The sequence below is a fragment of the Pezoporus occidentalis genome, unplaced genomic scaffold, assembly GCF_034315485.1.
Source record: "Pezoporus occidentalis ecotype Australia unplaced genomic scaffold, CSIRO_AGI_Poc_V1 ctg117, whole genome shotgun sequence".
Taxonomy (NCBI): Eukaryota; Metazoa; Chordata; class Aves; order Psittaciformes; family Psittacidae; genus Pezoporus; species Pezoporus occidentalis.
Window position 1 is genome coordinate 4,949,592 of NW_026912961.1, and position 72,089 is coordinate 5,021,680.

Genomic DNA, 72,089 nt, shown 5'->3' on the forward strand with positions numbered 1-72,089 from the left:
AATGGTTGACTTCTTACTAAATTAAAAAAAACTAAGGAACATTCTTCCCTCACAGAAGACAAAACAAAACTAAACAAATAACCTTGTCTGTCCAAAAATTCATCAAGTCTCTGAAGACTCATCACTTAAATTGCTCTCCGGTAGTCACATCTTGATCATTGTATTATGTTATTCTGAAGAAGTATGCTTGTTGAGTCTGGCTATGCAGATAAGCCTTTCTAAAACCCTTTGTTTCTACTCATCAACACCATACTGTACTGTTTTAAAAATTCTTTAATACTCTACCTAGGAAAAACAAACAAACAAACAAACAACTTACTCCTGTCCATACAGGCTACCTACACATTTTAATTAAGCAGCACTAAGATAAAACTGGAAATGCCAGAAATTTTGCTTGTAAGACAGAATCTAAGCTTTCTCACTATAGTATGAATTTGCTTATTTGTTTTAAGTAAGTTCCACATAAGGTAATTAATCAAACCTAATAAACCAACAATTTACTTTTCTGACTCTTTAAATGACACAAGGGTTTAGTGTATAAAGGACATGTAAGAAGTCAACAGAACACTAATATGCAGGCATGAATAGATTAACAAATATTAATCAGAGCAGCTATAGTAAAGCATTCCAGTAACAACTTCAAACAAGTGTTGCTACTGTAGCTATCTTTAATGCTGCATGTGTTGCTCCAGTGACTGTAAGACACAAGATAATCCAAATGCCAAGGAAATAACAGTGAAGGTATTTAGCAGCAAAGAATTCAACTTCTTAGAAACGTGATTCCTTCTATTCTAATATTTGTAGTTTCAGATTACATTTGTTTCTCAAACCCCTTTGTTTCTAGCACAAAGAAATACCTACAAAGACTAATCCAGTGAACAAAACCAATTTGCATCAATTCAAATGACACTACAGCAGAAGACAAAATCAGTAAAGATGCTGAGCTTCATATAAAGCCTTTTACAGGTGTAAAAGTTTGATTTTATATCTGAAAGAACTTCATAAAGTAAGAGACTTGTATTCTACAGCTTCTGTTGGACACTTTCTCTGCAAGAATGTTCATCGAGTACATTATGATTCTCTGACCTCTGAAACACAAAACAACTGCAATTCTGTTAAGATACCTGTACTCGATCACCTTTATGTGTAATATATGTAACTACCAATGGCCTGAAACCATTTTTCTTTTCTCCCAGCAGTGGCCAAGTGGGACTCTGTATTAATACTGAATGGTTAGACAGGTACGCTCCAAAGACCATATTTCCAGAATATCCCACAGTTGTGAGCTTAATGTAATTTGTGGGAAGTATCTCTTCAATCATTTCATGTAAGTGGCTTCAGGACATTGACAGCTTGAAGTAATTTAGTTACATATTTTCTTCTTTCATATAATCTATACTTATAATGAAAAAATTAAAGTGTGATTTTGACAGCTTATTGTTTGTATTTCTTTCAAAGGGAAAGCTAAGACTTGGTTTGATTTTTTATTTTTCACTTTCCTGTGCTGCAGAGTCCAGTCTGCAAACACTTCTAAATGTAGCTATTCTCACTGGATTTAAAAAAAATAAATAGTACTTCCACTAGGTGTAGGCTTTAAAAACCCATAGTTAAGAGTCATACTGCAGCCACCCATGTTTTGTAAAAGTAAGTAACATCGACCAACTCTAATCAGAGCTCTCAGAACATTTTCCAAGTATGAAAATAGAATGCAGCTCTGTTCAGTTACACAGGACCAAATCTTGTATTTATACAAGCATGCGTAACTTGTGCTGACACGAATCAAATGTTTATGAGGGCAGCTGCTGGATTTGTTTATGATGACAAGATTGTAAAATTCAACAGCACAGTAATTCCATGATACAGTTCTAAGAAAGCTACCTAAGCCTCCAGGTAATATTCCGGAAGAAATATATAATGGGTTTCAAGTCAGATTCTAATACAGATCTTTTCCTCTAAACCTCTCAATCACTCTAGTGCATGAAGAGACCATCTCCTTCCTTCCACAGTTCAAGAAATATTTCTTACCTTGCTCCCAGTTCCCAGCCTGCTCCTGCTACTAATATTTTTCTCGTGAACAGATAAGTTTTGCTAAGGTAAACACAACACACAGCTGTGTTACTGTTGAAGTAATCTGGGACCAAGAGCATGATTCCTAATACACTGCCAGCTGACTTAATGCTTCCCAGGTTCATACTAGTCATTAACGGTATACTGTTAGTCAAGTTGACCCAGGCTACCATACATGCTACATGTCAAGTCCTGTGGACTGGGTAAAACTTCTTGCTCAAGTTAAGTTCTTAAGTTCAGGCTCCAATTTGTAACTGAACCTACCCATTTGTCAGTGGTCACAGAGACAACATCTTACGATGAAATTAGCATCTGAAGCCACTACCACACCTCCTTCATGTACTGACTTAATCTTCTGCAACTAAAACCATCAACCAAGACAACATCCCAAAGCACCTCAAAACAAAATGCCATGCGTAATAGGTCACTAGCTATAGAGAGGCAGGTGTGGATATCCACTAAGACAAAGCTTTGCCATGGAGATACTCAAGCCTAGGTCAGTCTTATCTAGGTACTGTAAACAGAAGACTGTACATTTAGAAATGTCTTTGTTAGCTACTCTGGTGCCTGAAATGAGTTATGAACATAATCTCTAAGACTAGAGGTGGCCTATGTTCATTCTGAAATGCAAGAGTAACCCCCATCCATCAAATTTTTTAGAACTGTTGGAACTGCACATTTCAAGTGCCTTTTTTCTTTCCAAATAATACCTTATGTTTTTTAATCCCTCATTGTTGCTCTCTCTACCCGTCAGAAACAGCAGCTTGAAACAGCACTGTCAGGAGGCACTTTGGGCAGGAGAAATATACAGCAATTTTGGCGAAGAGTCTAGCTTGAAAATCGAATCCCCAGTGAATAGTCTGCTTGGAACACAGGTGACGTTGCCATTACACAAACTTACACAGTTGTACAAAGTTTATCCCCTGGGTCTTTGGACAAGCACAATTCATTCAGTTAGTGTAAAAAAAAAATCCCTTATATAGACAAGTTCCAAGAAAATGACAAAATAAACCATTCATGTTTAGTTTCACTGGACTAGAAACATGTTTCAAATTCCCTTAAAGTTTACAGTTACGTAAACAGAGATGTATGGTGGGAGAAGTGCTTTTAAGGAAGAGTAAAAAAAACAAAAACAAAAACAAACAACCCCAAACAATCCAGAACAAAAACGAAAAAACAATCCAACAAAGACTGAAGCTCTCCAAGAGAACAAAAGTGAAGAGATAGCTCCCTCCTGGTGACTACTTTTGGGATTGTACGGTGACCAGAAGAATTACTTTTTACTCCATCACGTATTTTACTTAAGTGGTCTTAGTTAAGGACAAGTTAGCAAGATGTGATTTAGCAGGCTGAGAGTCTGTAGTGTACGTAATAAATTCAGAAATGTGTGTTGAGTGTCATTAATTCTGGATTGTTGAGATAAAATAAATAAATAAATACCAAGTAGGTAATGAAGGTAAAGCAGTTTAAGAAAATTATTTTCAAATACAGCTCTGAATGTAAGTGTGAACATGTGTTTGAACTATTTTCTACCACATTTTCCTGTATCTGCTTTTCATGATTTCAACTTCATAGACTTTCTTATCAAAATCATGTAAGAACTAGTAAGCAAACAAAAACCCAGTTACCATAGTAGAAGGCTCCAATACCATTACTAGAGCCTTGAGAAAGAAACACTGCAGTCTGGTGTTCTACCAAAGGCTGCTAAAACAAAAGTAATAGCACTCACCACATACAGTTTGAATCCAATAAAGTATTAGCAAGGTGCCACTATAGCAAAAAGGATCAACCTGGAAACACGTTTAGGTGATACAGACAGATCCTCTTATTCTTTTTCCAGACACTGTTTCAAAAGCATTTCAGACTTTTTTTTCTCTCACACTTCATTATTGTTGTTGTTTTAAAGCCAACGATTCAGAGTCCACCTTAATGCAGAAGTAAGAAATAAGAATACGTTACAGTAGGAAGCTGACACAGAATGCTTTGGTGAAAAGATTAAGGAACAAACTGTATCTGCTTACTAAAAAACTACACCAGTTCTTTAATAAAGTGACAGACTTCTACTCTGAATAGGAACTCTAAGACTGACCATTAAAAGAGTGGAAAACACATGGTTAGCTAACACTTGCAATCAAAACATGCATTTGTGTCTGAAAAGAGAATATTGCACTAAAAGAAGAACCCTGTAGGCTTTAAACACTCTCTTCACTGACCTAAAAAAGTAACTAACCATTTCCTATAAGCAGTAGCAAACCTGGCTTGATCCACATCCCTGCAAGTGGATAATACTTCACTAATGAACCGGTATTCCATTTCTGGACCAAAAGAGTCCTGCACAGGAGCACGTTTCAGGCGTTTTGTTTCCTGGGTATAAACTTGTTTGCTGTTGGATTCATTCAAACCATCAACATCCATAGCTTGTGCCATGTGACTTATCGCAGTACTGTAGTGGGAATTATTCAATGTTTCATCATTGCTGCCCACAGATGATACCACTGCACTCAGAAGAGGAAGTCTGTTCCTTAGGTGGTGCTGAAGGTAGAACACACACCTTCTTCAGGTTAAAAGGAAGGAAGGAAAAAAAAGAAAGGAATAAAAAGTCACATACTGAAAATAATCTGCTGTTGCTGCTGAACTGCTTCAGTTCATTTGCCACCCTTCCAGATTCCACCCCCAAGACAAAATTTGCAGTCACTGCTCACACTCTACACAAAAATGACTCGGTGTCACTCTGGCAAATCTGCTGTTACCTACTCAAGCACAAAAACTTAGCTGGCAAAGCAGCAGTTTTCTGCAGTTGATCCATCTTCTGCCTATCTTTTGCCTTTTAAACATTTTTAGGCTGATCAACAGTATCCTGTGTCTCTTGCACAAACTACAGGGTCAAGCAGAGCTTACATCAACAAGTAACTCTTTTCCTGGGTGGTACCTTTTAAAATCAGAGCAACGGTTTGTCTAGAAACATCACGCAAAGCACATTCCACAACCAGAAGGACACTCTTTTGACCAAGTCCTCTTACCTATGACACCACAAGGTTTCATGCCCTGGGTAAGTATCAATCAGTTCAGTGCAGAGCTCCAACTCTTCCTCTAAACAGCGGGGGAGATCCACGCTCTGATCCTCTGCACAGGCAGCTGCTGCCCCTGCACTCTCCTCCTCCTTTAGAAGGCTAGGGTTTTGCACATTTACCATCCGATTTTGTAACAGTAAATTATTGTCAGTCACAGTTCTGCCTATCAACGAATTGAGTAAGAACTGGCGGTAATGAAATCCACTATGGTCTGAGACATGCATGGATACCCAATACTTGGTGGATGAAAGTTCATCAAGGAGAACCTGAAACAAAAAGCAGCGACAGTTACCAATTAGTATAAAGGAGAAATTTACCACCATTTCTATATTAAAGCAATCTCTTCTCTGGGGATTTCAGCCACTGTGGCAATGGTTTAAAAACACATTTAAAAAATGAAGTATCACTAAGCTTTTCCTACTGCATGCTAAAAAGTACCTTGGCATTCCTGCACAAAAGAAATTACACTTCTTCCAAACTCTGAAAAGGCAGGTGTCTCAGAAGCCTTCACACAGGATGAAGGGGAAAAAAAAACCCAAACCACTAATGATGAGAAATAAGCAGTGGTTTATGAACCTCTGAACAGTTATTTAGAGGAGGCAGAAGGTACAACACACTACATGGATATTAGTTAAAAGTATTTTTACTTTTGCCTAATGCATTATGGGTGAGAGTGGGCGAGCTTAAAAAAAAAAAAAAAGAAAGAAAAAAGGAAGAGGATTTAAAATAATTTACTTTCATTTTCCAGGAAATAATGTCAACCACTAACACAATGTTCCAAGTCCTCAAGTCCTAGAACCTGTGGAATACAAAACTATTTGTCCTTAACTAAGTTGCTTGACTTGGTAGTTGGTGAAAAAAACACACTCCTGGAAAAGCTCTCACAATAACTGTGTTAAATACTTACACAGGTGAGTACAGTTGTACTGCTAACACTGCTGGAACCTAGCAAGTTTCTCTTAACTCTTAATGTTTTTAAACCTTCAAAAATTATTTCTGGGAAGACACGTGAGATTGGGTACCAGGCAAAGCTTCTTTTACTTTAGTTTATTTATTAGAAGTAATGGTCATATTTATTTAAAAGCTTTAACATTTTTCCTCACATTGCTCCTCCTCTGGAGTTTATCCAGTCTGATCTCCAGATCTGGAGATCAAAACTACCTTTTTCATTTACTTCTGAAGACTTTGGATAAAAACCTTACTGGTTATAATCTTGCTTTTAATCTCCTTTCTAAGCTACGTACATCATTTAACACGACCAGCTGATGATGCAAAGCAACTTCCATAGGCACAAGTATTTCTTTTTAAACCTGCTGCATCAGAGGCACAGGCTCCCACAAAGAAAACCATGGAAATATGGAAGGCTAGTTATACACCTTTTTTGTGGTGTGGCTGTTGTAAAAACTATGAGAACACAAACAGCGTAAATAGCACCTTCTACCTGAGACACTCAACATGTTTTTTTAGGTCTTGCCAAGAGATACCAGAATCATCCTGGTTTTACAGATCAGCAAACCAAAGTGCACTATTAAATAACAGCCCACAGGGTATTCTTAAGAGCACTAAACCTCCCCATCTCCAGTTTGCATCTTAAACCACAAGATCAGCTTCTCTATTCTCAGTAGGACAGCGCTTACTATTTTAGATTTCTGAGCGCTAAAATTTAAAAGCCTATTAAAAACAAAGTAAGGATCAACAGCAACATCAGAAAAATCAAACCAGTCTTTATTCAGCTGGATATGGCACTATGCGCATTATACCTAAATTAAATCTCTGAACAATCTGGTTCACTTACCTAACACGTTTATGAATTAAAAAGTTACAGGGGAATAGTGTAATTATGTATTTTAACTCCCTGCACAAAATAGAATGATTCCCTGTATTACTCTACCTGAACTAGAAAACCTCTTTTACATGAGCACGACAGCAGATTTGCCATTACATCTTGCGAGACATACAGGAAAAAAAAAAAAGGGGGGGGGAGGAAATAGCACCTCTCTTCTAGAAACCTCAGAGTAACAGTAGAAAATACTTCAAACAACTGGAGATGAAACAAAAAGCCAGCTAACATCTGACTTCCAGCAGCGGTTCTTTCTTACCAAGCCAGTTTTCTCCATTTTCACACCAAACAGCACAAGCCCTTTGCCATTCTTCTTTGAAGCAAAGAGGAAATTATATGAAAACACCCCCCTCCCCACTCTTGACCACCTTTTACAAAGTGCTCTCTCCTACTTTCAGTGGTGGGCCAAGTACCATGAAACTGGCATCCCACTCCAGAATAGGAAACAGCCACTCACTCACTAGCCTCTGCCTCAACCTGTGGGTCTGCACATGCTCTTACACCCTCCCTCACCCTGTGCTTGCTTTTGAAAGCGTTTACCCACCATAATGTGCAGCCCAAAGCTTCCTCCTTGGACTGGAACACTGGAGAAATGAAAAGGAACTGCATATGGGGAAAAAAACTTTCAAGGATAACCAGGTAAATACGGCAATTTCCATTCACATGAAAGATGCCTTTGGAGGTCCAGTTATCTAAGAAAAAGCCACAGCCTTATTGGTGATGTCTAAAGGAAAAATTACTTTGTGTCTTAGGAACATACTTCTCTTTTCCTGGCATCACACAAGAGAAGTGATGCATTATGGCAATCACCCCACTACTTGTTTCTTTGCTTGCCTTTTTACCGCAGGGCCTGGCCAATGACCATGCTCTGAAGCCGAGTATTCCTATCTAAAGGAAACAAAAAAGTTTGCCTGTCCTTGCTGAACTACATCCTATTTTTGTACCTGCATGGTTTCTCTGACGTGTCAATGTATATGACTTTTTACAGACTACACTGATATTACTGTCTTACTCTGGTTCTCTGACTCATTTCACATCTACCTACCAGTAGGTATCTTTAGCATGTGTTCTTCCCCCATTAGCTTACTGAACTATCACATGAAAGAGCTGAAGTCAAGTCTTCTTGTCTTTTATGGAGGCAACTACTCCAATATCAGAAAGATTAGATTAGATTTGGAGCAATCCGCTATTGACAAATCTTCAGTTGATCTTAATGAACACTATTTGAACGCTACGTAAACTTGCTAATGTGGTTCAAATTCTGTAGGAAAAACAAATCCAAATTCCTATATTCAAATAAGAATCTTTTACTCTCTAGTGTAATAAAGACGAAATATCTGTATGCTGTGAGAAGACAATAGGGCCCAAACTTTCTCCTTCTGTACTTTCTTCGCAGAGTTTGAACTGAAATTTAGTTTGCAGAAGCACTAGGATTACCCAAACCAAAGGAGAAACATCAACAAACCAAACCAACCAGACAAACAAACAAAAAACCCAAAAAACTAAACAAACCAACCAAAAAAACAAGAAACCAACCAACCAAAACAAAACAAGCCACACAAAACAAATCTATTCAACAACCTACCCCCTAAAATCCTCCAAAGCAGGTTTTCAAAATGATAAACCTGTTTTGAGAACTCTTACTTCAAAGATAATACAACATACACATTATGTTTCTGAGCCTGGTTCCTTGTACACTGTAAGAAATACTACCTCAAACAAAGTTTGTATTAAAGCAGGTATGTGGCCTTCAATAATATAGAATATCCCTAATTTAAGTTAGTCTTGTAAGAACTAAATTGTTACAGAATCATAATGACTGCTGCTTTTTCAGCACAGTCCCGGTCTTGTGTCTCAGTGAAATTTAACATGCTTTTAAAATATTCAAACACACTGGTTTTGGCTGGGATAGAGTTAATTTACTTCATAGTAGCTGGTATGGGGTTATGTTTTGGATCTGTGGTGCAAACAGTGCTTATAACTCAAGAGAAGTTTTAGTTACTGATGAGCACTGCTTACACAGCCTCAAGAGTTCTGCTCCTCACACCACAGCAAGGATCTGGGAGTGTCTAACGAGCTGGGAGGGGACACAGGGAGGACAGCTGACCCCAGCGAGACATCAGAACATATGGCATCATGCACAGCATATAAAGATGGGGGAATAAGAATGAAAGGCGGGTATTTTGAATGATGGCACTGATCTTCCCAAGTAACCATTATGCATGATGGAGCCCTGCTATCCTGGGGATGGATGAACACCAGCCTGCCCACGATGAACTAACTCCTTGCCTTACTTTGCTTGTGAGCACAGCTTTTGCTTTCCGTTTCCCTATTAAACTGTCTTTATCTCAATCCACAAGTTTTCTCACTTTTACTCGTCTGATTCTCCCCGCATCCCACTGTGAGGGAGTGAGAGAGCAAACGTGTGGTGCTTAGTTGCTGGCTGAGGTTACACCACACACGTACTTGATACAAGTATACTTGATAACTTGACACAGACTTGATAAGCAGAGAAATCCAAATTCTGGTCTGTATCCCTCATGGAGTCTGGAACATACTTGTGATTTACTACTAACCTGATACAGCTATTCCTAAAGTTTCTCAGGTGACAACAAGAAACATCAGTCAAACCATATCTGTTGTTAGCAGTAGCTGGCCCATAATGCAAAAATAATGGCTATACTGACTCAACGACCTCCACTAAATTTCTTCCTCACTCTCTTACGTATTTACAGCATGGCAGAAGGCAGAGGCTTCCATTAAAAATGTGACGTCACTGTATCAGCCTAATATTCACAAGGAATTCACCTAACAGATTAGAAAACACAGGATTATGAAACCACCTATATAATTTGAGACCACGTCACATGAAATATTTCGAATTGCTGCAGGTTGCCATGTTTTAGATACTACCATGTGATCTGAAATACTTGCCACCATAGATGTTTGTCCCTGCTAGTACTGAAATAGCTTGGTCAGGCCTCAGTTTAAATGCTGCCAAAAGATACCACTGGAGTTGTAGAAACAGATTACAGGCACTACTACACTTTCTCTGAAATTCCTGCTGGCTTTATTTAATCTTCCAATATTTTGAAACCACAGAAAAGCTGAATAAGGTTATCAAAATGAGACATTGCATTATATTATCAAAATAGTATCTGTCATGTATTATCTCTTTCTCTAATAGGAATTTATTCGCTATTATACTATACCTTGACAGTCAGCTTTCCCAAATGCTGTAAAACCCAGATGCGATGGGACCAGGCATTGTAGTTGCTTGGGTATCTCCCAGCAGCTTCAGAGCAGACATTCATTTCTTCCTGCACTAGTCGGTGAATTCTCTCCACAGGTGCTGCTCCCAAGTTTCCTTTAGTCACAAGACTGGGCAAGGAGTTCTCCTGAATGAGTTGTTGCAGCACCCATCGTCTAGTTAAACGATGTATAGTGTTAATGGTGAGAGAGCAATTTTAGGAGGGGAAAAAAAAAAGTTTTTTTCATTTATATAAATCAATCAAACCTTTCTTTTAATTATCTGAACTAAACTGTAACTAGATGATGAATAAGTACTAAAATCGAACTAAATGAAGTCTTCCCACACTTTATGACTTTATTATCACACTCCAAAATAATTTATCTCTAGCTGTATCTATTCACTCCCTGTAAATCATCATGGCTACTTACCACATACTGAAAGAAAACAGAAGGAAACAGCAAATTAAAGAAAAAAAAAAAAAGCAAGAACTGGCCACATGCGATTTCTAATGAGCTTCTCTTTCAGAGACTTGTATAGCACTAAAGTATTCAACATGAGACAGAAAGTGATTCAATAAGAAAAAATTAAATGTGCTTTGTATTTTTCATATTTATCAGCACTGCACATAATAAGCCAAATTAGTTTCTGTACATCACCAGATGTACAGCAGAAAGAAAGTGCAAAAGACTCACAGTCTCAAGGGCTATAGGTATAAGCAAAACAAATAGTTGTTATTGCTCAATTACGCATATTTAATTTTAAGTGACCACAATAAGCACACGGTGGGGTTCCTGTAGAACGTTCTGGAAACCTGGATATCCTATCCTCTGGTGTGTGACACAGAGGTTTTTCTGGTTTGTACTGGCTCATACTGGACCAAAACCAATTAACTGCTACTTTCAGAAAGGTGTCACTCCTGCTAAAAGAAAATAATACTTAAAAATAATAATTTTCTTTAAAAAGATACCTTGGATTTGCAAATAATATGTAAAACTGCATATATATATATAAACAATTTAAAAAAAAAAAATCAGTAAGCTAACCACTCACTTAAAAAAGTGCTGTAATTCATCTGCTTTTTCTCTCATTTGAAAACATTTATAATATTCTTGGTGGCTGGTGTTTTTTATTTACACTGTGTCTTTTACTGGTTATTAAAGAAAAAAAAAAGATTTAAACTACTGGAAGACAGTATTAATGATAATTTATAAGAATGTAATTTTTAAACACAGAAGAAGTCACTAACAGTAGACTGAAGTCTGTGTTCATATACTGGCTTCCTATGTAAGAATTGTTTTAACTAAAGATGTACAGCCAAACATAGCATAATTTTTTACTATTGTTAACTTTATGTAACATGGTAAATTTGAAGACTTAATTTTTGCTTTTTAAAAATGTCTTTGATACAAACATCACCACCTAGTATATTTTCACTTCAATCAGCAGACTTGCAAGAAGTGGTATACCTTAAAAATGTCTAGGCAAGAAAGATAAATGAGTAAATGAGGCATTCCCTTAACAAAACATAAATGTTGCATTAACATTGACTTCTCAGTAAAACCACAGAAAGCCAAATTATTTTGAGCCCCAAAATATCTCCACTTCTTGAAATAAGGATGTTTTACAAAATAAGGAATGAAGATAAATTACATATACAGGAGCATGTGGGAAAAAAATAGAGGCGTTACAGGCTCTGTCACTACAACAAAAGAAAAAAAATATGAAATTAAATCTAAACTACTTTCTACACTTTTTGCATGGAAGGAAAAAAAGACCAGCACAACGTCATAAAATTTAAAATGTATTTTGGGTGCCTTTTGAATATCATGGTATTATTTAAGAGAAATAATGTTTTAAGAAAACATTTCCTCCAATAGAGCTGGAAAAAAAAAAAATCCAATTTATTCTGTCACTGTATGTATGTTCCTATTACTACTGCAGTTCCTGGAATTACTGCAAATTAACACAGGCTTATTCAGTGACAACTGCACAATCCATAAATATACTGACTGTATATGCACAAGATCTATTTGAAACCTCCCCAGTAGTAAAAAGGCCATATAGCAAAACGTATGAAAGGTACTTTGATATGTTTAGCAAATGTATCTGCCATGTGTAAAAAGAAAAAAAAAATTGGGTATGTTTTATCAAATTTTGTAATTCCCTCATCCTATTTTTTTGCACTTCCACCTGAAATTTGGTACAACGGGGAAAGAGAAAACATTAGATTAATTACTGTGCTGATGCAGAAAGAAATTTTTTTCTGTGTGATAGAAAATAAGATGAGAAATAATAGTCAGCACGTCAAAATCCAAGCCAAGCATTTTTACAATCGCCCTCAAATATACTCTTTTGGTTTAGGCAAATACAAGGAAGAACAAATTATAACACTAAATAAAATATTCACAATTTAAGATTGCATAGAAATTAGATTTTTTTATTATTTCTACAAGATGTAGATGAATATCAAGAAACTACCATTCTAACTTACTCAAAATAGAAATTCATCAGTGCTAACAAGAAAGAAATTAACAGAAATTCACTAGGTGCTTATAAGTTAAAAAACACCTAAGAGTATTTCATATACTACATTCTAAGTTAAATTTGAGAATTTTAAGGTCATGTGGTCACAAAAAGAGTTTACCAACGACTCCCTCTTTCAAAAATTCATGTTATCAGCACAACTGAAGTTTTATTTGTGTTTTTGATAAGAGTCCATCACTGAGGCATCAGCTTTGCAGTTGTCCTAATGCTGGACATGGGAATGCAAACATTGTGAGCTGCTTTCTAAATGTGTTATACATGCAGATCCCTTTAAGGCTGTGTATAAAAGGATGAGTCATCCTGCGAAAAATATATCATGAAAAAAAAAAATCACATATATACAAATTTAAAAAAAAAAAACAAACAAACAAAGTTGAGCAACAGATATAGCACTCAGCTGTGCTACAGCTGTTTTACGTACACTCAGTCACGACTTGAGATGGTTAGCTTTGTGCCTCCAAGTAATTCTGGAGTTATCTTTTCCAAAAATGTGCTCTGTTATTTTAATATTTACTAGTGATGACAATGACATTGCTTAAGTTAGAAATGATAAAAATAAATTCACTAAGCCAGAAAGACTTGGAATGGAGAAGAACCCAATTTTGGTTATAAAGATTAGCTTTTGCATATTCTTGTTTGAAATTTTGAGTAAACAAGCAATACAGTGATACATTGGAACAGAGAAAGAGGGAGAAACCCACAATGCTCAAAAACATACTATCCATGGAGTCCGAATTCTCAAGGCTGAAAGTTTTAGGTGCTGAAGACATGACGGACCTTTAGGAAAATTTATCCCACTTCCAAAGTTCATTAAAATAGTAAGTAATGGAAAAGGTGCATGTGATTTTAGTTCTAAGTATAAAATCAAAAGCCAAAGAACAGTATTTTAAAACGACTGTCTCAAAGAATATGGTACATTTCTACATGTCCTCCAACTATGTCTCTCCTTAATCCAAGTACAAGGTGGAGCGTATTTAAGTTAGGGAGGCAACAGAAGGCAAGGTAAACAAACCTATGAATCCATGTTTCTGGACTCTTTGGAAACTTGGTTAACGCCAGTTTTCCAAGATGCAAATCTTTAAGTGGATTTAAAGTGCCAGACAGTATTAATTCTTTCCTACAAAAAATAAAATTAATTTGTATGAATAGGAGTAACCTGAAAATGGAACACACATCCCGATAGCAAACAGCATGGCATTTCCTTTGTATTGCAATAGAACTTCACTGTCAAACTACAGGAGCTTATTAAAAAGCCTTTGGTGCATTAACCTATTCCATTTTGATTGAGATATATATATACACACACACACCCCCATTCAACCATGACCAATATAATAAATTCCGACCAAAGAACTTTAACTCAATCTGAACACCTACGACACATACATTGGTTCCCAAACCTACCCAAAAATCATTGTCAACTGTATTTGAGTATGACTCTCAATCACAACTTCTGTTGCTAATCTGAAAGTCAAGGAACTATATGTAATGCCTGTTTGCCGATGACACCAAGCTGTGTGGTTCAGTTGATACCCTGGAGGGAAGGAATGCCATCCAGAGGGACCTTGACACACTTGTGAGGTGGGCTGATGCCAACCTCATGAAGTTTAACCATGCCAAGTGCAAGGTCCTGCACCTGGGTTGGAGCAATCCCAGGCACAGCTACAGGTTGGGCAGAGAAGAGATTCAGAGCAGCCCTGCAGAGAAGGACTTGGGGGTGTTGGTTGATGAGAAAATGAACATGGGCCAGCAGTGCGTGCTTGCAGCCCAGAAAGCCAACCGTATCCTGGGCTGCATCAAAAGGAGAGTGACCAGCAGGTCGAAAGAGGTGATCCTGCCCCTCTACTCTGCTCTCGTGAGACTTCACTTGCAGTACTGTGTGCAGTTCTGGTGTCCTCAACATAAAAAGGACATGGAACTGCTGGAACAAGTCCAGAGGAGGGCCACGAGGATGATCAGGGGACTGGAGCACCTCCCGTATGAAGACAGGCTGAGGAAGTTGGGGCTGTTCAGCGTGGAGAAGAGAAGGCTGCGTGGAGACCTCATAGCAGCCTTCCAGTATCTGAAGGGGACCTGTAAGGATGCTGGGGAGGGACTCTTCATTAGGGACTGTAGTGACAGGACAAGGGGTAATGGGTTAAAACTTAAACAGGGGAAGTTTAGATTGGATATAAGGAGGAAATTCTTTCCTGTTAGGGTGGTGAGGCACTGGAATAGGTTGCCCAAGGAGGTTGTGAATGCCCCATCCCTGGCAGTGCTCAAGACCAGGTTGGATGAGGCCTTGGGTGATATGATTTAGCGTAAGGTGTCCCTGCCCACGGCAGGGGGGTTGGTACTAGATGATCTTAAGGTCCTTTCCAACCCTAATTATTCTATGATTCTACGATTTGAACATTCTAAAAGCACTTTAATAAAACAAGCAGTGCTTTTTCAGTTTGCTTTCTTTTTCTGTTGCTGTTGGGGTTGTTTGGGTTTTTTTTGGTCCTTTCATACAAGGGCTGCCAATAAGGTTACACATACGACTAAACATTCCTTATTGAAATTATGCTCTTAGATCATGCTGTACATCTGAAAATAGTTCCTTAAGGAAGTTTTGCTCCTAGTATTTAGTGACGTTAGTAAAGAACTGTCTACCGAGATCAGAAACATGCCTACAGGGACATTTGTTTTTATCTGAATCAAGTTGCACCACGCTTCAGATTGGATGCTTTTAGCAGGACTCAACAGGAAATTCAGGCATACTAGCCAGGAGCTGCAGAATCACTAGACTGTTCAGTGCCAGTGCACTGACTTTTGTAAAGCAGACAAGAGAAATATTTAGGGAATGTCAACACTGGAGCAGGTGGAATAATAGCTCCATTATTGCAGTGCACAAGGTGACATCTTGGTAAAAATTAATTACTACATGGGCAATGAAAAAGCAGCCTCGATCAGTGTAGTACTCAAAATAAATACATGCACATATTTAATAAGGATTTAGATTACCAGACCACCTATGTCCCAAAACTTAAACTCTTCATGAAGAAATTGTTCTTTATATATTAAACCATTAACTGTAAATAAGTAGGCTCACACATATTTAAAGTAAATTTACTCTTCAAAAGAGCAAACTCCCAGCTGCAGCCTAAACTAATGTAGGGTCAGATTCAGCAAAGCAGCCCCTTGGCTAGAGCAGGCTCAGTGGTAAACTCTAGTGGCTGGTGTAACAGCCATTTCTCTATGAATGCTAAACAGAGCTTTAATGACAAACACTCAGCCAGGACACTGACTGAGAATTTGGGGAGCAAGGCCACCTTCTGTAGTACTTTGTATACTTGTGTAAACTATAAACACCATAAAAGGGAAAACAATCCTCATCCATATTCCTGAACTTTTTTAATTCTACTTAGAACTTTGAACTATTCTTCTCAGGTACATAAATGCAAACTCTTTCCACTGTCAGACAGGAAAAAAAAAAAAAACAGACTGGTAAGCGCGGATGCATCTGCATTAAAAAAAAAAAAAAAAAAATTCAAAACCTAAACCAAAGACCTGCATTCAGCTTTAAGTACCACAAGACTACATTACCGTAGTAGCTCTAGTACTTGTACATGTTCACAATTCCACTTTAGCACTTGAAAACTACTCAAGCTATATACCTTGTCATGACAGTAAGCTCTTTGTTACCAATTTCATTCCCCTTCCTTACACCTGAGATGCTACAGAGTTACAGATCACAGCAGAATCTTTCAGAACTACACCAGCAGCGAAAAAAGGGAAAAAATAAAAAAAAGCTGAATTTGTCCTTTCTAGGGCTGACAGCTACATGCAGCAACCATCTTTCTAGGTTATTTTGTTGACTTTTCATACTGCAATCAATTTTTCTAATGCATCTTAACAAGGAAAGTACTATTTTAATGACTGCCCTCCTACACACTAACATATAATTTTCTGCAAGCCCTTCAGCCCTTCTAAAACTATTCTTTTAAGCCTGTCTCCAGTCTTACCTAGGCAGCAGGAAGAGAACTTCTCCCTACCTCTGAGATTTACACACAAATTATCAGACTCTAGACTTGCAAAGAACTGTTGCTTCTGGGCTCCATTAAGAGCAAGGAGGTAAATTCCTGTTTCTCCTCCATGATGACTCCTGGACAAATGATGCAGCATGACCAATGGTGATGCTAGACTAATCAAAACAGATACAAGAAAGGAGCAGGGTGAGGGAAAATCTATCTGGAATAAAGGATAGCTGCAGAGGGCTGCTCAGCTTTGATAAACTGCAGGGGTAATGACATCAAATTGAACCGTTATCACAAAAGGACTCAAGTATGAATATTCACACAGTGGTAAAATTACTACAGTGAAGAAAGCAGACATCAATTGATTCAGACATCTACATGATTCAGTGAAAAGCGTATGCCCATCTAAAGGCTACACATGGACTTCCTTAAGTCACAGAATGAAAGAGGAGTGGCAGTTCAATAGGACTTAGAGCCCCCAGAAATGTGGGCCAAACATGTGCCTTCACATACAGTGGTGTAATCTTTCACCTGCAGTGCCAAGGAAACCAAAACCAACCAAACCAAACAAAAAAAAAAACCTAGAGAAAGAAAAAAAAAGCAGTCTGAAACCATCTGTAAGACATGCAGGACAGAAGACATTTCTAACATTCCTTCAGCACTCCTTAGCTGAAGAGCTCTTAGTGTGTCACTAATTATCACTGAAAACACAGCTTACAGCTGACAGATGGCTCAGTAATTTCTATGTCCTTCACTGAGTATGACATACCTCACATTCCAAGCAGTGGTGAAGTCAGGGTTCAACAGCAGCAGGGTACACGTGACATCTATCAGCTCTAGAATGATTGAACAAGACGCACAAGGATTAGTAACGACGTACACACAACAGCATTCCTCTATTATTTAAAATAATGGAATTCTGTCTTGCTAGCAACTCACATCTAAGAAGTCTCTGACCTTTACCTGTAGTGCTATAACCGAACATATGGTATGCCCTCAAAAAGGGAGAGCCACTGCATAGAATCCTTGAGTATTTAGTGATTTAAATTGCAGACACACTGTGTATGTCATAGAGAATTCTTCAAACAAAATCCAAAAATTTTTAAGAAAGTACCATTAAAAATATAGCCTACTATTTCAGTCCAACTCTGAGCTGCAGCCACCATATACTAGACTGTTAGAAAAAAATACACATACTAGCAAAAAAAAAAGTTAGGAAAATAAAACACCACAACCATGAATTGAGGTCACAAAATAACTCAGCTAGCTGCACAGAAAATACTTTAAATACATTCTGAAGTGACAGCCTTGCTTCAGACTGACATTTTAAGATTAATTCACTAAAAGAACAAACAGAACATCTGCTTGCATCCATGCATTTAAGTACTGGAGACTACAGAGATAAGTATTACACTTACTTCTTAACAACGTCATAAAACCAGGACTGAGGTATATGGTTGCTGAGAATGGAAGAGTAATTTCACTGTAGCCTAGTCTTTCCTTTTCTCTTTACACCCCACTGCACCATTCAAGCATTTTTGAGTCCCATCAGGGTGACACTGGGGATTCATGAGGCATCTCAAATTAAACTTGAGATACTAAGGACTGTCACTGCATTGGCTCCCTTAATCTCTTAGGAGACACAACGTATTAGTTAATCTGTCCTGCAACCACAATCCTTAAATTTACCTGATAGTTTTGCAACTGAGCAAGAAGAAACTTGCTTCAAAACTGAATGGGACTATCCAGGCTTTTACTGCCAAGAAATTTGGGCTACATCTCTCCTAATCACACTGCATTTAACATACTAGATTGCACACCAGGGGGTTTCCAGCAAATAAGCAGTACTTTATAAACTAAAGTAAAAAAAAAGGAAAAAAGGTATCTCATGGAACTAGACCTCTGGTTACTGCAGTTAATATGCCTATAAAATTAAAATTTAAGTTACTGATGAAATGCCACAACAATAGAGCGTACTAATTTGAAATGCGGAACATGGCTTCATGTATCTTGCAAACAAGAGGTACAGAAGTTAGTATTTAAATGGGTCAAAAAGCAGAATACCCTTGTATATTACTGTAATAACTGCTTGTTCATTTATGTTCAACAAAGGAATTTTGTGTTTCTCATGATATTCCTGTTGAAGAGGAACATGTTATGACATTATATAACACAGTGGGGGAAGAAAAAAATTCTTTAGTGTACTCTGGCAATTTTGCACTAAGCTGTTATGTTGATGTTTTAGAAACTACCTCAAGGAGCTAACTTTTCTGTCTAATTTCATGAGTTCTAGTCAAGATTTTATTTTTTTTTTTACCTTTAATAAAATATTTCCTTTTAAAACCCTCTTTGTTGCTAGGGCATGAATATGTCTCATATCTGCAAAGCTGCTTCCTAATTTGCTGCCTGCATGTACAAAGTTTTTTTCTTTGACTTAATCACTGAATAAGCAAAGTAGTTCAACACATCTTTTAATTCTAGAGAGGTGAATTGCCCAATTGAAATATCCAGCATCACTCACATAAGTAAAATTAAACACTTAGTAAGTGCTTTGCTAGCTACTGTTTCAATTTTACATTCAAAAACTTCATTGGCAGCATTTAATAAGAGTTTTATAAAAATCAAAAGTTAAAATTGTGAGCTGTCATGGTTTCATCTTGATTTCCATTTTGCCTTCTCAAAATACTAGCAGTTATTCTGCATTTTTAGAATAGCTCAATTTTACCTATTATGAATATACATAATTAAATGAGCCGATTAATCCACTGTAATTAGCTTCTGTCATAACTAACACACACAAATTGTCTTACAAAACGTAGCAGGCCAAGATCTAACAGTAACTCTTCTAATATAAATCTTCTGTACATCAAATTCACAGTAGCCACCACTTGGCAACTCAGAGTTTCTTCAAGGGGGAAAAAAAAAGAAGCCAGGAATTATGAGCTTTGCTGCTAACGTAAAGCAAGTCTACACACCTTCATTCAGTTAACTGCATTTTTATCCCATTCAGCCAACCCCCTCTCCAACTGGCAATTATCTACAAAAGCAATCAACAACAAAAACCCACCACACGACAAAAAAAAAAATCCCTTCCCCCCAAAAAAAGAGTTGAATACTAGCTTCTCCCCTAGTCAAAAGAGTCATATATCTTTTAAGCTCATTTTAAGTTAATCAAGACTGCCAGAAAATTGATGGCTTAATATAATTTTTAAAACATATTATGAAGAGTTCAGCACACCAAATGTAGGTGTACTGACACTTCCTATGGTAAACTTTATTTTCAGATGCTTATCACTTTGTCAAGAGGTCAGTGGGCTGCATCTAAAGGCTCCAATACTCAACCACAGTTAAGGATTGATGTAGCAGAACTATGCAATGGAGATATCTGCAAGACTTTGTTACAGGAGGAAAAGTTTTTCACTACAGGAGGGAAAGGTAAATGAAACTTTGGAGTGCAGGATAAGAAGAAAATGAGACACAGCAAAACGCTGCAACAAACACAGTTAGAGGAGGTTCTGAATTAAGTAATAAGAAATTCTGAACTTTTGAGTGCTGGATTTTCTAAATACAATGGTTTTAGTAATTGCTAGGTACTGCCCTCTGTATATGCTAAGGTTGACAAGACAGTTAAGAAAAAGCTTATTACAGCCTAGTTCAGTCTTTTGAACACTTTTTAGACAGTTTTCATAGTCTACATGACTCTTTACAACAACATAGCTTGTTTATCCTACTAACTCATGATTTGTACTTAACATGACTACTCTGGTATGTCAAAGGTCTGGAATAGCACCAAATCGAGCCCAATTTAAACAGAAGCTTGTCAACCATTACTGTGTTTTCCTGTTACAGAGGTTCACTGTATCCTGAACATTACCAAAGGAAGGCAGCAGACAAAACGAAAATCTCAAAGCAATACCCAGCTCTTTCATGTTGATGCTCTTTGATGCTTTGTGTAACAAGTAACAGATGAAGATCTCATGAAGTGTGGATTCTGAACCAGAGATGTCAAATAACACAACTTTAGTAAACTTTCAGCCAATTTTCAATAGAAAGTCTTGTGACAGATCTGGCACACAGCGATAGTAGCTGCAGCTAGTTCCCTCAGTGTTAGTAACAAAAAAATGACATCTTTTATTTACAATTTAAAAGCACTTTCTGCTGGATACATTTTAAACAAACTGTAGCATTACAGGTGCTCACAATGTGTATGTCCTCTTAAGACATGAAATTCCCTCTGGCTGCAAAAGGGCAAACATGACAATATGTTTTCAGTTTTTTTATATGGGAGTTTCTTTTTTCTTTTCTTTTTTTTTTTCTTTAAATATGGCTGTATCCAGATTTCAAGATGTGCTTTTCAGAAGACTTGTAAAAGTGGAAACATACAGACTTATGGGAAGTAAGAATATTCTGGGAGCATTCACAACAATACTTCGCTTAAAAGGAGAAATTTGTGGCAATTTCAGAAAACCACCTTGTGATAATACAAGTAATATGTATGCATAAATTAAAATATTGGAGAAAGAATAAAAGCATTTTGCAAAATTAGGATTTCTAAACCAGAACAATAATAAGAAGTAGTCATGACTCTAGATTCCAAGGATCCAAAAGAAACCATAACTAAGTTAAACATCTGTCACAGTAAGCTATTAATGACTGACTACAAAGCACTTCCTTCTTGCAGGATCTTGCCAGAAAATACCAGACACAGCATCTGAAAACTGGCACTTGAATCAGCACCATTTTTTCTCTCCGTTCCATTTAAAATGGTTTACAATAATTCAAGCAACACAAAAGAGGTAACGAAAGACTACATTTGCAATCACAGTTTATTACAAGTATCAACTGAATATGTAATTGAGTTTTGCAGCAGTAACACACAAATCTATTCCTTCACTACATTCAGAAGAAAGCTATTGCCTTGCCAAATTCTAAGCATACGCTTTTGTCTACAAAAAGGAATTTGGAGGAAAATTCTTGAGGTTATGTCAAATGTATAGAAACTGTAACATCTCTTGATAGTACATGCCTACTTGAGCCTCATTAGAGACAATTCTGTTAAGTCTACCTGGGAAAGACTTCCATCTTCATTCCCTCCATCTCTGCAGTTCAGTTTCTGCTAAGATTTCCTATCAATTGTGAAACTCAATTACAATAAAACATACTGAATTCTGTAAGCTGTACCTTGCTTTACAAACATGTTATTAATATGGAGGTGCTGTAGATCACCCCTTCACATTTTAAACTGACTTTATAACCCTAGAAGCAAAGGAAAATGCAGCTTTGCTCTCAAAAGCAAACCGAAAAAGTCTCAACAAACAAGCTGCAATCTAAACTTCATGCCACTCCAGTATTTACTGACATAGTTTTATGATCTGTGTTTTGAGAGGAAGGTGTTTTGCAAGGTTTCATCTGGGAAGGAAGCAGAGATATCCTTCAAGCAATCATTACACCATATCATCCAAGCAGAACAGGCATCTACTGCAGTGTCACTGCAACAAAGCATGTGAATCAGTGTGGATAGAGGAGGGTGCCATCGCATTAGCCACCCAGTTGCCCTTTAGCTAACAGCTATCAGCAGTCTCCAGCCTCCCAAACTGAAACTCCAGTGGTACTAAAGATCTGAACTCTATGAGTAGTCACAAAGCGTTCTTCAATGGGAAAGATATCCCTGTTTCTAGGACAGAAAAATGCCACAGCAGGTAGAAGATACTAGAAAGAAGCCTCAGAGAAAACATGCATAAACACCAAAAGTAAGACTCTAAGAAAGCCTAGAACAAGAGCACTCTTTATGCTGACTATTTAGAAGATACCTGAAACCATGAACAAAAAAAATTTGTTTCTTAAACTAAAGTTTAAGAATTAAATTACCCCTTTTTATTCTTACTCTGAATAGTACACTTCGTAAGCAGTTAAATATCTCTCACGTCACACGCGTTTATAATTCTTTAACAAAGACAACACACACTGAAGTATTTTTCATGCAAGTAAATTAAAGTAAAATCCAAACCAAGATAAAAGATAAAAAAAGGAAAATCACCTGTACAGTTACCAAGCTGATTGGACTAATGATTTCTGCCACCCCTATGACTGAAAGACACTGCACTTGTTTCTTTTTTTAGATCCACACTTCACTACAGTTTTCCTTCCAACTCAGGAAAGCAGGACAAAATTTCTGTAATGATTAATGTCATTTCCCTAAATCAGTCACCAAAATCAGTCATTTCTCTCCCACCCTTCCAGCTTGGACAATAGAAAAAGAATTCACATTTTTCAACTAAGCAGCCCTACAACTTGTTTATTTTGCCAAGATGCACAATCCAAAGCCTGCCCTCCCTGCCAGTAACACTCAGTTCTTTCAGAACAGATTAAACTGGCTTTAAGGGACAGTGTAGTGTCAAAAAAAGTAAACTGTTTGGATGAGAGGACCAAGTGCACCTCAGTAAGTTTGCAGACAACACCAAGATGGATGGGAGTGTTGATCTGCTGGAGGGTAGGAAGGCTCTGCAGAGGGATCTGGACAAACTGACTGATAGGCTGTGGACAATTGTATGAGGTTCAACAATTGCACTTGGGTCCTGCACTTGGGCCACAACAACCCCATGCAACACTACAGGCCTGGGGAAGAGTGGTGGGAAAGCTGCCCAGTGGAAAAGGACCCAGGAGTGCTGACTGACAGCTGAATGTGAGCCAGCTTGGGCCCCGGCAGCCAAGAAGGCCAATGGCATTCTGGCCTGTATCTGAAATAGTGTGGCCAGGCGGGCGAGGGCAGTGATCATCCCCCTGTACTCAGCACTGGTGAGGCTGCACCTCGAATCCTGTGTTCAGTTCAGGGCCCGGCACTACAAGAGAGATACTGAGTGGCTTGAGCAGGTCCAGAGAAAGGTAACAAAGCTGGTGAAGGGCCAAGAGCACAAGTTTTATGAGGCTGAGGAAACTGGAGGTGTTCAGTCTGCAGAAAAGAAGGCTCAGAGGAGACCTTATTGCTATTTACAACCACCTGAAAAGCGGTTATACCAAAGTGGGTGTCAAGTAACAAGCGATAGGACAAGAAGAAATGGCCTCAAGTTCAGGCTTAGACTGAATATTAGGAAAAATTTCTTCACCAAAAGATTGTCAAGCAGTGAAACAGGCTGCCCAGATAAGCAGCTGAGTGACCATCCCTAAAGATATTTTAAAAGATATAGATGTGGCACTTAAGAGACATGTTTTAATGGCAGACCTGGCAGTGTTTTCTGGTTTGACTCTATGATCTTAAGGGTCTTTTCCAACCTAAATGATTCTATGATAAACAAAAAATGTGCACTGAGAATCACATTAGATGCAGTTCTCCTTATGCGTAACTTACCATCTTTGTTCAGCCATTGTTTTCTTTGTCTGTAGAGGAGAAGTTTATTGTGGACATATGGCAAAAGAAACTTGACACACCAACTCTCCACACCAAGCTTGTTTTCTACCAGGACGATAGGGCTCCGGTTATACCTGGCTTCAGGACAGGGTATCAATCCAATTTCGTCTCTTAAAAAAAAAAAAAAAACAGAAAGAAATATAATTAAACTTATTTCCAGTAGATGCCAATTATGTTCCTCAATAGAGCAGACTGGCAATGCTTCCCATCCAGTTCCCACCCATCTTTTCCCCTGTTTTTACCAAAAATCTGTAGTCATTATCCTCAATTCACCTTCTTGGTTCTGGCTGAAGAGCAGGTATGAAAAAAACGCATTTTCAGAAAGCCATTCTTTGCAAAACTCATGCAGTGTGTTAACTTGGCAAATAAATTACTCAAACATGTTTTAAGGCATGAATAAAGATTTAAGTTGAGCAAAAAACATAAATGTATTTTACCTCTGTGGAATTTATTCAGACTCAATATAAAAGCCAGTTGTGATTTTGAGTACTACAAAAATTTTGTATTAGTTCCAAAGTGCTGTAGCCACTGAAAATCAGAAGTATTTTAAGACTTTCTGAAGAATCTGAAATTAATAGTTGTTATCAGATGACCCATAATGAATTCAAAATCCTTCAAAAGTTCTCTAGGAAGATTTTTTTTGGTGTTTCTGGATCTTCTTACCTTATGATAATCGAAAAGTTTTACTCTATTTTCCCAACGAACCTAAATGAAGAAGGTCCCCTTTTTTGTATGTTTAGATTACCACCTAAGCAGTTTAACTCAGCTGAATTAACACAAGTACTCCTACCTTTGTGATGTAGATGTAGGAACTGCTACTGCAAGGGAAACAAAACAGGGAAACCATACAGGCAGCTGACTGAGCCAAAGCTACCCATACGTGTCCTGCAGCAGCGTGACTAGGCACTCGGAAACCAAAGTTTGCACGAAAGACAGTTACACAGACAGCAACGTGCACGTTTCTGCATGTACCGTTTTCCTTCTCCTAAGCAAGACAGTCTGCTGAACTAATTACTGAATTCTGTTACTGGAGAATCTGAGTGTACTGATTTAGTTCTCTATCCTCAGTAAATTATTAATAACATAATAAAAAGTGACGTGATTGTTTAAGAATATGTTTGCTTATTCAGAAAGAAGACTTAATCCTCTGTACTTCATGACATACATCACAAGCCAAAAAGAGCACAAGTAACTCAAGGTAAGATATTTGCAAATCACCTGGCTCTGTCTCCAAACATACACCCAGGTCCTTTACCCATCTCTGGTCATCTGAAAACAGACAGAGGAAAAACAGCATTTTTCTACCCCACCAATTGCAACCAATGGTATTAAAGTAAGATGCTCCTTTCTGCTGCTGCACTCAACACAAGCCCTTCAGGAAGCTAGTCAGATTAGACCAAAAATGACATTCCCACCTGCTTCTTTAAACATGGCACCTTATAGCATGAAGTTTATATTTACAGCAGATTCCCTTCTTTTATGAACGTTAAACCTCATCCTTAGCCACACATTGCCTGACCTTGCATATAGGGTCATACAGGTCCCCACCTGCAATGATGATGCTGTCACACACAGCTTTGCTAATTAACTCCATTAATTACTGCAAGAATTTACTAGCTGTTGCTTACAAACAATACCCCAAATGTAAACAGCAAGGAGAGGAAAAAAAAAACCTCCATGCATCCAAAACTTCACTTCTTATCAAACACAAAAAGTCTGACGCAGATGAGCCAAGTTTCACAACAGTGCTTTAAACATGCCAAAATGACAGAAAGGTAGGGTTTGTATATAGCTGACAAGTCTGCCCAAAACATCCCAACTCCAGAACTAACTCAGCTAGCTGAAATTGCCAGGGGAGGAGGCATTCTGATGGGAGTGTGACAGGTCTTCAGCTTTAGGCATCCCATGTGAAGGGACCTTTTCTGTTTTTTATTCTGGAAAATCATCTTTAAAATAAGCCAACCTATCCCCACAGGATTAGACAGAGGATATTAAATAATGGCTGGGAGATCTATATCTGGTGCATATGAAGCAACTGTAATTCTACTGACAATAAAGATTGGACCTAAGTAGTTGAATATTTCTGCAATTACAAAAAGCTTTTAATACTACAAGACAATCTGGAGCATGGAGACTTGGAAAGGTGTATATTTCTACACTAAAGTAAGTCTCATGAAATGACTACATGGCTAAAGAATTTACAGTGTTTATACATTTATAGAATGTACAGCAGGGAAGAGAGGGCCTAAACTGAAGACCTGAATTTTTTTTTCCCTTATTGTGCAGTGCATCATATACATGATTCTTAGAATTTCAACTAATAAATTAATTTGCACACTATGATTAGTCATTGTCTTAGTGATACAACCAAAATATTTAATAAATGAAATAACAGTAATATATTATATGGAAATCCAAAGTACTTCTATGAACTATTACTTCTAAAGAAGCTCTAGATGCGCCGCTTTCATATCTGAGGGTTCCCTTTTGTTTGCTCTCAGATTAATCTCCACTTGATTGGACTTCTGCTGCAACAACAAAGTTCTGCACTGATGATCCTTCTCACTAAGTATTCCAAGATAATTATCATTATTATCGGTTTATTTGCAAGTACCAATGCTGCACAAAAGTATTAATTCAACAAAAAGAACACTGGCAAGACAGATTTCATACTCGGGTACAGTAAAGACTTAAGCAAGTATATCTCTTTCTGGATCCCCTGAAATTTGCAATCACACCAGTAGAAACCTTGATTCAGTTTCACATCTAACAAAATGAAGTGTGATATTTTTACTACACTAAGAATAAGATAAATTGAGACAGAAAAAATTATCTGTTACAGTGACATGAATGATTCTTGGAAAACCATAAATACTATCCCCAGATTCTGTACACAAATACCTGGGCTACCATTTAAGACTTCATATTTCAAATTATGTTTACCAAATTGGTGTACTTTTCTGACAAGTGAGCTTCCTTCTGTTTGCGTTCACATTCTAAAGAACAGCAAAGTTAAAAAGGAAAGATACATTGATCTGCTCACTGCTGATCTGTTCAGTTCCAGCAGGATAGCTGATGTATATGACTTTATCAGGAACTATGCTTGAAAGACTGGGTAAAAATATCTTCCAACCTTAGAAAATCGAGAACTAGCATGGTGACACAGTTAACTGGCTGAAGAAAATGGAGTTAACAGAGAGACAAGGCAACAAAAATTTTGAGTTGTATATTTAGTTACAAGTAAGCTCATCTTAAAAAGATGCACATTCTTACTGCAAATTTAATTTAAAGGGAAAAATAGATTTTTTTTTTAAATAAGAGAGAAAAAAAATAAAGAATCAACAATTCAATGTTCTACTTAGTCTAAAACTGTATTTTTACATGCTTTTTACTGTGGACCAGAGAAAATGCCCCTTTAAGACCTACTGATCTATGAACCTTCCAGAACAAAACACTCATTACAACAAATGCAAAGGGGGCAAGCAAACAGTCAAAGACAAGTGACAACAAATGCTTGAAGAGAAATGAGTAGGGAATAAAAAATGAGATGTGAACAGAAACATTACGCACGTCAGCTTCATTATTTTCAGTAGGACCTGGTAGATACCATGTAAAAGAACTCAAACCTAGATCTGTAACACAAACAGGCTACTCTATTCAAGAGGATAACATCTGTCAGGGACTACAGCTGGTTACAACTGTCTTGCCCACCAGCAGGAAGACAAGATGTCTCTGATATACTGGAGAGTATCTGACCAGCATGGCTGCAAGTCAGTGCTCTGGGGGCAGAAAGGCATCGTAGCAAAGGGCTGGCAGCCTACACTGGCTGTGCATAGCCCCTCTTCAAGTACTGCAGTTCAGAAATCTAGCAGACAGCAAACTAGCACTAGCTTGTGGCTCCTCACTCGAAGCATGGCACAGCGTGTTCATCCCAGGCAATAAATCTCATAGCCTACTTTCATCTCTGAGATGACACATCTGAAAGAAAACGGCAACAGCGGCATATTCTTCAAAACAAAGTTTTTTGAAGTTTGCTACCAATGAACAATCTGACAAAGGAACAGAAACTAAGAAGACTCAGAACATTCATTCACAAATACTGGCTATTTACAGCCTCACAACCTAAAAATGAAGCTTCATGGAAAAATGCAGGGTTTTGGTGTTTGGTTTTTTTTCACACAGCATCCATATGCTGTATTTTAAAATCTGGCCACCCACCCAAGTTGCTTACTACATTTATAGAGACATTCATGAGGGGACTCATGAGGGGACTCATGAGGGGACTCATGAGGGGACTCATGAGGGGACTCATGAGGGGACTCATGAGGGGACTCATGAGGGGACTCATGACGGGACTCATGACGGGACTCATGACGGGACTCATGACGGGACTCATGACGGGACTCATGACGGGACTCATGACGGGACTCATGACGGGACTCATGACGGGACTCATTCTAACCCTCTCTTTTAAGCAATGGGATAAATTAAGTGCCTGTAAAATTTTCCTGCGTAGTTGGTTAGAGTACCGTTTTCTGGAACAGACTAATAGGCCACCACCTTAGAGACTGCAGCCTTAGTGACTGACACAAATACACTATACTGATGTTACAAAGTTGTTATCCACCAAGTGCTGCCTCATTTGCCATGACCAATGCAGAGTTTGCATAACCAGACAGAATGATGCTTCCCTAAACAGTTTCTGTCTTAAAACAGTAAAGGACAGGGAAGGAAACAGAAATACAGGAGGTACCTAAATCAGGATCTCAGAGCTGGTCAGCGGAACTGAAAATGAAACACTGACCATCTGACCCCCAGATTGTCAGAAAAGCCTGCCTCTCACAAGACAGCAATAACTGTAGTTTGTATCTACACAATCATTCTTCTTGTCTCCTACCACGCAATGAAAAGTACTGGCACCTCTATTAACAGACGGATTTGAACATGGCATTCATCAAATCATGCTGTTTGTACAAGGGTGCAATTCAGCAGGCTTCAACCCTGAAGGTGTGCTTCCACCAGCATTAACGCTGTGCCTCAGACACAGACAGACCCTGCTGCCTTCAGCGGGACTTTGGCAGGCCTGACCTGCCCACAGGCGAAGGTCAAACCCATCTCGACTACGTTGTGAGTTTAACACCGCCAAACTTCGAATTTGAGTACGGTTCATTTAAGAACTTATATTTAAAAAGATATTCATCGCTTCCAGACTCTAGAGCCCCCGCTGGTTTCCACGGCTCAGTACTATGCACCGATGAGCCTGGTGTTGCCCCCAGGACGACGAACCGCCCCAAGGCTCGCCACCGGCTGGGTGCTGCTGCAGCCTGAGCCTCCCGGGCCGCACGCCCGCCGCGAGCACCCAGACCCCCGAAGCAGGTGCGCGGCGGTACCTGTAAGACGAGACAGCAGGAGAGCACAGGAGACACCGTCGGGGAACCACCGACCTGCCCCGGGGAAGCGCAGGTGCCGCGGAAGCCGCCCGGCGCGGACCCTCCGCTCGCAGCCTGGCACCTCGTGGGGCGGTGCCGGGCGGGGAAACCCGACTGGTCCCCGAGGCACCACTCGGCGTGACCTTGGGCCCGGGCCCCCGGCCCCGACAGGCACCCCTACGCGCCGGGAGGCGAGAGAGAGGGACCGCCGGCGGCCGAGGAGCCCGCCCGGTCCCGGCAGCCGCCCGCGCCACTCACATGTGGGGGTTTCGCTGGAAGGCGTTGCGAATGTCCTTCACCACCCGCTGCACCAGCACCGCCACCTCCTCCAACGACTCGGCCATCTTCCCCCGCCGCAGCCGGCACCGCCGCGCCGGGCGGGCAGAACACTTCCGGGTCAGCGCCTCCCGGGGAGCCGCGGGTAACGCGCAGCGGGGCGGGGCCGCGCTCCCGCCTCAGCCCCGCCGCAGGGGCGTGGCGGTTTCGCTGCCTCCCGGAGGCAGAGGTGCCTGGGAGCATAGCCAGAGGAAAGGAGGTGCGGTAGCATGCGGTAAGTCCAAAGTGCTGTCATCGCAGTACTGAAGAATTGGTCTGCTCTGTTGCGCTTGTTGAGAAAAGAAATGATGCTTTAATTCTCGTTTGGGCTGCAACTCAGTAAATCTATTTGTATAAATAAGAAGGCAAGAAGCCTGCAAAGTCATATGGCACTGTGATAGGTATCTAAAACGATTGTAGTCTTTCACAAGGCAGGACTTCCACAGGTTTAATTGAAGGTCCAGTGTGTTAAACCCCAAACTGCAACACTAGAACGAGGAGATTTTATGGAGCCTTCTCAATAGCCCATGTATTACATGGAAAAGCTTAGACTAACTAATGCTGATTTCAGGTAATTGGATTATATGGATACGCTGCTGCAGTTTCTCATTCACCTTATAGACTGTACAGGCATGGTTTCATAGGATCATAGAATGGTCTGCATTGGAAGGGACCTTAAAGATCAGATGGTTCCAACCCCCTGCCATGGGCAGGGGCACATTCCACTAGACCAGGTTGATCAAACCCCCAATCCAACCTGGCCTTGAAGCCAACCTTGAAGCCAAACTTTCCATGCTACTGCCTGCAAGACCCATGCTGTTCATGTTATGCAAGATGATGGTTTTAGTCAAACCCACTGTCCTGGGTTCAGCAGTAGCAGTCATGTTTCTCCTTTGTGGTAGCTGGTGCAGTGCTGTGTTTTGACTTCCAGCCTGGGAACAATGTTGGTGAAACTGATGTTTTCGGTTGTTGCTAAGTGATGTTTACCCTGACCAAGGACTTTGTGAGGCTCATGCTCTGCCAGGGAGGAGGGGAAGCTGTGAGGAAGCAGAGACAGGGTGCCTGACCCAGGCTAGCCAAGGAGGTATTCCATACCACAGCACGTAATGCCCAGGGTGGGGGGTAACTGGGAGTTACCCGGAAGGACACGGGCTTCCGGGAGGGACTCGTTTCTTGGCCGGTGGTATTGTATTCTCTTCCCTTGTTATTTTCTCTTATGATTGTTGTAGTTGGTGGTAGCGGTGGTGATTTGTGTATATTGGTTGCTGGACTGTTCTTGTCTCAACCCGTGGGAGTTGCACCCTTTCGATCCTCCTCCCCCTTCCTCTGGGAGTGGGGAAGGGGAGAGCCTGGGGGGGGGACTCAATTGTTGTCAGCATGGCACCACTCACTGGGAGTGAGTGAACAAGTTGCCTGACTGGGTTTAAACCACGACAGTTCTTTTTGGCACCCAACGTGGGGCGCGAGGGGTTGAGATAATGACAGATCTGACCGGATTAATAGTCACTCGTCACAATGCTGATTTATTGGCTCTCAAGGTTGTTCCTCTTGATCTCAGTTTCAGTATATCCTATCTTACTTCCATCTGGTATTTGCTGTATTAGTGTTTTTCAAGTGTGGGGCTTGGGTTAAGGTTTTTGTCCCATTGTACTTTATGGTAATGACTTGTAATACAATAGAATCATTGATCATGAAACTGATCTGGCTTATGTTCCCAGTGTGGTCACCACCTTTATACTTTGGGAGGTATATGATGGAGGTGCTTAGCAATTGCACATCTTTTTTCTCCTTCTCAGGTGCTCAACCTGTGAAGGAGACATCCTTTTACCCTCCCACTCATCCCCCCAGACCATTTACATTTGAGAGTTTTGAAGTTTTTGAATGGCCTTTTAATGCTGTTGAGACTTGTTTGCTGATCGTGATGGGAATCACCATGCTAGCACGCATACAGAGTGTGTTTTGCCCACGACTGATTTCAAGAGTTAAGCACAGTCAAGTTTGGGTCTTGTCTGGGGTCAAACGATGATGTAGGAGGACCAAGAGATTTTCCCTGAGGCTGGACAGCCATGAGTGGCAGGGTGTGTGGGACAGTATGGGCAAGTATCTAGGTCAGTGGGCCCCTCCAGTACTTTGGAATTTCACTACCGAACAACTGCAAAATCCAGAAGAATTAGTAAAACACTTAAATGAGGTGTGTGGTCATTCTGGCCATACCAGAGATGGACAAATCATGGCAACGTGCTGGGGCTTGGCCTATGCTTACAGGGCCTTGTTCAACACTATCCAGCACCTTCAAAAGGAAAAGAATGTCGGTGGATCTGAGGGCAAAGCAACAGTCGCTACTCAAACTTCGGCTGCAATGAACAGCGCAGCTACCCCAGTGGCAAGTACAGCAGCTGCTCAAACTTCGACTGCAACAGACAGCGTGGTTACCCCAGCTCCAAGGACAGCAGCTACACCACCCCCAGCAACAAGTACAGTCACTACTCAAACCACAGTGATAATCACTGGAGCCAAACCAGAGGACCAATTCGTACCAATATCGGTTGCCTCTGTACGCAAGAGAACAAGCAAAAAGGAGGCAAGAAGGGTGAAGCAAGATGAAGAAACAATGAATTCACCACCCGGTCCAGAATCTGATCAGGAGTCATCATCACATGATGAAGAAGAAGAAGAAGAAGAAGAGGTAACTTCTCGACCTCGGACCTCAACCGAGTTGCGGAATATGCAAAAAGATTTTACCCGTCAACCAGGGGAGCACATCATCACCTGGTTACTCCGATGCTGGGACAATGGGGCCGATGGTCACGAACTGGAAGGTACAGAAGCCAAGCAGCTGGGATCACTTGCTAGAGAAGGGGGAATTGACAAAGCAATTGCAAGAGAGAAAAAGTCCCTCAGCCTTTGGAGGCAGCTCTTGGCAGCTGTGAAAGAAAGGTTTCCATACAAGGACGATGTTATGAGTCGTTCGGCCAAGTGGACTACTATAGACAAAGGCGTGCGGTCTCTGAGGGAATCAGCCATCGTAGAGATGATCTATCACATCAAACCAAATAACGGGGATACACCCATAGATCCAGATGAAGTTGAATGTACACGACCCATTCAGGGTAAGGCGGAAACTTACACGGAATGCGCTGTCATCATATGCCCATTCATTGGCAACAGTAACCTGGAATGACATAGTACCACTAACAGTGGATGAAATGGTTCATAAACTCCAAGAGTTCGAAGACAATCTCACCCCTTCCATCATCTCAGCTGTGGAAAAACTGTCCCAGGACCTCAAACAATTGAGGGACAATCTATCTGATTTATCTAGCTCCTCACGTGTACCAACACACGTCTCAGCTCTTAACAAAAGGCGTCCTATTGTTCGAGAGAGGAGATACAGGAGGTATACACCACGGGGTACTCTATGGTTTTACCTGCTGGATCACGGAGAAGACATGACAAAGTGGGATGGAAAACCTACTTCAGCTTCGGAGGAACGGGTGATTGAACTGAAGAGGGGAGCAAGGGCCAAGACTGATCGTCCCATGAGAGCTATAGCTTCAGTCTCTGGTGAGCAGTTTCCCAGATGGAATGGAAGAGCTGATTTTACTCCAGCTCCTGTGATAACGAAGAATAATCCCTTTCACCACGACTTAAGTGTCCAACGCTGGGATGACCATTAGAGGGGCCCTGCCTCCAGCCAGGTGGAGGTAGGGGACAATTGGATTTACTGGACTGTGTGGATCAGATGGCCTGGCACATCAGTCCCACAGAAGTATAAGGCTCTAGTAGATACCGGTGCACAGTGTACCCTGATGCCATCAAGCTGTCAAGGGGTGGAACCCATCTATATTTCTGGAGTGACAGGAGGATCCCAAGAGTTGACTGTGCTGGAGGCTGAAATCAGCCTGACTGGGAGGGAATGGCAAAAGCACCCTATTGTGACTGGTCCAGAGGCTCCATGCATTCTCGGCATAGACTATCTCAAGAGAGGGTACTTCAAAGACCCAAAAGGGTACCGGTGGGCTTTTGGTATTGCTGCTTTGGAGACTGAGGAAATTGAACAGCTGTCCACCTTGCCTGGTCTCTCAGAAGATCCCTCTGCTGTGGGGTTGCTGAAAGTTGAAGAACAACAAGTGCCAATTGCTACCACAACAGTGCACCGGCGGCAATATTGCACCAACTGAGACTCCCTGATTCCCATCCATCAGCTGATCTGTAGACTGGAGAGTCAGGGGGTGATCAGCAGGACCCGCTCGCCCTTTAATAGCCCCATATGGCCAGTGCGAAAGTCTAATGGAGAATGGAGACTAACAGTAGACTATCGTGGCCTGAATGAAGTCACACCACCATTGAGTGCTGCCGTACCGGACATGCTAGAGCTTCAGTATGAACTAGAGTCAAAGGCAGCCAAGTGGTATGCCACGATTGATATTGCCAATGCATTTTTCTCAATTCCTTTGGCAGCAGAGTGCAGGCCACAGTTTGCTTTTACTTGGAGGGGTGTCCAGTTCACTTGGAACCGACTGCCCCAGGGGTGGAAACACAGCCCTACCATCTGCCATGGACTGATCCAGACTGCACTAGAACAGGGGCAAGCTCCAGAACACCTGCAGTGTGGTGACATTGATGACATTATTGTGTGGAGCGATACAGAAGAAGAAGTCTTTGAGAAAGGGAGGAAAATAATCCAAATCCTGCTGAAAGCTGGTTTTGCCATAAAACGGAGTAAGGTCAAGGGAGCTGCACAGGAGATTCAATTTTGGGGAATAAAATGGCAAGATGGGCGTAGACAGATCCCCACAGATGTGATCAACAAGATAACAGCAATGTCTCCACCAACTAATAAGAAAGAAACGCAAGCTTTCTTGGGTGCAGTGGGGTTCTGGAGAATGCACATCCCAAATTACAGTTCGATTGTAAGCCCTCTCTATTATGTGACCCAGAAGAAGAATGATTTTAAATGGGGCCCTGAGCAACAACAAGCCTTTGAGCAAATTAAATGCGAGATAGCTCATGCAGTAGCCCTTGGACCAGTCCGGACCAGGCCAGATGTAAAAAATGTGCTGTATAGTGCAGCTGGGGAGAATGGTCCTACCTGGAGCCTCTGGCAGAAAGCTCCAGAGGAGACTTGAGGTCGATCCCTTGACTTTTGGAGTCAGGGATGCAGAGGATCTGAGGCCAGCTATACCCCAACTGAGAAAGAGATACTGGCAGCCTATGAAGGGGTTCGAGCTGCTTCGGAAGTGATTGGCACTGAAGCACAGCTCCTCCTGGCACCCCGGTTGCCTGTGCTGGGGTGGATGTTCAAAGGCAGGGTCTCCTCTACACATCATGCAACTGATGCTACATGGAGTAAATGGGCTGCACTAATTACACAACGAACTCAAACAGGAAATCTCAGTCGTCCAGGCATTCTAGAAGTCACCATGGACTGGCCAGGGGGCAAAGATTTTGGAATGTCACCAGAGGAGGAGGCGGTGCATGCTGAAGAGGCCCCACCATATAATAAACTGCCAGAAAGTGAAAAGCAGTATGCCTTGTTTACTGATGGCTCTTGCCGTATTGTGGGAAAGCATCGGAGATGGAAGGCAGCTGTATGGAGTCCTGGATGACAAGAAACTGCTGAAGGAGAGGGTGAATCGAGTCAGTTTGCTGAGGTGAAAGCCATCCAGCTGGCCCTGGACATTGCTGAACGAGAAAAGTGGCCAGTACTTTACCTCTATACTGACTCATGGATGGTGGCAAATGCCCTGTGGGGGTGGCTGCAGCAATGGAAGCAGAGCAACTGGCAACACAGAGGTAAACCCATCTGGGCTGCTGCACTGTGGAAAGATATTGCTGCCCGGGTGCAGAACCTGGTGGTGAAGGTACGTCATGTAGATGCCCATGTACCCAAGAGTCGGGCCACTGAGGAACACCAGAACAACAAGTGGATAAAGCTGCTAAGATTGAAGTGGTTCAGATGGACTTAGATTGGCAACATAAAGGTGAATTATTTTTGGCCCGGTGGGCCCATGACACTTCAGGCCATCAGGGCAGAGATGCAACATATAGATGGGCCCGTGACCGAGGGGTGGACTTAACAATGGACACTATTGCCCAGGTTATTCATGAGTGTGAAACATGTGCTGCAATTAAACAAGCCAAGCGGTTAAAGCCTCTTTGGTATGGAGGACGATGGTTGAAGTATAAATATGGGGAGGCCTGGCAGATTGACTATACCACACTGCCACCAACCCACCAAGGCAAGCGCCGTGTGCTTACCATGGTGGAAGCAACCACCGGGTGGCTGGAAACATACGCTGTGCCCCATGCCACTGCCCGGAACACTATCCTGGGCCTTGAGAAACAGATTTTGTAGCGACACGGCACCCCAGAGAGAATTGAGTCAGACAATGAGACTCATTTCCGGAATAACCTTATAGATATTTGGGCCAAAGAGCATGGCATTGAGTGGGTATATCACATCCCCTACCATGCACCAGCCTCTGGGAAAATCGAACAGTACAATGGGCTGTTAAAAACTGCACTGAGAGCAATGGGTGGGGGAACTTTCAAGCATTGGGATACACACTTACCAAAGGCCACCTGGTTGGTCAACACCAGAGGATCTGCCAACAGGGCCTGCCCAGCCCAGTCAGAACTTTTACATACTGTAGAGGGGGACAAAGTTCCCGTGATGCGTATCAAGAATTTGCTGGGGAAGACAGTCTGGGTTATTCCTGCTTCAGGTAAAGGCAAACCCACTCGTGGGATTGCTTTTGCTCAGGGACCTGGATATACTTGGTGGGTAATGCGGGAAGATGAGGAAGTCCGATGTATACCTCAAGGGGATTTGATTTTAGGGGAAAACAGCCAGTGAACTCAATTGTATGCTGTTGCCTGCTGTGTAATGCTTTTATAGCCCATCAACTAGATGTCTCCAGGTCGCCAGCGACTGGCCCTGACTTCCCTCCAGCCATCATCCCAACAGAGAATGAACTTTGAGCATCATGGACCAAATGGACTCGGCAGCATTATAGGGGTTGGTCCATGCACTAAGAAAATGATTTTTTCCTCTTGGTCTGTATGTATATGGATGTATATATGTGGGAGAGTGATGGTGTATTGAAAATGTGGGATCTGAGCACTACGTGAATGGTATGGAATAAGGGGTGGATAATGTCCTGGGTTCAGCAGTAGCAGTCATGTTTCTCCTTTGTGGTAGCTGGTGCAGTGCTGTGTTTTGACTTCCAGCCTGGGAACAATGTTGGTGAAACCGATGTTTTCGGTTGTTGCTAAGTGATGCTTACCCTGACCAAGGACTTTGTGAGGCTCATGCTCTGCCAGGGAGGAGGGGAAGCCGGGAGGAAGCAGAGACAGGACACCTGACCCAAGCTAGCCAAAGAGGTATTCCATACCACAGCACGTCATGCCCGGGGTGGGGGGTAACTGGGAGTTACCCGGAAGGACACGGGCTTCCGGGTGGGACTCGTTTCTTGGCCGGTGGTATTGTATTCTCTTCCCTTGTTATTTTCTCTTATGATTGTTGTAGTTGGTGGTAGTGGTGGTGATTTGTGTTGTACATTGGTTGCTGGACTGTTCTTGTCTCAACCCGTGGGAGTTGCACCCTTTCGATCCTCCTCCCCATCCCTCTGGGAGCGGGGAAGGGGAGAGCCCTGGGGGGGGGGGGGGGGCTCAATTGTTGTCAGCCTGGCACCACTCACTGGGAGTGAGTGAACAAGTTGCCTGACTGGGTTTAAACCACGACACCCACATTTATATCTTTGTTATTAATTAAGTGAATGACTTTAAGATCCTGCAGAAAGGAATGAAAAACCATAGTTACCAAATTTCCATTGATAACTCTGATGATAACCTGTTCAATGGCACGTGTGTATGCAGTAAGTGTAAAATGAGAAGGGTCATGGAACCTAGGTTGTTGGAGAAGTATTTTGGTATCTGATGATGTATGAGTGTCTGAAATTATTGAGGAGAGCTGATGCATTCTTTATGTCAAATAAGTAAAAATACGAATATAAGAAAACATATTAGAACTCTTGGTGGGGACTGAGAGGTATGTAGCTGAGAAACCCAGATTATTTTTTCACAATAACTTTGATTGTTGTGTTTAGCATAACTCAGAATTTTTAATTTGGGCCCATTTGCCTTGCTCTAAAGGAGTAAGCCAGCTTAATTAAGGTAGTTAACAGCATACCTTTTCAGGTTTACTTACTGCCTGCTCACTTTGTGCTGTACAACTTGTTTAGTATATGGGTTTGTTTCAAAATTGTTAAAAGCAGCAAATTTAACTTCAGTCAGGTAACACAATGAATTAAACATTTCCTGCTATATATGAAGTTTTAACTCTGTAAGGAAGTTTTGGTGAATTAGACCTAAAAAGAACACCTTTAAAATTACATTAATCATGGCAAAATTATTCAGTGGATTACAAGTCTCTTTATTTTGTTGTTGGTGGTTGGTTGAATGGTTTTGGTTTGTTTTTTTTTCTAGTTTTAGTATGGGATACAAGTGAAAATCAGTCATAGCAATGCAAAGTTCTGTTCTGAATGTACTGAAAATCGTTACAAAACTATTGATGTACTTGAAGGCTGTAAAAGTAGTTACTTAGAATAGTGCAATTAACTGGTGACATACAGTGTATGACTTCATGCAAGCCTTTTCAAGAGAACTGAACGCTAAATTGCTATTCTTATTTAAATATATGTGTTTAAATTGTATACCTTGAGTACTTATACATGTTGTCAAAGCTTGTAAGGCAGACACTGGTAATATCGTATGATAGTCTACACTGTTTTTGGGGAGTGTTTATTAATTTGTCAGCCAAGCATACTGACTTACTGTGATTTGGGGGTATTGTAATAGTTTCAGAAAATATTCTTTTGTAATTTTCATGTAGGGCATAAGAATAAACTTTAGAAAATACACCATAATTAAATAATCTAAGAATTATATCTTATTCACCGAAAAGAAATTTCTGTGGGTAATCCATTCCTATGACATCTGGAGAGGTGACAAAAATATTGGAAGCAAATTAACTGAGGTAGTTCTTCTGTGATAAGTACAGAATAATATATCCTTGCAGCTATATAAAGTGAGATAACAAACTTCTGTTACATTAAGCCTACCTTAATAAATTACTAAAAGGCTAGAATGTTTTCATTTAGATCCAGTTCAGAAGATGTGAAATATAATTGCTAATGTCTTCATGGCTACCTTTGCAAAATCTGTCTGATGACCTTGGTTTGTTTCTATGCCCCTCAGATACTGAATTTGTTACAACTTTATGGACAATTGACCTTAATGCTACTGATTAACAAGTATGTTTTGTGTGAAAACCCCTGACAGTGCTAACTGTCCTCCACTTTGGGAGAGTGGAAACAAGTGCACAGGAAAATGAGCACATCAATCTTAGTGAACTCCTATGGCCTAAGATTTTTCTAAATAGGCCATATTGCATGGCCACAGGTGGAGTTACATTACAGTTGTCCTTGCTTTGCTATTTATTACAAACATAGTTTGGAAATGCAGGAAGGCACAGCACATTTAATTTTTTTTTTCATAAAATAGCAAGCATTATTCTTCAGATTTCTCAGTGATCTGTTTTTAACGTCCAGAAATACTGGGCGTGCACACATATAGTTTTATACTTAGTAGTTCTGCATACATTTGCATTTCAGGCTAGCAAGCAAAAAGATTTTCACCATTCATTTGCAATGGATATGCTCACTCTGACTGAGTTAACAGTACTTTGGTTCAGGCATCACTGACAGACAGGCATGACTGAAATCAGCCCTCTTGTGCAAACCTTGTGAACTTGTGCTAAGTCAAATCTTAGCAGGAACTAACACTCTGAGACAAAACCACAATATGTGTCTGAGCTGAAACTACGCGGAACTAAAAATTGCTATGGTTGCACACCTGAGGGAGTCTGACTACAAGCCAATTGCTTGATGCTACAAATATGTGCAGCAGTCAGAGCCTATTGACCTCTCCTGCATGGCAGCGGGCTGAATGGTGATCTCCTCTTGGGCAGGGACACCTCTCAAAGTTACCTCTCAAGGCTGAGAGATCCTTTGGAAGGCATCTGGTGTATACAACGTGAGATAATCTAAAAGATCTAAAAGAATATTGTATATATGCTGATTATTTGACAGGTAGGAAGTAATAGATTGTTTTACTGCTGTATAATTATTGTTTAATAAAACCTTTGGCTAATCCTGTAACAATTACTCCTCTCAGTAATTCTCCCTTGACACCATTAACAGTGGTGTGCAGATATTGACAGTTACTTCTGGTTTTACTGCAAGGAGGCTAGTCAATACAAAAAAACCTGTCGTAAGTTATTATTGTGTCAAAATTCAATATTGTAATATAATGTTTTTGCTGCAATAAATTGTATTTTATTATAATGGTTTCATTGTGGGCTTAGTTCATCATCTGGTTACTGAACATCAGTGGCCTAGTTGAGATGGCATCATTAAGGGACAGTGCAAACGTGATCGTCATGTGGATGAAAGAGAAAAGGAATGTAGGCAAAAATCACACTGAAATGTGCCAAGAAGTTTTGGATAGAAGGTTTCTGAGAAACATCTCATACGTATAATGAACTTCATTTGTGGGTGTTTGTCTCCCCAGATGCTCTTTTCTTCTTGTTATAAGTAAACGAAGTTGATGTGCCAAGAAAAAACTATCTTGCACATGCTGAATTATTCATTCTCTTCTGTTGCATAGTATGAAGTTATGTAACAATCAAAGCTATTTTGATTTTAATTCCAGCGTAAACTTAAGGAAAAAAATGTTAAATTAGTATAAACTTCTACTTGTGTTTTATTAATACATATTTAATATGGTGAAAGTGTTCCTGCCACGTTAAGTAATGTCAATTTTTTTTTTTTTAAATCGAACTGTATATTTGTTTTCATTAAGATCTGCATTTGATCTGGAGCAGTTCCAGCAGCACTTGTTTATATGTGCTACCAAGTGATCTGAGTACACCTACCCTGTCTACAGAGTGAGATGGTTTTTAGCAGCAGTTGAGTACAATATACACTTGAATCAATAAACCATGCACAACCAACAGAATCAATTACTGTAAGTCTGTTGCCTTACTTTTCCTCTGTTTAAATGTAATTTATTTATAGTAATTTCTCTGAAGGGGAAATAATTTTTTTTGAATGCTAGGTGCATGCTATGAGTCCAATATTAAGACAAAGCTGAGATTTCTTCACAGTTTCTATACCAGCAAACCCATGCTGGTACTTTTTCCCTGTGTGAATAGCTGTATAGCCTACCACTAGTTTTAGTATGATTTTACTTATAATCATCGAGGACTGATACAGAGGAGTATTAAAAGTGACAATTTTGTTTTCTTTCCAGTCTCAGTGAAAGGGCCGGATGCTTATTTTTGTAAATGAGCATGTTTTGTCTTGTGTTTAGAATATCTTGAAATGTTTGTGCTTATTGCTAAGTGCCACCTTATACTACTTTAAGAATCCTTTCTGATTTTCTAGGGAAGGACAGAGGTCAGTCTCAAAGGTATTTCTTTATATTTAAAAGCATTTCATCTAAGATAAGGATGGTAGAGAATGGAATTCTGTGAACACTCCATTTTCTTTTTGTTTATATTTACGTATTTTAACTAATACCTCACAGCAGCCTTGTGATATATGTAAGTGTATCAGTGACAGTGGGCCTGGTTCTTGGATGATTCAGATTGAAGAGCCTGTATCCTTCACCTAGAAACTGAAAGGACCAGGAACAAATTCTTTACTAATGTCAATGTGTGCGTAATGGACTGCCAGATAAGAACTGCAAAAGCAAAGTTAAAAAAATTAACTGTGTGCAAACATCCAGTATGTAATTAATTGTATTTTCTTATCCATAAAGTATTTTTCTCCCACTTCACTTTATAATAGGTATTGTAGAATGTATCATAGGGAAACTGGAAGATGGATCTTGCTACCTAAAAAGAAGAAATACACTCCATCTTTATTGATGACATAATAGAGGAAATGCTTCAGCACTGTTTGGAGGCATAGAATGAGGTCACGGTGGATCAGAATGCTTCAGGAATACAAAATAATTTGTACCACTTCATCTGTTTCACCACGAAACACATCCAGATTCTGCTTACCATAATTACTAACAATAATGTGTGTTCTGAAGAAGGATATAGTTGTTTAAAACTTAGTGCAGGAAGAAAAGGAGGTGATAAACTGCATTAATGGAAACACTACAAATTGAAAAAAAGATATTTTAATAAGCTTGCTAATCTATTAATTATTTTATATTTGTGTATAATGCACACAGACTGTGTTACCTTTCAAGTTACAGGACCATTTTTGAAAGCTTGAAACTATTTTACGATTATTCTATGATTCACATGATTCTATGATTCGTATTAAATTGCGTGGTAAGTTATTTCTCTTATGTGTTATAAATCAAAGATATAATCTATTGTATGTATTTTTAAAAATGCAACTAATTAAGAGTCTTTTGCTGAAGTCCATTTATCTTAATATTTTAAACTTATGTTTTCAGTTTCACATGGTCTTCATTTTCTGTTTTTTTGTTCTAGGTTTCTGCAATGCACTTCATTAGTGTAACCCTATGTTATAAACCTTGGTACAAACTCTATTATATGTAAAAAGATTTGCTATTTGTTACAATTAGAAATAGATACCAATAGATCTGTAAATGCTCATATAGGTCCATTGTGATAACTATGTGATCAGCTTGGAAATGTGTGTGTGTGTTCTGAGTTAAGTGCAATCCACAGTAGCTCTGAAAGCATGTATGTTGAAGGAGGTTTAGACTGTTTCAGACAAATTGCATAAACTTACATACATTTATAAGTCATAAAAGTAAATGTAAAACCTTGTTAGCTACTAGAAAAATGAAATAAATTTTCATTCAGTAAAGGCTGAACCTTATCTTGGTCTTGAGTAAAATATTTCCTAAGATACCTTTTCCATCCTTTACATTAAACAAAGTGAATATGAGATGGGTTAGCCCTTTATATATTAACATGATTATGTTAATGTAGCATATTAACATATTAATGCAGTATTTAATTATAAATCTAGAAAAATAAAATAATGCAAGGAATTCTGTAACTGCTTGTACAGAGACTGCATGACTGCATGTCTCTTTTTGCTGAATTGAGAATGGCAAAAGTTAGTGTCCTCACTCAAGTGACAGATTCTTCAGTTAGTTATATTCAGTGTAAGTTCCATTTTAATAGAATGAAAATACACTTTTTTTTGGTAAAAAAAAGCTGACAGATTTTTCAATGGTATTTAGTCTGTTATTTTCTCAGTAAATATTAACTGTGTTTTTACTAAAAGCCAGTTTGGGGCCTGATGTAATTGTGAAGATGCGTAATTGGGCAGCTGGATTCAGCTGTCTGTAAAGGCTGATGGATGTGCCGAAACAACACGACAGCCTAAAACTGTCCTCTTGGCAGTTGTAAGTGGGGCAAACTGTATATTGGCATAGTTAAAATATGTTCCTGTGTTCTTAAAGCAGCATTCAATTCTGAAAAGTGAGCTTTCAATGGCAAATGGTAGCATTCTGCTCTAGAAATCTCATCATGGAGCGTATTTGTAGATTTAGCCCAGCAGTTTTAAAGGGAAAGTAAATTTTTGCTACTTTTAATGCCAGTTACCACTGCAGTGGGTGGTGTATACTGTGCTGAGAAGTGTAGTGCAGGCAGGAGCCTCCTCCTTGTGACCCTCATTGCACTTTATTAGAGGGACTTGGTGAATCTGGGGACTTAAGTGAGTTGGTCAAATGTCACTGGTCTTGCACAAGAACTTCCTTTCTATCCAGGATACAGTGAAGTCCAGGTGTTTGCAGCTTTAGACCGATGATTTTTTTTTTTTGTTCTTTGGGGCTTGTGGTTTGTTTTTTTTCTTTTTTTCAGTAGTCTCCCTGCTACTCTGCTGGGTTTTCTTTACCCTCTTTTTCTTTAGCTCTTTGCTTTGAACTGAATCCCAGATGTAACCCCATTTGTGGCCTTCCGCTTAGCTCTGCTTTTGCAACAACCTGCCACACACACATTTAAGTTTAGCTTCATGCACTATGCTTACAGAGGTACTTGCTATATGGAAATGCCTTCTGAATTCTTTTGCCATTATCCTTCACTTATCTTGCAGCTGGAACTGAAAAAAAACTATTTCTCAGTCTTGTTTTAGATCAGCCAATAATTCAGATTGGAACTGATCTTTCTCTGGGCCAGTGTGACTACCTGTTCACATAAACCAAAGAGTAGTTATAGTCTTAACCTGCAAATGTACTTCAACTAACTGCAAATGTACCTGCAAGTATCAGTTTACCTGACCAGCTTTTTACCATTATTTGTCTCTTTGAGATGATTGCATCTTAATTAACCATAAATTGTCATAGCCCAGTGAATGATAGTAACAGCAACAATTAATTTAACAGCTCCTCTTCTCATGAATTTGTGTTAACTATTTCTAGTCTGAATCTTTCCTATACCCATCAAGCCTAATGCTAGTCTATCCCAGTGCTACTAAATGTGTTCGCTCAGTCCAAATTGGTATTGGCAGTCCACATATTTACTTGCTCAATTTCTTCCTCACCCTAGTGTTGTTTTTTTTTTTCTTTCCAGTCTCTGTCCTTCTCAGTAGTAAGCAGATGGGAGGAAGTAAGCATTCAGAGCAATAGATAGATGGGGGGGTATCATATTCAAAAGAAACACCTTTTTGTTCCATCTCCCAAATTCAGATATTTTGCCCTGCTTAATCTAACCCTTAAATCTTATCTCTGAAACCTTTTATTGGCTCGTTCTAGTACTTGTGTTTTCTTACAGTTCTTGCGTTGAGAGAATTGTATGCTCAAAACTCTCTAGATAATGGGAGTCATATTGAGCATCCACCAAAATTACAAGTAACAATGCTACTTAGAGTATAAGCAGTCTCATTTCAATTATTCTCATGAAACACAGTTCACAATGAAAATCCAGGGTTGTGTGCTAGAAGAATGTAAGCTGTCGTTTTCTCTTCACTAAGAGAATAGCAGTGCTTGTAATGGTGGGCTCCAAAAAATGAAAAGATCTGAAATTGCTGGCAAAGCTTCTGTAAATGGATGCAAAAGTGAGCTGCCACTTCCAATATAAATCTCACAACTTGTTTTGCATGCATGTAAAACAAGGTAAGTGAATGTGAGGAGCTACATACATAAAGTGTACATTCTTTTGGTAGCTCTGTGTGCTTTTAAACTTTTCAACCTGTAGTTACTCAGGCAATGAGTAAAATATTAAGAAAACAAAATTGTTTCCAGTTTGTTCACACCATATATAAAGTAATTTCCAAGTTCTTTTTTAGCTATTAGAGTGGAGAACAACTAGCGCATACATTTCTTTTGCAAAGTAAAACAACCTTATTAGCTCATCAGTCTCTAAACAGGTAAAAAATCAAGCCTGGCTGCCAAGTTAAATCAAGAGCAGTAATTCTAAAAATAATGTTACTGGGGTTTGGTGGGGTTTTGGGGGTTTGTTTTGTTGTTTTGGATTTGGTTTTGGGTGGGGTCTTTTTTCAGATAGAAAGCATCTTCCTTCAAAACACTGTACTTCTTTTACAATTTTAAAATGGTCCTGTACTTTGAGTCCAAACTTCCATGAAGCCACAGATACATATGATTGGTTTCTTTAACACGTGGTTAAAATGCTGCCAGAAGCAAATGTAATTATAAAACCCTGGCTGACTAAGGACACCTCTGTCAGTTTTCATATATACAAAATTTATACATCCTTGGGAAAGTGGCCTAGTGTATTATCCTGAAACATTTCAGAGAAGAGTCATTAAGTATACAGCATAGCTCTCGTTTTTCTGTTTCTTAATATTGCTTGGCATTATATTCTGGCCTTGAATCTTGCTCAAACAATGGTATTTCATATTATCCTGTACTCTGACTATATATAAAATTCATTTGTTACTGCTTTTTAATAACAATTGGCCAAATAGAATGTAGACAAGTTCTTCTATGAAATTAAAATGTCATGGTTTCACTACATGACAAGGAAAATCGCTTGTTACAACTTTTCTGAAATCTTAGATATTCAAGTGAGAACTTTGTTACGTTTCTGAACATAAATGCCTTGCTTTATTTTTGTCCAACTTTTTTTTTTATCCAATGATTTTCTTACCCTATCCTTATTTTAATGTTTAAATGCTCTTAGAGTTACTTAGGGAGTCCTGCTGCTAAGAAGAAGGCAAGCTCTGTGCTTCTTGATCAAAATAGCTCGTGTAGATGAGTTCTGCCCAATTAATGTTGACAGAGACCAGAATAGTTTTCCAGAAACCCTTGCTTATGCCCAAGGCTTGCATATGTTGAAAGCAATGATAAACCTGTGTTTTCTGGCTTTAGTAAAATGAAAATTCTATGAGGAGATTTGTAATAATTTCATTAGAGTTATAAAGACTGGAGATGTGGAAAGACTAAGTAGTATCACAAAACCTAATGCAGACTCATGCTTTAGAGATCCAGATTGTGATTAAAAACTAAAGCTGTTATACATTAGAACACTTGGAATATACCTGTCAGTTTCCCTTCTCTCTCTTTTTTTTTTTTTTTTTGTGTTGTGATTAAAAAAAAAGAACACATGCTACAGCCCTGTCCCTTAAACATGACAAGGTGATTGCACTGGTCTGTTGACCGAGGTCATGCTGCTGATTAAGCTGGGATTCTGCAGATGATTAATGTCTCTGGAGCATGTGCTGAGAAGCTGTGGTGCTATTTTTATCTTAGAAATACTGTTCATGATCCAGTACCCTCCTTATGCAGTTAAAGTATAGCCATGATGAGATCAACTTTTCTTTGAAATCGTTTACTAGCTCTACCTCTTCAATGGAGCTGGAGTTGTTGTTGTGGGTAGTTGTTATTATGGGTAGTAATCATGAACCTGAGTTACTTAAATCTCCCCAAAGGTAAGACAATCAGGTTTTTGCCTACATAGCTAAAAATCAAGACATAGGACTAAATTACTGGTTCAGACCAAGTGACTCTTTGGCTCCAAGAGGCTGTCATCTATCAGAGGCCACAGATGGAGACACAGGGAGGACTAAAAGGAGATTGTGCATGTGGCACTCTCCTTTGCCTTCTTCCCCTGTTAGAGTGCTTGCTTAGCTTCTAACTAAGGCTATCCCATTGAGCTTAGATTGTGTCAGATACTGGATTCTGGCAGTGTTCAGCTGCACAAATCTTCAGAAATGTGCGGTTTTGCATCATACTCCATTCCTGGCTTTTTTCACTCTTTTTGCTAAATCAATGCGTGTACCTATGTGTATATATTTTGATTGACAAACAAGCAGTCCTTCTTTGCCCCATGGATTAAGAAAGTTGTCTCACATCTTTCGCACTGAGAGCAGCTCTTGTAGTGTTTTGTGCTTTTTTGTTAAAGCCTTATAAAAAAGAAAAAAGCAAAAGCATAACTAGGCATGGATCATTAGTTAGCAGTCTGATAATTTTACCTGTTTACCTATCTAGGGATAGAAGGGGTGAAATTTAATTAATGTTATTAACATTTGCTAGATCAGTTGCCATGTCATAAAATGCACAGAATTAAAGATGTTCCTCATGCAGCTGAGTTCCTCACTCCTACTTTTGTTAAATACACTTTTTGGAAATAAAAATAGCTGTTCAGGTTCTCTTCTATATGGAAGAGATATGTGAATTAGCTAAAATGTGAAGAGTAAGTTGTTGACTTTGACAAACCAAAGTAGCTTTTGGTTTCTATATAGAAGACTAAAGATATATTAATTCTCTGAATAATCTTGTTATGTGTTCAAAAAACAAGCTGTTTCAAACACAGCAGACACAGCTGTATATTTTCTAGGTCAGAACTGCTGGCATATAGTAAAGCAATAAAGGTGAAATAAGGAATAGGTCTACATCACTCTATGCTGGCTAAACAGACCTTTCATAGGATATAGTATGGAGAGAAATACAATGCATTTATACTAAACAATCAATTGAACATAAGTATTTGTATTAGGAATCTTTCTCTGAGCACATTTGGCTGTGATGCAGTTTCCAAGAAAACAACACCCTGAGAGTATCTTCTGGGGTATTTTTTTTTGTTCTGAGTTACTCTGTGGATCTCCTAAACTAAGTGAATTGAGGGCCAAAAACTGGTACAGTTCTACTGGACACCTTTTTAATAATGAAACCAGATTACATCAGTAGACTAAGTCTAAAGTAAAACATGTTTATATCAACTATGTTTTACACTTCTTGCTAGGCATCTCTAAATAAACTAGCTATCATTTTTATTCAGTTGCCTGCAAAGGTATGTGATGATGTTTTTATTTTTAGAAACCTCCTTATATCTGAAACATGTTAACACAAGAATTGTCAAGGTTGGGCAATTTCTGAGGCTTTTTTGGCAACAACAGCAACAAAGAAGAAACCGAAAAGCACTTTTTAGAATAGAATCAAATAACAGATTGTAGTTTTATATCAGCTCTGCGTAGGGTTTTATAACCCTTCCTCCAATTTGTCTTCAGAAACCCAGTTCTGTTTACACTCCCATGGATGTAAACTTAAATTCAGGTACATGTGAGAATAGGGCCTGATGTGTCTTTTACTTTGTAGCAGTATGGCTTAATGTGTTTAGGTTTGCTTATGTTAATCTAAATGTTGTAGTTTTCACACAGATCAGTGATACTATAGGTACAAAGAACATCAATTAAGCTGCAGTAGGTGCCAGAGCTTTTGGAAACATCAGATTCCATGTTGCACTAATCTGTGCCACATGAATATAAAAAACCCTGTGTAACATGAATATAAAACACAAGATACTGCTACTTGATGTGAAAAGGTTTCACACTTAAAAGGTGATGTAAATGACTGCTGGAGGTACTGAACAATAGGAGCTTAAACCCACTCTCTTCTGATGTAGCAGTCTGTCACTCTTTACTGAAGACAAGTGTTTAAACCACATGATTATGGAATTATGTTGTTCTTATTTAACCTTATTAATCTGAAATATTTGCTATCACCTGATTGAATTCTTCATGTTCTTCATGTCATTGTTCTTCATGACAAAATTTCTTACCAAACATCTTACTGCTCTAGGAAAATATCTTTTAATATATGAGTGGTGTAAAATGTAGTGGAGGAGCTCTTTATTTTGCTTCATTGACAACTGAGATGGTGGTACGTTTGTTTTGACTTTAGTTCTCAGGTAGGACTGGCAAAGCCCCATTTCATACTGAATCATAGAACTCGTAAAAAGAGCATTTAATACCACTACAGAAGGGAGAGATTAAGTTTTTGAAGTACAGGGCAAACAAAGATAGCAAATTTGTCGTGTTTTAAGCCCAGCTGGTAACTCAGAATCATGCAGCCGCTCACTCACTCCCCAGATTCTTCCTTTCCCAATTCCCGGAGGGATGGGGAGGAGAATTGAAAGAATGTAACTCCCACGGGTTGAGATAAGAACAGTCCAGTAACTAAGGTATAACACAAACCACTACTGCTATCACTGATAATAATAATGATAAGGGAAATAACAAAGGAAGAGAATACAACCTCTCACCACCCACTGACCGATACCTAACCAGACCTCAGCAGTCATCTGCCCTTCCAGATAACCCAGTTTATATACTGGGCATGATGTGCTGTGGTTTGGAATACCCCTTTGGCTAGTTTGGGTCAGGTGTCCTGTCTCTGCTTCATCCCGGCTTCCCCTCCTCCCTGGCAGAGCGTGAGACTCAGAAAGTCCTTGGCTGGATTAAACATTACTGAGCAACAACTAAAAACATCGGTGTTATCAGCGTTGTTCCCAGATTAAAGTCAAAACCACAGCACTGCACCAGCTACTAAGAAGGAGAAAAATGACTGCTACTGCTGAACCCAGGACAGTGTCCACCCCTTATTCAATACCATTCATGTCATGCTTAGAGCTCATATTTTTCAGTATACCCTTGCTGTTGTCTCTCATATATATATATGCACCCCTCTACACACAAAGAGAGAGAGATATCATTCCTTAGTGCATGAACCAATCCCTATGAAGCTGCTGAGTTCATCCGGTCCATGATGTCGGGCTCCATCTCTTTTAATAGTCTTTCAGAGCAGGAGAGACTGTGTGCAGTGTTGGACTGTTGCCTGCTGATGGCACTGCGGAACTCATCTGGTCACTGCTGAGCTCGTCTAGTTTCATCAAAGTTCATTCTTTGTTGGGATGATGGTTAGAGGGAAATCAGGGCCAGTTGCTGGTGACCTGAAGACATCTGGTTGGTGGGCTATAAAGTGCTACATAGCAGGCAGCAGCACACAATTGAGTTCACTGGCTGTTTTCCTCTAAAATCAATTCCCCTTGAGGTATACATCGGACTTTCCCATTTTCCCACTGTCCTGGGTTCAGCAGTAGCAGTCATTTTTCTCTTTCTTAGTAGCTGGTGCAGCGCTGTGGTTTTGACTTTCAGCCTGGGAACAGCGCTGATAACACCGACGATTTTAGTTACTGCTCAAATGTTTAGACTGACCAAGGACTTTGTGAGCCTCATGCTCTGCCAGGGAGGAGGGGAAGCCGGGATGAAGCAGAGACAGGACACCTGACCCAAACTAGCCAAAGAGGTATTCCATACTACAGCACATAATGCCCAGGATGTAACTGAGAGTTACCTGGAAGGGCTAGTTCACTGTGGGGTTGGAAGAGGTATCGGTCGGTGCTCGGTTGGGTGGGGTGGGGAGAGTTATCAGTTGGCAGGTGGTGAGGTGTTGTATTCTCTTCCCTCTTCCTATATGGATAAGGAAATAATGATATTTCCTTTATCATTATTATCATTGGTGGTAGCAGTAGTGATTTGTGTTATACCCGAGTTACTAAACTGTTCTTATCTCAACCAGTGGGAGTTGCATTCTTCTCCTCTCCGTCCCTCTGGGAGTATGGAGAGGGCAAGAAGGGGGGAGTGAGAGAGCAACTGCATGATTTATGGCTGACTGTGTTCAAACCACGACACCCACATTACTCACCAAGTATATCTGGGTCCCTGAGCAACAACAATCCCACGAGTGGGTTTGGCTTTACCTGAAGCAGGAATAACCCAGATTGTCTTCCCCACCAAATTCTTTATGTGCACCACAGGAACTTTATCCCCTTCTACAATATGTAAAAATTCTGACTGGGCTGGGCCAGCCCTGTTGGCAGATCCTCTGGTGTTGAGGTGGCTTTTGGTAAATGTGTATCCCAATGTTTGAAAGTCCCACCACCCATTGCTCTCAGTGTAGTTTTTAAGGGCCCATTGTACCGTTCGATTTTCCCAGAGGCTGGTGCATGGTTGCGAATGTGATACACCCACTAAGCCACTCAATGCCATGCTCTTTGGCCCAAGTGTCTATAGGGTTGTTCCAGAATTGCATCCCATTTTCTGACTCAAAGCTTATTTTCAGAAGCAGTCACTCCAAGATTTGATCTTGCAGTGAAAGTACTAAATCCTATTTTAATGCAGTCTGAAGAAAAAAAAAGTGAAAAATGGAAAGGCTTTAATGGTAAAAAGCATTCTACATTTCACATATTTTATTATAATGTCCTGAGTTTGGCTGTGGCTGCTAGAAAATAATTTGAAAGACAAGGTTATAGAGAGGATCATTTTTAAACATACAGAAGTCTGTCCTCAGGCACTAGGGGGTGCAATGAAACCTTGTTGATGCCTTTAGAGACTTGACCTACCTTGACTTGAAGCTCTGGTTGTAGGTAGCCAGATTTCCTCTATGTGGGTGTGCTATGAAAATGCCATAGATGAAATACACTCATTTTAATGAAAACGTTCTCTAGTATACTACCTGATGATTTACAATACGGGATGATGTTTGAATCCTAAACAAAACAAAGAGACAGTATAATATGCAATGCTTTGCATATTGCCATGGGCCTCTCCTGGATTAAAATAATTTATTGCATATTTTTTCTGCACCAAATAGCTTTGATTGTAGGCTTAGTTATTCATGGAGGCTTATTTATTCATGGATTCCATGGTGATGAAGATACTTTCTCCGTGTATTTAGCAACTGTATATATGTTAGGCTCACCAGGCTAAAACATGGAGTGTTTAGTTAGCAGATCTCATACTGAGTAGTATGTGACGGATCTCATACTGAGTAGACCTGAGACTGACACTGTTCCCTGATAATTTTCACTTGAAATAAAACTTAATTTGGTGTGTAATATTGAGCTGGGTCTTCCAGAAGGTGCAGCATCATGGATAAAAAGCCAAGCATTGATATGGAGGAATAACCCAGAAACTGTGAGCTCAATGGAGCCACACTAGTGTGAAAAGGTGAAAAGGGTGCAATGAATGACAAAGGAGTGGGCTGTAGCATGCATCTTAGGGGCTTCTGTGGTACCACTGCATGATTTAGAACTCTCTGCTGGAAAACTGAGTTTACACCATCGAATAAACGGCATTGTCACCATTGTACTATGGCTAAAATAAATTCCTCATGCTTATATTTGAACCTAATGGCCTGATCATTAGCTGCTCACTGATATTCAGAGTCACAGACTGGTTAATGTTGAAAGGGGACTCTGGAGGTTATCTGTTCCAACCACCCCTGCTTGATCAAGAACTTCTACAGCCAGAAATGTGCTCAGATGCATTTTGTATATCCCAAGGATGGAGACTCCACACCTCCCTGGACAACCTGTGCCAGTGCTTAGCCACCCCCACAGTGAAAAAACGTTTCCTGACCAACAGAGGGAACCTCTTGTGACCCAGTTTGTGCCCATTGCCTCTGGTCCTGTCACACATGAATCAGATCTCCCATAAGCTTTTTCTCCTCTCCAGGCTGAACAGCCCCAGATCTTTCAGTCTTTCCTCACAGGAGAGGTGCCCCAGTCTCTTCATCATCTCTGTGGCCCTTTCCTAAGCTCTCTCCAGTATATCCGTGTCTTTCTTGTGCTGGGGAGCCCAGAACTGATCCCAGCACAGCTGGTGCGGCCTCGCCAATGCTGAGGGCAGGGGAAGGATCAGCTCCGTCAGCCTGCTGTCCACGCTCCTCCTCATGCAGCCCGGGATGCTGTTGGCTGTTTGTTTGGGTTGTCTTTTTTTTTTTCCCATAAGTGCACATTGCTGGCCTATGTTCAACTTTGTGTCCACCAGGACCCCCAGGTCCTTTTCTGTCAAGCTGCTTTTGACCTGGGTGGCCCCCAGCATGTACTGATGCAGGGGGTTGTGGGTTCTCAGCTGCAGGACTGTGCACTTTTTATTGAACTTCATGAGGTTCCTACCAGCCCATTTCTCCAACATATTTTTGTAAAGAAGTGTAGATCCTCTTTTTCAGTAAAGGTGATAAAATTACAACATAGGCATAGAGATAAATAAACCAGCATTTTCCATGAGTACGCCACCAGATTTTGGATCACTTCACCAGAAAGTTAAGTACTTGAGTTTTCTTGTGCTTTCTTGCAGACGAGGATCGCCATATATTGAGCTCATCTTTCTCAGCTCTCTATCATTATGGAATATATGAAGTTATATTGAAGAGTTCCAGAAGCCCATGCTAAATGAAGAAAACTTCCACTGTGGTAATTTTGATAGCATAATGAGCCATTATCTTATGTGTGTTGTAGAACTTTGAACTGCAATAGAACTCAGAAATTGCCATTTCTAGCATGGTGAACTGAAATAGACCCTTCTATTCAATATTTGAAGGATTTCATGTTTAGAATGCTCCCCTGTATGATTCAGACCTTTAACCCCTGACCCAAAGACATGCTGACAGAAGGGACCTCATGTAGATGAGAATGGTTATATGGCCTGGAAATATGCATAGCATTCTATCATATAAATATGGTTAAATTTCAATCTGTGTGTTTGAAGGTAAAATTTTTTTACATATTTGAATTGGGAAGATTGTTGAAAAACAAAGAAATACTTAAATAATGAGATAATGGATGCTGGAGATGATACTTCTTAATTAGTTTTGCTGATTTTTGTACCATATTTAGAAGAAGCAATATTTTGTAACAGATAAATATTATTAAGTCTTCAGCAACAGCTGTCCCTGATTGCAGGAAATAATGTGCACCTCTAACAGATTCCTGTAAGTCTGTTTCATTCAGATTAATTTTCTGTCATTAATTGTTTACTACTTAAGCATTTCTTCGTACCAGATGGAATGCAGTGGGTCTGGAAACTCAAACTGATCGTGATTGATTTTCAGGAAACTGATGGAATGTCTTTCAGGCTCTGGCACATTTTCTCAGAATGTCATCCAGATAATTTTAAAATATTAATGATTTTCATTTTTATTCTTTCGTGTAAAGAACATTACAGATCTGTGTGGTGGAAGATACCCAGCACAGAAGTTTGGAAAGATTGTAACAAAGTTTGGCACAGTGTAGTTCAAAACTGCTTTTTAATCTGCTCTTGGTTGTCAGTATGTGTAAGCTTCTTTTCCAAGATTGGAAAAAGTGGTAAAAGGATGCTCGCTTCCAAACTGATTCCCTCTGATACTTACACTAGAAAAGCATACGTGAACTATAGAAAGTCCGTTTAAATGAAAAATTAGAGCACAGGATGTGACTTGCAGAGAGGGGGACGGTGTATACATTTTACTCCTTTGTTTTGTCCTTCTTTGGTGCAGGTACAGACACTTCCTAACTGGGTGTCAGCAATCAGAAGTTCTGGTGCAAGTCTAACCAGAGATGACTTAGTAGCTTATACTGCATTTTACAAATAAAGGCAGGGTTCATTTTTCTTCTTTGTCTCAAAGCCGTTGTTATTTAGGTAAAGAGCTGTCAGTGTGTTATTTGTTAATCTGTTGGTTGCACAATACAATACCTGAGTTTCCTCTGATAAAACAGATGGTGATAAATATGTGCTAGTGCCACCAGAAGCAAAGAGTCTGACAATAATTGAGAAGATCAGATATTGATCTTGTCCTCAGCAATATCCCAGAGGAACTTTTCATCTATCTACGCTTTTTCTCTGGCCCATATGAGCATTAGGGTCATCTAGTGGTAGGCTACCTGTCAAAACTAAAAATGGAAAAGCAATACTAAATCTACGTGCAATTAAGCTGGGATAAAATCAAGTTTTCTGTGACTCATGAGAGAACATGCAATAGGAAAACTAATCCAACAAACAACTTTGAGAGCTTTGTCTGATTTTTGTGTGGGGAGGGAGGAAGGTTTCCTCTGCGCTGCACTGCATTCTTATTTAATACAAACAACAACTACCCATACAAAGGACTGTACTCCAGATACTGAGTTGAGGCTACTCAATAGCGTTTTGGTATCTATTTGAAAGTCTGTGCAGCAGACATTTTGGATTATCTTGGCCTAGCTTTTCAGGCATATTAATATTTAGTTTAGGTGTCAAAAAGCAAGTATCCCTGTGCAGTCTTATTAAGCAAATGATGTAGACCCATAGAGTTATAGAATCAGCTGGGTTGGGAAAGACCTTTAAGATCATTAAGTCCAAGCATTACCCCAGGACTGCCAAGGCCACCACTAACCCATGTCAATAAGGGCCTCATCTGCATAGGTTTTGAACATTTCCACGGATGGTGAAAACATGTATGTATTTTCAAAAAGCAGTAACAAAAAACAGAAGGCTCTTTCTGATTTGACTGATACAGGTGGCCTTTTAGGAATTCATAGATGCAAAATAAAGTTTACTTACAGATTATTATGAGCCATAGTACCTCTGCGGCCCACAGAAGACAGCTGGCCTACTGACAGCTTTAGATATTTCTTCAGCTTTCTGTCTCAATTGTAATGACTTAAAATGGCAGAAAGGGAGAGTCCCATGATGACTGAGGGGCATTTGATCAACTCAGCTTAAGGTATATCGTCTTTTATATTGTCTCTCCTCTAGAGTCTGTGAGACAACTGCATTCAGTTTTGAGCCCCCAGCATAACACAATGTCCCGGGTTCAGCTGTAACAGTTATTTTTCTCCTTTCTAGCAGCTGGTGCAGTGCTGTGTTTCAGCTTTAGTCTGAGAACAACGCTGAAAACACACCAGTGTTTCAGTTGTTGCTAAGTAATGCTTATTCCGATCAAGGACTTTTCAGTCTCTCATGCTCTGCCAGTAAGGCAGTAGTAAGGAAGCCGAGAGGGAGCAGAGGCAGCATACCTGACCCAAACTAGCCAAAGGGATAGTTCGTACCACAGCACTTCATGCCCAGTATATAAACTGGAGGAAGTTACCCAGAAGGGACTGATCAATGCCCAGGTCGGGCTGCATATCAGTCGGCGGGTGGTGAGCAACTGTATTGTGCATCACTTGTGTTCATTGTTTTTTTTCCTTTCCCTTTTTAATTTTATATTTTCTCCCCTTGTTATTTCCCTTATCATTATTATTGTTACTACTAGTAGTAGTTTTGTGTTATACCTTAGTTACTGGACTGTTCCTATCTCAACCCGTGCTGTTTACATTCTTCCCACCAGGAGCAGGGGAGAAGAAGCAGAGGAGTGAGTGAGTGGCTGTGTGGTTCTGAGTTACCAGCTGGGCTTAAACCACGACACGTAACAAAGATGTTGATGAACCTGAATACTTCAAGGGCCACCAAGATGGTCAGGGACTGGAGCACAGACTCTGGCAGGAGGGGATGAAGGAAATGGGTTTGTTCAGCTTGGAAAAGAGGCGGCTTTTGGGGACCAAATGGCAACCTTCCAATACTGAAGTAGAGGTTCCTGAGAAGACAGTGCCATACTCTATGCTGAAATGCGTGGCAGGAAACAGTGATTCTAAACAAATACAGGGAGCATTCTAACTGGACATAAGTAAAAAAAGGTCACTATGGGGGATAATGAAGTAGTAGAATAGGTTTCCTAGGAAGGTTGCGGTATCTTCACTTCAGGAGGTCTTAAAAACCTAGCTCAACAAAGCCTGGAACAATCTGATCTGAATTCAGCATTGACTCTGCTTTGAGCAGGAGGCTGACATCCTTTCCAACCTCAATGATTGTATGTTCTCTCTGGTGAGAGAAGAAAGATTTATGCAGAGAGAAATATTTCAGCTTCTCATACTCTTCACCCTGTAGGCAAAAACTGGAGTGGTCAAAGAAGGTGCTATGAAAGTTTTGAAAGGCTTTAAAAGTTTGATGCATAATTCTGTGTACTGGATTCCTCTGTATCTAACAAACTTTCAGTTTGATGTGAAAGCTGTATCTGATTTTAAAGGAGCTGTCAGAAGGTTTAAGATTTGTCAGAAATTGTTTTGGATGACTGCTATAACTGGCATAGCTTTACTTTTTGCTTTTGTTAGTGCTCTGCGTTTGCTTCCTTTACTATTGCAGTAGAATTGAATTTTCAGCCTCTCTTGTAAATCTCCTTTCAAAATTTCGAGGGTAGGAGCTGAAATGAGGAGTTGAATTAGTTCATAACACATTTAAACACCAAGCTGTTTAAGATTCCTTTGACAATTGCATTTAGACAACCATGTCGAATTTGAGGGATGTATGCCTGACGAGAGTATTGATGGCTATGTCTTAAAACTATTATGACTTATCAAGAGAGTGTTTTCAGATGCCGTAGAAGTAATTTTACTGATGTCAACAGAGATACAAAGATTTATTGTATCTGAAGATCTGCATACATAAGTAAAATTTGTTCTCATTTATCTACTGTCAGAATTTTGTGTTTGTGTTAATTAAAGAGGTAGTCAATCATGTTGAATGTCTTGGTCATTGGAAAACATCAGAGAACTGTAGAAAATATTACAAACCCCATGAATGGTTCCTGTGTTTACCTAAATGGATACCCTTGACCCTTGACTCTGCATGGCCCCATCCGTCTGTAAAAGCCAGCAAGAACATGTCTCATTAGGTTTCGCTAGTTGCAGGCAGTCACAGTTCTTGGCTTATTAGGAAAGAATTTTCCCTCTTTTTGGTTGGTTGTTGGTTTTGGTTGTTTTTTCTTTTGTTAGTGATGTAATCATTACAACATGAAGCCAGATTTGTAAAAAAAAAAAAAACAGCTAAATTTGCTTTTTTTTTTTTCATTCTGTACTGTCTCATCTCAGAACGAAATGGAGATACCTAAGTGTTGAGTCAAGGTGACGAACAGTAAAATCTTTCCAGTCTTGCACCCAGCAGATGAAATCTTTTCAGGGCCTTACAGGAATGTTTGGGGTTGATTTTCAGTCTTTTAGTGTTTTCAATATGCAGATGGCTTAAGCTGAATTCTTTGTACACTGGCTGCTCTGAGTTACAAATTGTAGGCTTTATTTGGGGATTTTTATATGAATATTTTATTGTGAAAAGGGGAGAAAACAGGAGAAAACAAAAGTGATGTGGGACCTGGAAGCAAGATTTTAGGTTTCTTAATGGCAGTTTTGGGGCCTTATGTAATAGCCTGTCTGATTCTACTAGATAGATCCTGTTGGGATTCATTTGCGTTAGACTCATATCATGGCAAAGATGGTATTTCCAGGGCTTTATCCTTTTTTTTCAGATAATTTTGTAAAGTTCTAAGCTGGTTAAAATCTGCTTTGGTAACAGTATAGAAAAGGAGAAAGTATGTGAGTCTGCATAGTGCATATCATGTATATCAAGTACCAGGAGTGGGAAAATCATGTGCATTTCACATTTTCCTATCTGTCTTTCTCCTCCTTCACAAACGCAGATGCAATGTCCTAATCTTGTTCGAGCATCCTAGTAACAGAACTACCATTTTTAATTCATAGTGATGAATTAAACACACCAGGGGAGACAGATGATATTTCTGGTTTTGCACTATATTCTCACAAGGACATAAATGCCCAGTTGAGAGATCTTTCAGGGTTGGATTGGAGAAAACCCCAGTGCCGGACCCTGTTTCAGTTTGTGATCCTGAGGGTGAAATTAAGATGCAAACTAGGTCTAGTACCATAATCGATTAGTTAGTTTATTACAAATTTCAAAAAGTTATTATTATAAAAAAGGGAAATTATTGTAATAAAGGGGATTGCGATAGGACAGGGTGGATGGTGGAGGAGTCTTATCTCAACTCCTCCCACCCATCTCTGAGACAAAAGATAGGTGGAATCCCACCTCAGCTTCACATACCAATCTTGAAGACAATGAAGAGCGGAGTCTGATTTCAGATCAATCTCTCACAAGATCTTACATACCCTTTACTCAGCAGTGACATAGAGCACCAGGCAGAAAGATCCTAACTAATCAGGTACACCTGAAAGTTGTTATGTGCCTCTTACCTAGGCATTTGATTTCAAATAATATATTTAAAAGAATTATTGCTCTTTTAATGTTAGTGTTGTTTTAGCTGTGGTAATCTAAGGACAGACAGGAGACAAAGTATATGTATATAACTCATATCTCTTGTTATACCAGGTAATTTAGCAGGGCAAATACAAAACTTTTAATCATGTAAGCACTTTCTTGAGATAGTTTTAATAATAGAAGATTTAGAAGAGTAGATATTAACTGTTAGAGGATTATATAATACATTCAGTTTTCTGACACATGAGGTCTGACAAAGAATTAGCAAATTCTTGGCTAAAATAATTTAGGAAAGTACATGGGATATGTTTTCATCATCTGATTAATCCTACTGACAACTGTGCTACCTCTGTGGTAGGTATTCCTTTTTTGTGTGACTGTGGATTTAGATAATCTTTGTTTTATCATGAAGATCTTGAAGTTAAATTACTAATTGCATTAGTCAACTAGACAGATTTCAGTGATAAAAGTTACATGAAAATAAAATTTCTGGAACATGGAGTGACATGAGGGAGTCTGTTATCCCTCTTGGAGCAAAAGAAATTTATAATTAGCATCTGTGAAACAGAGGAGTCAGCAGGGCTTTGGAAAAGACTGTAAAAGATCATAAAATAAATGTGTAATGACTGAACTGGTATGTTTGGTTTCAGCAGAACTGTGACTTTTGTTTAACAGGCTCATCTTTTTTGTATGTCTTCCTAGAAAAGCAGGTTGAGAGGTAAAAATAGAGCACTACTTTTGAGAGAATACTGCATAGGAATAGGATATAATTATCTGTGTCTTCCTCTAGATAACCAGTGAAGAGTCAGTTGCTAAAGGTACTGTAGTTGCAGATTTTCTACCATGTCACATCAGAGGTTTAATTTCTCTTTCATGCATTTTGAACTTAATCACATTAGCATATTCTTGCCAGAAATTAACTTATTGATCTTTCAGTTACTGTTTTATTAATGACAGACAATGAAATAACATACGGTTCAAGCCAGTATGATAAATGAGCATATAACAGGTATAAAAATTAAGGAATGGTAAGGTCAATGAATTATAGTAGCTATTATTTAGATTGTTTCACTCTCATTGAATTTCCTGAAATATCTCATATATTTGTCTAGTGCAAACAGTAAATTCTTTAGTTTCATAATTCTCTTCTGGTCAACTATGCTGCTGTAAGTGTGCTTACTATTGCCATGAGAATAAATTTATTTACTGTAGTCACAAACTCTGTGTGCTCCTTATTGCCACACTCGATTTAGTGAATCAGGTATTTCCATTATACCAAAGAAGCTAGATAATCCCTGTCTCACAGTTTCTTTAGTGTGTGATGGCTGCAGCCTAGCCTAAAAGGCACAGAGCTGGAGCAGGGGTGAAGAACAGAGTTCAAAGGGTTACAGTGAATGGGGCTGGATCTGGCTGGTGACTGGTCACCAGCAGTGTTCCTCGGGTTCAGTTGTTGGCCAGTTCTGTTCAATACATTTATCAACGATCTGGATGCACAAGTTAAATGTGCTATTAGCAAGTTTGCTGATGATATCCAGTTTGGTATCATCACCGACCTAGATAGATTGGAGCATTGGGCTATGATTAACAGAATGAAATTTAACAAATCCAAATGTCTAATTCTGCACCTAGGGCAGAGTAATGCCAGGCACAAGTATAGACTGGTAGAGGAGTGGCTGGAAAGCTGCCCTGCAGAAAAGGCTCTGGGCATGCTAGTTGATACTGAGCTCAGTGTTGGGTCAGTGGTGTGCCCTGGTAGGCAATAAGGCAACACACACCCTGAGGTGCATCAAACACAGTATCACCAGATGGTCAAAGTAGGTGACTATCCTGCTGTATTCAGCCGTGTTGCAGTGCCAGCTTGAGCACTCTGTCCACAGGGGTGTGAAAGTCCTTGAATGTATCCAGAGAAAGGCAACAAAGCTGGTGACAGGGCCGGAATGCATGTCCTTTGATCAGTGGCTGAGGGCTCTGGAGTTGTCTGGTTTGTAGAGAAGGAGGCTGTGAGGTGAGCTCATTGCTCTCTGCAGCTTCCCGAGGAGGGGAAGTCAAGAGGGGTGTGTTGATCTCCCTGGGATTCAGCAACATGATGTGTGGGAATGGTTCTAAACTGAAGTAAAGGAGGTTATGACTGGAGATAAGGAAGATTTTTTTTTTATTGAGAAGGTGCTCAAACACTGGAAAAAGCTTCTTGGGGAGGCAGTCGATGCCCCAAGCCTGTCAATCTTTAAAAGGCATTGGGACAATGCCCTTAATAGCGTGCTTTATCTTTCAGTCAGCCCTGAAGTGGTCAGACAGTTGGACTAGATTGTTGTAAGTCCCTTCCAACTGAACTATCTACCCTATCCTATCCTATCCTGTCCTGTCCTGTCCTGTCCTGTCCTCTCCTGTCCTGTCCTAGCCTAGGCTAGCCTATCCTGTCCTGTCCCGTCCTAGCCTAGCCTAGCCTAGCCTAGCCTATGCTATTATGAAAGACTATTCAGCAGTCACTCACTTAGTTTAATAGTCACAAAACTATAAAAATTCTTAAGGCAATCAAGGCAATTAATTTAATGAGTGCACTGTATTTCATGGTGCACTCCAGGACCTTGCTGTCTGTCCAGGAAATCTGTGAGAGGGTCTTTAGCTCTCCAGCTACTTGAAATAAGGCTTATAGTATCTAAAGGTCTAATAAAATCAAACAGACAAATGGAAAATGTTGCCCTGCCCACGCTGGGTAATCTTGAAAGGTTTATTTTGCTGGTTAATGCAGGATTAGCCACTAGGCTCTGTCCTGTTTTGGGTTCCCACTGCCTAGCTTGTTTTCTTCTATCTCACCTCCTCAGGACATTGTATGTCCTAGCTTTTAGACTAGGATCTCTCATTTCACCCTTTACATGTTGCATTTCCTTCCTCAATGCAACTGTGATGTCAGGTTTTTCTCATTGTCCTTGTTTGTCTCTGAACACAAGGAACTCCAGTTGTCTGTGCCTTGGTTTCAGATCTGACATTTGAGGACTGCAGTGTGATGGTTTTCACAGAGACAGTCAATTCTGTCACTTCAACACATGTCTGAAGCTGCCATGTCTAAGTTTACAGCAATAAAAATAATTCTTGAGCTGTGAAAAGAAGCCCCCCCCCCCCCCCCCCCCCCAGTATATTCCAGGTAAATTCCAAGGAATAGACCTTTGCCTGGACCACAGGAAAATAATATCAGAATAATATAAACTGTCTGTTCTGATCATAAATCAATTTATGACAATATTGTTTTTACTCAAGGACTCCTAATCTCATTGTAATTTCAGTGTTTTGGCTGTATTCATTGGCCAACTGGTGAAATAGAGTCAGCCCATAATGGTAGTGTCCTAACTCTCCACAACGAATACTAACACAGTTTTAATATGAGTGTGTATCTGTCAGTCTGCCTTACTCTATGTCTTGGTATATCTTTTTTTCCAATAAACAGCCTTGGAGAACATGAATTTCTCTGACTTTAGGTTTAAATTGAACTTAATCCCATTGACACTTGACAACCACATTAAAGTGGTAATATAGCCTTCTATTACTTATGTTTTGCAACTTCTTTGTTTCTGAATGACCTAACAGGAGCACCATCTCCACATCTACAGGGAGATGATTAAAGAGATGGAGACAGGCTCTTTATGGCTCTGCACAGTGGAAGGGTAAGAGGCAGTTTACACAATTTGAAACAAAGAAGGCTCTTTCTACTTAACTTTCTCCCTGTGAGGACAGCGCAGCAGCGGATCTAGGACACAGAGAGGCTTTGCTGTCTCCACCATTGAAGGCTTTCAGCCCCAGCTGGATAAGGCATTGAGCAATCTGATCTGTGCTAAGAAGTGGTGTTGCTCTGGGAAGGAGCTTGATTGGGGTAGAGATCTCCTGTGACTCCTTCCAAACTGGATTTGCTATAACCTTGTAACAGCTATGAAATCTTTGTGGTAGCAGAGCATTTTTCCTGTGATGCCTTAGGCTTCAGTCATTAGCAAAATCTTGGAGTGTCTGCATAAGGACCTGTCTGAACCTGTAGCTACCTTTGTACCTATTCTTTATTTGGGAAAAGGGACAGAATAGGGTGGCACAGAGGACTGAAGACTTGCTAGACTTCCCATAATTTCTCTTGCATTTCATTTTGATTAGTGGAATTCTATCTGCAGTATTTTCTCTTAAAACTTTGGGGTGGTTGATTCACTTGTTGTTACATTGCCGGAAGCCTTAAGCAAGTCTTTTTTCTCCTTCTTTCCTACAAACAAGAGCTAGAAAATAGGTTTTCACTCAGTCCTGTGAATTCATGGCTGGCTAGTGAGGAATCTTCTGGTCTACAGCAGTTTGTCTTGGAGCTCTTTGCGCCTTTCTTCTTTTCCTGTCCTGGGATGGGCATGAAGGCCCAACTTGATCTTTGAATCTTTCTGAAGCCAAAATGGGGTTTTGAGAATTTCTATGAGCTGTTTTCCCACTAACTGGGGAAATAATGTGGCTGTGGACTGGTACTGGGAAACAGAGAATTAGGGGTCTTTTTGCCTTTTCCTCTTTATGTGAGAAAATTTGTGGTCTTTGGCTCTTGCTCTCAAGCATTACCAAGTCTGATGTTATTTGCAACATCCACTAAGTTTTACAGTTAATGTTTCGCTGCACTTACAGTCCCAGAGAGTAGTATGTGGCATTATGATTTTTATTAAAGCTAGGCAAATACTAAGTGACAGGCTGGAAAAGCACAAGTAGCTTGACAATTACAATCACATCAACATGTTGTCAAAATACTGCTGCTTTTGAAACCCATTTAGGAGTGAAATAAGAGGGAAGGACACAGGATAACCTGCTATATGGCAGTGACACTCAGTTCCTGCATCATAGTCACCTGAAGATAAATTCTGATGCATATTCTCATCTTCAAGGAAACTGCCCAGTCTTCTTTCTTTGAGTTGTCACCTAAAAAGGACAAATGATACCCACACATTTTGCTTCTGTGGGTTAACTGTTATAAAACATCTTTATGTAAACTCTTTTTATCCAGTTGATTACAGAGTTTTTTAGAGTGTCTTGGGGCAAAGATTTTTTTTTTCCGTAGTAGCAATTAACTTCTCAAAGTTTCATCCAAAGGCATTAGGAGGTAGCCACATATTCTTCGCTCTATAACTCTTGTGACCTCATATTTTTGTGAACTATTTCAATTCTCAAAAGGCACGTCTTCCTAAGGCTTAGTCATGTACTGTGCAGTCCTGTCCCCTGTAATTTGACCAACAAGGCACAAAATTATTATGTTGAGTCAATGATCTTAAAGGCCTTTTCCAACCTAAATAATTCTATGATTTTAAAATGGCAACTGATAGCTGAAGTAACTTCCTCAGATCATATATTTTGGGATATGCTTATGCTTAGCAGCATGGAAGTGATGAATGGAGAATGCAGATCTGGTAACAGGATACTTATGAATGTGAAAGAAACCCATATATAACTTGTTCAGATCCGTATCCTCTACTCTACCTGTCCAGAAGTTAAGGTCTGTCACCGGTACTGATTAGTAGAAATAGAATTAGTAGACTTCTGTGTCAGCCAGCATATGCCATAAGAATCTGAGGGATAAAGCCAGGGGCACAGCAGCTCATTTTTAGATTATGCCTCTTGCTTCACTGGCGAGCATGCTGAAAAGTGTGTGTATACGTGTATTCCTAAGGAACGAACAGTACAAGTTTTTGCAGTTATTGCAAAACCAACTTATTTTTCAGTACAACCCTAATTTAGGATTTCTTCAGTGTATTATGGTGCATCCTGTTCTGTTCTACCTTGGGCATGTACAGGCCCAAGCATCTGGTGATAGCCATGTTAAGCCTCACACAGCCTAAAAAACCCTAAACCTGTCTTTCACATATGTATCCACGTGATTTGCTGTACCAAATAAACCAGTGTTTGCAGGGGTTATTTCTCGTATGCGTTGACACTGATGCAGTCCTCACGGACTTTGAGGCATTTCATAATAGGTGCACAATGCTCTAACTATGCTTGCTTCTTTCTCCAATATGTTGTTTAACAATACACCTCTGGTTGTTGTTGTGGTTGTTGATTTTTGCTTTTTTTCCATGAGATAATAATGATAGTGACTTGATTTTTCATTTGGGTAATTGAGAGATTTAAAAAGAAAATTTAATTCCAACTATCATTTGGACACACAATGTTTTTTTAATTTTTAAATGTAAAATTTCATTTAATTAATAAAATTTACCATTCTCGCTATTCTAAATTTTCAGTACTTCTGCTCACTTCACTGAACTCTTTTTACTTTTCTCCATTTTCCTTAGAAGAAAAATCTTGCAGAGGTTAAAAGGAAAAACATAGGAGAAAGCTTACTGTTGTCTGCAAATTTTCATTGGCTGGAAGGGCTTAAAAGGAGAATTTTTAAACAGGACCACAAAAGTGCAAAAAAAAAGTTTTGCCAAAATTATAAGCTTTCTTTAATTAAAATTCCTCTCTGTGTTTTCTTATATGTGAGTGGTGACACTTTTAAGAAATTACCGGGTTTTATCCAAACTATTTCCATATGGAAGACAAGTTCTACATTTGGATAAAGAAGCAGGGCCAAAGTCTCTTTTTATGTCTTTATGTTACTTATTTTGCTACAGTGTTTTTAAAGTTAGAAGAGTGAAAAAATGTTACAAGTAAATGCTCATTCTAGCTGTAGTTTTCACTAAACACTGACAATAAGGTTGTTTATTTAAACTAGAAACAAGTGCTCTTGTTTAACATTTATTTTGCTCTCTCTAACAATGAGCAGTTGGAACAACTATTAAACTGGAAAATACTAATGACAGTTTAACCACCCAAAACATAGTCAACAGGACACAAAACATGTTTCAAACTAGAACTGTTGCTGTACTCTGTTATTTACTCTTTGCAACTGTCAGGGAAGGACTTCTATCCCTAGACATCCCCAAGTCCTGGTTACACTGACAACTGCAGGAACAGCTCTTCCAGAAGACAGGCAAGTGGGGAGAAGGTCTCACAGATATCTTTGTCTCCATTCTTTCCACTCTGTTCTGTTCCACAGGGCCTGTTACATTTCATCAACAATTGAAATGAACAATCTGGGCATCTTGGGGACAGCAATTCTCAATCCTACTGTTAGTTACATTTTACTCCTTTCTGGAGTACTTTCTGTGTACTTTTTTTGAATAGAGCTTTAAAAATGAAAGCTTTCCTCTCAAAAGGGTCTGCTAGAGTTATTAAGCCATATTTGTGTTGCACTGTGTGAAAGGTGCTGACCAAACCAAATCAATAGTGTCAATAGTGACAGATTTACCCCCTTCTTTGTTTTTCCCCATTGCTTTGCCCCCTAATTCAAGAGGAGCTGAAGAAAAGTGGTTGTTACTTCAGTAACCTATTTTTAACTGAAGAATAGTTTTTAATTTTCTGGGAAAACTATAACAAACAGGCATGATTTAAAAATGTTTTTTCAGCTTGACCTGTGGTGTATCATTGTTCTGATGGCTTACTGGGTCACACCTGACCTTTTCAGGATCTTGTAAATACTTTTGCTGGAGCTCCAAGTACAATTAGAAGCAAATAAACACTTACTAGTGTACAAATTATCCGTTAATAGGACTCATCTGAAGTCCCAGATCACAGGAATGTGAACTGAGACTTTTTATATGGGTCACCATAACCTCACTGCAGGCATCTCAGATGCCACTAGCATCTAATGTTCAAAATTACTTCAACATCTGGCAATAGTGACAAATAAAACTTTCAAAATACTGATATCTGATATTCTTAACAGCTGCATCAATTAGTATGACAGGGCTGGAATACCTCTCTTTGTGATCCTGTGCCAGCTGGCTCCTCAGGGCCCTAGCGTTCTCTTGAGGTGCTGGCTGAGGAGACACCTCTTCCTGCTGCTCCATGCACAAAGAGCTTTGTGGGAGCAGAGGCCTGCACCACGTCCTCTGCCCAGATGAGTCTGGAGTGCTGGCAGCTCCACACTCCCAGGAGCTCAGTGGATCATATGGGGGTGTGTGAGATAGGTAAGACTGCAACTGCAGCAAAGTGGTACTTTATTAAGCTGTGTCTTCTGGGATGCTTCACTGGTTTGGACTGTAGGAGACTTGGATCTCCATTTCCTGCATAGAGAAAACTTCATATATGAAAACGCTAGAATTTACTCCCTCTTTCTTCTTTGGTTCATTCATCTGTGTACTTTTTTTGACTGATGTTTAAATGTTATCTTCAGATGTTACAAAAGATTTTCATATAGATTGCCCTAAGATTTCAGAGGGTTTCCCAAGACCTAGTAATATGTTTATAATGACACATTTTTGTCACATTGTGGCCTACTATATGTAGGAAGAATTATTTCCAAGAAATCCTGTATGCTAAACCTTCTCCTATTTCTTTTGCAAGAATTTCTTTCTTGTCTGGGATGAAGGAATCTGTATTGTCTCATGCACTGGCCCAAGAGGCAAAATAAACCATGAGAAGTGGCTGGGTTTTGTAGGAAATAAATCCATAATTGATCCTGATTATAGTATTCAGCTGTGGAAGCTGAATACTACAAATGGCTCCCAGCCCTGGAGATAAGAGCTTAGTGGCCACAAATTCCAGGTTTTGAGTGGAAACTTGAGCATCAAGAAGGAACAAAACCTCTTGGGGACCTAGTTACAAAGTGGACTCATACGGAAAAAGCAAAGCACATGGATGAACTTTGACATAATTTCCTCTACCACTGGAGAGTGTATGGGAGCAAATATTCTGACAGTTTATCGTAATGTCTGCTTTGCTGACCTTATCCTATGGTTCATCATTTGGGATGTACATGTGGTAATTTGCTCAGAGATGCGGCAAGGGAAATTTGGGCAAAGCTGACAGGGCATTTCAATCCCAAGATCTTCCCAACAGGCAGCACAAACACACATTGCACCATGTGTGGCTCCTCTCCCGCGAGGTCAGCTCATGCCTTTATTCCCCGTGCTACAACAGGAAAAACACATAATTAGTGTGATGTTTCAGTAATACTGCAATGGCAGGGTGTGAATTATGCCTTTCAGTTTTGTGCATAATTTGCCACTAAAAAATAGCAACTGTCATTGGAACCACAAGGAGAATGCAGAGCAGGCTCAGGCCGATGGCCATGGAGTGAGGGCACAGTCATGCCATTCCAGAGGCTGCTGACCCAACACAGGCTGGAGAAAAGTCAGTCCTCGCCAGGCTGACTTCCAGGCTGTTCTCTGTCCCTGAAGCAGGTGCCAGGGACTGCAGATGCAATTACTGCTAACTAAGTTTAGATGTAGGTCTTGTGTAGCTCAACCTTGGTGCAACCCTGAGTAGGTGTATGGGGTCACATCCTTGATCAGTCTCCAGCCTGCTGGAGAGAACAGCATTCCTATTTTTATATCACAGTTGCAGGAGACAGTCAGGTCCATAGCTGAACCTCCTCTTTGTTCTCTTCACTTTTTGTTGGAGTACTAAAATAGGCCTTTTACTATTACCTCCCAAGATACAGTCTGTGACAAAAGAGCTCACCAGTTCCTCTTGATACTGCAACAGCTGTTAAAGTTACTACCTGGACCCCTTCATTCCTTTTATTGTGAGTCTGTATTGAAATTACATAGGAACAGATCATCCATATCTTCTGATGAAAGGTTAATGCCTAAATATACTATGCATCCAAAAAAATTATCAAAGATAGAGAACAAGGGTTACCTGTGTTGTTAGTGGATGAAAAAAAAAGAGCACTTAGTTAAAAAGGGGAAGTCTCTGAAATAGTGTGATATCTCCACCTATCCCTACTTGTCCTGTCAGTATGGGAGACAAAGCTGATGGTGCTGACAGGTCACCTGGGGAAAACAAGGACACTGGTAATTGAAGAACTATTACAAGCTTTCTTCACTTGTTTGTTGATATCTGCTGTTAAGGAAAAAGAAAATCACAAATCTGGATGCCCTTTCGGTTAATATTAACCATCTGTCTGATTTGGTCTACTTCTTTTCTGGCAGGACTTTTCTGTGGTTCTTTTTCTTTTCTTTCTGATTATGAAGCAATCCCCAGTGGCATGTTAGAAATCACCACTATAAATGCTGACAGTTGTTCTGGGCTAAGCTTCAAAGGCTTGTAAAACCCATAAAGTTAAATCTACGTCTGAAGCCAGAGTAGTCAAAGGCTCCAAATGATTAGTTTGAGTGCAAGTTGCCCTTAGTTGTGAACACCCCGCACATTCTTTTAACACAGGAATGCTGTCAAACACAGCTCAAAACTCAGTCTTTGGGACACCCCTCTGAAGGGGAAGGGGAGTTTGCCAAAGACCCAGATGAATACAGTTGGATGACTGGAGATCCACAATTGCAGCTGGTGAAGGTAGAGGAGAGCAGAGGTTCTTCGTACTAATAAATGGTTGTCCTGAAGATAAGCAGTGGCAGAAGTGGTAAATGGTTGTCATAGCTGTACACCAACTGATTGGAACACAGGAAAAAATGTGCAAGTCTGTTTTGCCGATGGATTAGTGCTCCTGCCTAAAAGACTTGGCTTCTTTTTCATGTTATTCTGCCTGCCTTGATTTTATGAGGGTTTTCTGTCTTTTATGTCTGAATTGATGAGACTAGAATTTGGCCCATTGTCTCTTCTGTGCACCTTTCAGTCACAAAACCTAAACAGTGTGTCTAGGAACAAGAACTGGGTTTAATTTTGCATCCCGATGAGCTAGCCACTGTTATGTCTGCAGATGAAATGATACTATGAATGTGAATCTATGTATTGTTGAAAGAGAAAGGAGGAGAATTTTTTAATTTAGTGCTACAGGTCTCTTTAAGGTATTTTAAGAAAATTTTAATTTCAAGCCTATTTAGGAAAAAATGCACACTGAGGTAAAGAAAATAACCTATTCACACAATAATTAACTTAAAAACACTGTTTTGCTTCTGTTCTGAAACTAAGTCTTTAGTCTTTGCTGTGATGTTGAGGATGAACTAAGGTAAGATGCCTTTCATAACTACTATGAATTTATTCTCTATTCTTCCATTGGATCTTTCTTGGAGACAATTCCCATCCATGCTGCTCAGAAAATGCTTTTTAAGTGCAGGTTGCCTATGTCAGGACTTCTGTTGGTTTTTGCTGCCTTTTCAATCTCACCTCCACTGGATGCCAGAGAAAAAAAGTTAATAAGCATCTTTATTACTGTGTTTGGACGTTCTAGTGGATGACTGAATCCTTCTGGTGCTACTGAGACTACCTTTCTATTTCTAGAGTCAAACAGTAATGAACAAAATAGAGTAAAATGTAACATTCTCTTAGTTTCCCACAGTCTTCAAGTATACACATTTCTTCAGGTTGCAGAATCTCTAGCTGACTGAAGCTATTTTCTTGTTTCCATTAGTATCAAGAGGAAGTCTGTTTCTTCCTTCAGTGCAAGCATAGCTGTCATTAAGGGCAGTTTTCCTAAACCAATGCATGATCCTATTTTGCTTTGTCTATTACTTTTTCCTCTTTATATCTATTATAAAAATTAACTGGGTAATAATATTGCATTATTCTCTGTCCTTTCATTTCGTTGATTTTCTATTTACAACATTCAATGTGCTGTTTTGGCACACTGGAACCATCAGTGGAAAGACTTAGTTAACAGTATTCAGAGAATATTGCAAACAAAGCCAGGGAAATACATCACTACGAGGCAGACTGAAGTAGGCTGACTACTTAATTCTGCCTGTGCCAACATTTTCAGAAGTATGTTTGTTGCAACACTGACGTTTTTCTCATCTATTTTCATCAGAAGTTTTTGAATCTTCGTTGAACTGTATGTATGTAGAGAGCTATGAGTGGCAAATGTGTTTTTTAAGAACAGGAGACTGTGTAAAATGTTAGTAATGGACACAGTGTATCACCATAACAAAGTCAAAGATGACTGACTCTCTAGTGCTTGACATGGTGTAATAGGGTTTCTGTTACTTAGGCATGTCAAACTTACATTCTAACAAACTCATGCAGTTCTAGTCCTGCTTTGGGTTAGCAAAAATTAGAGCTTTCCATTCTGCTCTCATTTGGTAATAGCCCTAGCAATTAAGGAATAAGACATCAACCACATACAAAGAAGCTGTTCCCGCCTTAATAAGTTTGCGGTCTGAATTCAACAGGCCTGATGGTCACCAGCTGTTTTACAACATTGTACTTTTATTTTCTTCTTAAATAGAACTTCCTCATGAAATGTAGTTCCACTGGCTTGGAGAGGCTTTTTTTCTAGTTTTTATGAGTATACTGGAGATCAGAATTAGGATTTATATGTGATTTATATTAATACAAATTCGTGAAGACTCATTTACTATATGGCTGTCTTTAAAACCTGATGCTTTCACTTTTGCCCACAGAAGTCTCCACTAATGGTTTGTTTGGAAATTCATCTATTTAAAGAAAACTAGCACAGGTAGTTCTTGAGCACAGTTATTTCAATGAAGAATTTTGTTATGTCTTTCAAACAAAAATTGTACTATTTTCTGATTGGTACCATGTTTCCCCACATATCTGAAGAAAGGAAGAACTGCTGCTTTCATACGCATGTTTTGAGTGGGACTGTCTGCAGCAACAATGAAAGGCTTCTGGCAGGACTAAATTGGAAGACTCCAAGCAGGAAAGAGTTTGTTGATCGTGGCATACCTTTTAGGGGTAGATTTGCACATCTTTTCCATCAAAATTTCTGGCTTCTTCAAAATGATACAGCTTGTGTCAGTAAAATTGCACTCACTTTACATATGCACTGTAGCTTTTAATGACCATTTAACTTCATTGTTGCCCAATCCATGCCAAGGACTAAATGCCATGATCTTTTTAGTTCAGCCTAGACTTGTCAGCAACTTTGTATGGTATTATACCTTTAAACATGGTTCGCTTTTATTTTGACTTACTCCTTACTTTGGGATACTGGACATTTTATCTCTGATTCTACAGATTCTGAACATCTTCTGACCAAAGCCTGCAAGTGTTTGCAGTGCCTACTACCAC

General features: G+C 39.7%; 1 protein-coding gene across 3 annotated transcripts; it reads right to left on the reverse strand.

Moving 5' to 3' along the window:
* Positions 1-650: 650 nt before the first annotated feature.
* PTAR1 (protein prenyltransferase alpha subunit repeat containing 1) lies at positions 651-30,019 on the reverse strand. Of its 3 annotated transcripts, none has more exons than XM_062641483.1 (8): positions 29,866-30,019; positions 24,119-24,288; positions 17,543-17,609; positions 13,788-13,892; positions 10,191-10,404; positions 5,088-5,404; positions 4,298-4,621; positions 651-1,088 (listed from the first exon to the last, which is right to left on the reverse strand). In XM_062641483.1, coding segments are annotated over exons 1-8 (1,284 nt in total). In that variant the 5' UTR covers positions 29,952-30,019; the 3' UTR covers positions 651-1,087. The 3 variants fall into 3 exon arrangements, with proteins under 3 accessions (XP_062497467.1, XP_062497475.1, XP_062497459.1); XM_062641491.1 differs by lacking the exon at positions 651-1,088 and adding an exon at positions 25,397-25,447 and having other exon boundaries at positions 1,126-4,621; positions 29,866-29,999; XM_062641475.1 differs by lacking the exon at positions 651-1,088 and having other exon boundaries at positions 1,126-4,621.
* Positions 30,020-72,089: the final 42,070 nt, after the last annotated feature.

Excerpts from the sequence above, each read along its gene's own strand:
- PTAR1 (XM_062641475.1), bottom strand. The coding sequence starts at position 29,951 with ATGGCCGAGTCGTTGGAGGAGGTGGCGGTGCTGGTGCAGCGGGTGGTG. Across the intron at positions 24,289-29,865 it reads TTCCAGCGAAACCCCCACAT|AGACGAAATTGGATTGATAC; the intron begins GTGAGTGGCGCG and ends TTTTTTTTTAAG. Across the intron at positions 4,622-5,087 it reads GAAACCTTGTGGTGTCATAG|AAGGTGTGTGTTCTACCTTC; the intron begins GTAAGAGGACTT and ends TTTAACCTGAAG.